Consider the following 72,089-nt stretch of genomic DNA (forward strand, 5'->3'; position numbering starts at 1 on the left):
TCTAGGCAGTTGGCCTTTCTGCATGTGCAGACCCCATTTGTATACACATTCTATCTGCAATAGTATCATCTGATTGTGGGTAAGGTTTCCCACCATGGTTTTTCCCTTACCGGGTTTCCACATCAAAATCTCTGTGTTATGTATTGTGGATGTTGTTTCTCTTTCTGTTTTATGCATTAAGTTAAACCGGTACTGCTATATCTGTTAATCTGTTTTTCCGACACTTAAGTTTGGTTTACCGACATTAAGTTTAAATTGGAATAACTTGCGTTTGGATTATAATTTATTGACAACTGGTTCACAACTGATTCACCCCCCCTCTTAGTTGTCCTTCTTGGGATGTAACAATTGGTATTAGAGCCAAGTCCTCTTTTTGCAGAAGCCTAACAGCTTGAGGAGATCCTATGGCAACAAATATTTTCAGGAAGGATAGTGTGAAGCTTGATGGAACTAACTATGGCATATGGAAGATCATAATGGAAACAAATCTTAAGTACATTGGAAGAGATATATGGGATGTTACAAAGAATGGCTATGTTGCTCCTATTTTGAATCAACCTCATCCACCAACATTGGCTAAGGACATGGACAATGATTGCAAAGCAAGAGAAGCACTTCTGAGCACATTATCAGATCAATAAATCATGAGATTATCAGATTGATCTACTGCTAAAGCTATTTGGGATAAACTAGAGACACTAAATGAAGGAGATACCACTGTCAAAATTGCAAAATTAGAATGTTACTGGGTCAGATATGAAAATTTGAAAATGGAAGAAGATGAAAGAATTTCTGCATTTATGGAAAGAGTTAATGAAATTGTTTTAGGAATACAATGCTGTGGAGGATCCTTAAGTGAAGATGAAATTGTGTCTAAAGTTTTAAGAGAATTGCCACCGGCTTACAAAATGAAAGTGACTGCTATTAATGAAATGAGAACAATGCCTAATACTTCAGTTTCTAGAGATACTTTGGTTGGAAAACTTTCAACATTTGAACTTGAGGAATTTGGTCCCGTTGCTACTGTAAAGACTGATTTAGCTTTCAAAGCATCATCATCATCAACATCATCATCATCTGACAAAATTGACTAGAAAGCACTTTATGCAAAAGAACTTGAAGATATGAGGAGAGAAAATGAAGAACTTGAAGCACCATTTGCAAGGAAAATGCCTAAAGGTCTAGTAGGAAGTAGGTATGAAGGTAAAGAAGCTTTCAAATGTTTTAATTGCAATAAAGTTGGTCATATGGAATATGATGTCCTGATAGACATGCAAGATTAAGGGAGGAAGCGAAAAGATCATATAATCCTAACCCTAAATATTAGAGATATAGATTTAAGAAAAACAGAGATAAGTCATGTTACTATGTAGATGAAGGTGTTACAGATGACTCAGATGAAGATCTAGCAGATAACGGATGGGCTTTTGTTGCAATAAAGGAAGATCAATTGGCACCTATTGTCAAACCGATAGAGCAAGCACTGGCAGCTAAAATTGAAAAAAAAGGAATGGATTATAGATTCCAAATGCTCACATCATATGACTGGTGATAAAAACAAATTCTTATCTTTTCAAGAAATTCATGGAGGTCTAGTAAGGTTTGGAGATGATAAAGCTTGTTTAATCAAAGGAAAAGGCACTATATCTTTGGATGGTAAGCACAATACTGACAATGTTTATTATGTAGAAGGTTTAAAGCATAATATTTTGAGTGTTGGTTAGTTAGTGGAAGAAGGATTTCAATTATAGTTCAAGAATGGGAAATGCAAAATCATTAACAAAACTAGATTGGAGATTGCAACCAATAATAAGACTAAAGGTAATATCTTTCACTTGAATACTAGTGATAAAACATGTTTAATTACACACATTGATGAAAGTTGGTTATGGGATAAAAGACTTTGTCATGTGAATTTTGAATGCATTGTAAAGATTAGTTCAATTAAGGCAGTGAGGGATTTACCTAAGATTGTGAAACCTCAAAATCCGGTATGTAAGGAATGTCAAATGGGAAAGAAAGTTAGAACAACATTCAAGAGCATTTATGAGAATTCCAATAATATTCTTGATTTAATTCATACTGATTTATGTGGTCCAGCAAGAACAAGAAGTCTACATGGTGATAGATACTTTATGCTAATAATTTATGATTATTCTAGAATGTGTTGGGTTACTTTTCTCAGGGAGAAATCAAAAGCTTTTGGAAGATTCAAGATATCCAAGGCAATGGTAGAGAATGAAACCGGCAAGAAAATCAAATGTTTGAGATCAGATCAAGGAGGAGAATTTACTTCTAGGGAATTTAATGCATTCTATAAAGTGAATGGAATCAAAAGACAACTATCAGCACCCCGGACACCCCAGCAGAATGGAGTTGTGGAAAGGAAGAACAAAACTATTTTGGATGCAGCAAGAACAATTTTAATGGAAGCAGATCTACCTCATATGTACTAGAGAGAAGCAATGAATACAATGGTTTATACTTTCAACAGAGTTCACATCAAAAGTGAAACTGGTAAGACCCCTTATGAACTATGGTTTGGTCATATTCCTACTCTTAAGTACTTCAGAATATTTGTAAGCAAATGTTATATTAGAAGAGATGAGTATATTGGAAAATTTGATCCTAGAAGTGATGAAGGAATATTTCTTGGTTATTCATCTAAAAGCAAGGCATATAGATGTTATAATAAAAGGTTACAAAAGATCATTGAGAGTACTAATGTGAAGATAGATGAACACTTTAGAGGAGATTCAAGATATGTAGAACCGACAGTTGAAATGATTATAAATGAACCGACACAGATTGTACCAGTACAGAATGAAGACCCAGTCACACCGACATCTTCAGAAAACTCAACAGTGACTGAAGAACAACAACTTGTGAATGTTAATCCAAACAAACCCAGGTATGTAAGATTGAATCATTTAGAGAATCAAATAATTGGAAATAGGAATCAAGGTGTTATGACAAGTGATAACCTATAGTTGACATATCTGTTCACATAGCCTTCATAACTCTACTAGTTTCTGTCTTCTTTCCCATTCAGCTTCTTCTGGACTGATGACCAATTCTGCTTGGCCAGCCTCTGGTTCTTCAGTTGTGTTCCTATACCTGATTTGTTTTGGCTCATTAGATGGAAGCAAGCCGTGTCGCTCAACGACAGAGGCATTCACTGTTATGAGGGAAGTTGGTGAGTGATTTTCTTATGCTTTCTCTTTTCTTAGCTATTGCTCATAAGCTTCTTGTCTTTTTAGTCTAACTTCCTCTAGTTGTTATTGTAGCTTCATGTGTGTTATTTTTGTGCTTCATCTATAGTATCATTGGATTCTTCAGGATTTTCTTCAGTAGATGCATCTAATAGAGGTTCTGGACCCCATTCTTACTCATTTGAGTATGTTTCTGAATCTTCTTCTGGTATCATTCCCGTATATATGATAGGAATATTTAATGGTGCAAACATTTCTTTGATTCTTTCCACATGTTTTCTCATTTCTTCTGGAATTTCTACTTCTGGTATTTTTCCTATTGGTACCTTTGGAACTTGGTTATAAACTTCTTGTTCTCTTTTGATTGCCAACTCTTCTTATTCTTTCTCATATTCTTCTTGAGTTTACTGTCTGTTTACTTCCTCTGGTGTTTGATGTGGCTGATAAGATTGTCACTTTTAACTTAATGGTTTATCTAGATGGTACCCAAGTCTGGTTTTATTCTTTGTAGACTTGGTTTGCAGCTTGATGGGTTCAGTAATTCCTTCTTGATGTTTTCCTAGAGGACCTGTACCTGAATACCCTATGCGTTGGATTATCTAATAGCCTTTACCATATTGTTCAGGGGAAATTTCACAACATTGCACTTCTCTATCTTCATTTTCTCCTTTATAAAGCCATTCGAGAAGAGCTGCCTCTTCTGTTTCATTTGAGAAGGAAGTAGAGGATTGCATAAAAGTACCATCATAGATGATTTTTATAGGTGAAGTTTGTGGTTTCATAGCTTCAGATGGTTTTCCAGACTGTCTAGGTGATGGGGGAAGAGACATTAGTGAAAGTACAGGTTCTATCTTGTATTTGTCCATGCTGACATCCGTGATTTTCAATTTTTTTCTAAGTCCTTCGTCACAGCCTCTAAACTCTTAGCTATAGAGGTTTCTCTATTGTGAGGATCAAGAGTATCAACACATTGTTTTAATGTGTTTCAAGTGTAACTGGTATCAGTAGGAACACTGACCTCAACTCCATTATAGGGAAACTTCAAGCATTGATGGTATGCAGATGACATTGCTTGCATATCATGAATCCATGGTCTGCCCAACAAAATGTTGTAAGATAAAGGAAGGTCAAGCACCTGACAGATAAAATATCTTTCTATGGGTCCTACCTTGATTGGTAATAGCACCAGACCCTTAGATGTTCTCTCTTATTCATCATAATCTTTTATTATTATCTTCTTCCTTGGATCTATATCATTCTCAGAAAATCCCAATTGTATGAGTAGATTGTATGTACAAATGTTCAGCCCAACACCTCCATCTATCAAAACATGTTTGACTCGGTGTTTATGGATCATGGATTCAATGTGTAATGGCTGATTATGTGGATGATTCAAGGAATTATCATCTTCTTTAGAGAAGGATAGGTAGTGAGGTGAGGTTAGGTGACCCACCATAGATTGAAACCGATCCAGATCTAAGTCTTTAGGGACATTGGTAGTGAGAAAACTTTGTCCAGGATCTCTTTATGAGCAAGAGAGATCTTAAGTAGTTCGAGCATAGAGATTTGAGTAGTAGTTCATTTTAGCTATTCAATAATGCTGTAACCGGAAGGAGATGGTGAATCCAGTTGTTTAGATGGGGAAGGCTTAGCAGTGATTGTAGTTGGTTGTTTGTTTGAAGATGTTGGTAGTTTTTATGAGGTCGATGGATTGGATGATGACGTTTGATCAGAAGATGAGGAACCAACTCTTTTGAGAGTAAATTTTCCTTGAGCACGAGTCACAACGTTTGGAGCTCTTGGTTTCTTTTGCTCTTCTTTGACTATGATTACATTGCAATGCTCTGATTAAGAAGATTCAAGCATGTTGATGATGTTATCATCATTGGTATAGGTTTAATTTATCTTGGCACCTCCCTTGGATTTAGAGGAATCTCCTTACTCATAAGTAGGCAAGGGATATTTGAAAGCTTTGTGATTAGAGTTAGTTGCATGATTCCCAACAACAATTTTGCCATTATCGATAAGGTCTTGAATCTCATGTTTAAGTTTCATGCAGTTATTAGTTGTGTGACCCTTGTTTCCGTGATATTCATAGTAATCGTTTTCCCTCCACCATTTGGGTTTGACTTTAGGATCATATGGTTTGGAGTTGTCAGGCAATGTGATCAGATCATTTGCTAAAAGAGTCTTAAGATTTGTTTCATAGGATTTTCCCAAAGGAGTGAAATCACGTTTGGGCTTTGAAATCCAAGGCTTATCTTTAAACCACTCTTTCAATTTCTTAGGAGGCTTTTCCGTAGTACTTTCAACAGCTTTGAGGGCCTGTGTGCCACTAGTCAGATTAAATACTGCTAGTTTTGGTTTAACAGTATCAACTACTCCATCGTTCACAACATTTCTATTATTATATTTTCCATATTTCCACTATTTGTTTTTCTCTTTAGAACTAGAGCCATGCTATGTTTCCTTATAAAGTGAGATTTCTCCTTTCTTCACAAGCACATCTTCTATTTTGAGAGCACTATCCACCATCTTATTAAATGAAGGATGTACTTGCATTTGAACATTATATTGTAACTCAGGAATCAAATTATTGACAAAGATGTCCATCTTTTTAGAATCACGAATGGGTCGTGAATATCTAGAGAAAATCTTTCTCCAACGTTAAGAAAAGTGAGGAAAGGTTCTCCTGTTATTTGCTTTGTATTGCAGAGATCAATCATGGTGATTGGATGATGAATGTTGTAGGAGTATTCTTGGAGAAATAGTTTGACCAACTCCTTAACATATTTAATTCCCGTAGGCAGTTTTGAAAACCACTCCATAGCTTGTCCTCCTAGACTTCTTGGGAAGAGACGCATAAGATATGTTTGTTCATGCATAAATTCCATACATAGAGCACACAATTCTTGAACATGGTCTTGAGGATCTGAGTTGCCATCATATTTGTCAAATTTAGGAATTTTCGTTCTTGAAGAAAATGGAGGCATGTGAAAATTCTTGTCAAATGAAAACAGGCTGATTGTGTCCAAGGAATACTGCACAAAAGATTTATCTTTGCCTTTCATTTCTTTGATCTCAATTTTCAATACTTGCAATTATTTGGTTACCAATGATAGTGGTGTCTCTTCTTCTTTAATGATAATATTTTCACTGTTGTAGTCAGCGGGAAGTCTGGCTCCTTGTTTAGGTAATTCTAGAAAATGTTCTTCTTTTTCTCGGGCCATGATAATTTTCAGCATTTTTCTAAAATCCTTGTCCTTTTGACATTTAACTATAGTATCTTCTTTAGGTTTAGAAGGTTCAAAATCACTAGATGATGTGTCACTATGAGCAACTTGAGTGCTAATGTTATCTCAAGCACCGTGTTTAGAAGCCTCTCTTTCCTGTCTTTTCCCAGACATATTGGAAGATAAAGGATAAAAAATTGGTTTTCTTGAGGATGAAGGTTTGTCAAAGACTGGTTGTTTTTGAAAGAATGGATTAGTTTGCAATGAGAAAGACTTCCTCTTACTTTCATCAGAATTCTTATAAGAGCTCCTGGTTTGAATAGGCATTTACAATTGACGTGACTGAGAGATAGAAGTGATACAGATGTCAAGATCAAATCAAAGCTAGATGTTTGTTTGAGGTGATGATTGGATGAATAGATTGAGACCAAGTCTGTTTTCAGGGAAGATCTATCTTGTATAAGATGTGATCTAAGTGAATCAAATTGATCAGATTGATGGATGAATGAATTGAACCAACTAGGATATAATCGACAAAATCATGTAACACAACGACCAAGGCATACTATCAAGATGCTATGCTTATGTTGAAAAAGACCAGGTATATGTTGTCTTGTGATGTATTAGGATTGACCAGGAAAGTATGACAGAGGTCTGTAAAAGATGTTAGAATCATGCAAACAAAGTTTTATGGACTTAAGGAGACAGATTTTCATACGAAAAAATGCCTAAGAGTATACGACAAACTACAGGTAACCAGACGACAAACTTGACTACTCGTACCACAAACTAGGTTACTCATACAAGATGTTGTTATAAAGTGTTCGAAATAGACAGTGAAAGTTATAGGCTCGTACGACAATTCTCAGAGGCTCATATGACAATTCTCAGATAGTAGTACGCCAAACTTGGGAATTGAGGTTTTGACTCATATGGAATAGGATCAGATAGGAAACAAGCTTTGACAAGAAACAAGGTTTTGACCACTGAGTTTGATGCTTCAGTTGATTATTCAGGTTTTCCAATTTCAGTTTCAGGTTGTTCAGTGATAGTTTTAGATAGTTCAAGGATAAAGACACAACAAACACAAGATATAAAGTGAATTCAAGCACAACACGCTAATCCTAAGGAAGTTGGTTGAGAGAAAAAACCTTTGCTTGGAAAATTAGGTACACACCCAATAGCTAATCGGATTACGACCGCCGAGTCTCACACAATGGATTCTCAATGCTGTATTAGTTGACTCCAAATGCTAATGGGGGCACAATATGGAAAGTATCTTGGGAGAGTTACTATCTCTCTTGCACAAATATTATCCCCCTTTCAAAGGTGAACCAAGTAGCTTCTATCCTAGAGTTCCTAGTAAGGGTTTCTATTTGAAGTTACCCCTTGAAGTTGTGCAAGCATAATTGAGGCCTATAGCTCGACAAGGTACCAAGCAAGATGTAGTCACGCAAGCATGATTGAGACCGCGAGGCCCTACAAAATGCCCAATATGAGAAATCTTAAAGAGAAAACTCAAATAACTCCGTCCTCTGAGACTTTAATCTCAAAGGGGCCTATTTATTATAGTGAGTTGGAATGCTTGGGTCTAGCTGTACTCACTTGTGTTGTTCTTGCAGGGTGATTAATTTTTCCCATTGCAACAGGCTATCTAAAGGAACAAAAAATCTCAAACTAGAAAAACTTCAAGGGTCTGGATTTTGGATTGTCTGTGCAGACAAGAGCATACTCTCCTACCTTTTAGACTTTTCTCAAACACGAAAAACATATTTTTTTACTTACCACATCACAATTTAGGCACCTAGAAAACAATTAAGAATACACAAAGTTTGCTTGAATCTCCTTAGGAAACCTGCAAAAACAACGAATCAGTAATCATATTAATTTTTAGCGATATAGGTGCATTCTTTGACAAACATTCTGCAAAAACTTGTCAAGATGTGAAAATCACTTAGATAGATAGAAAATAGATCAGGGTTAGCATTAGCATAAGCAAATTCATGTCAGAAAACCCCTAAAAACCTCTCTATTTTTCATACGAGAAAATAGTAATTCGTACGAGTTTTCTCACCTGACCATATGAGAATTATCACCTACCCATATGATAGAAGATAGAATATCATACTGTAATGAATATAATGTCGTACGAGATTTTGCAGAGAATGTATAGACAAAATCTGAAAGATGAGAATTTGATGATCTGTGAGGCCGAAAAATTGAGTTTCCTACTCCACGGTGGGCACCAAAAATGTGTGTGTGAAATTTGGAATCTGCATCTGAAACACAAACACTCAATAAATCATTGCATGCATGGTTAGTTGATCAAAATCAATAAATGTAAAACCATAACAAATCGAGCTATTGCCTCCTAAAAGATGCGAGTATAGATTTTCTCTCAGATTTATCTAAGCAATACCAGTGACTAGACTACACCAAGACGAAAGATTTAATCTATATGAATGCAAGATTAAGCTATATGAATTCTAGATGCTAACATGATTAAGCTAATATGATTAAGCTAATATGCAATAAGCTAAGATGCAATAATCTCAATGACTCTGGAGAAAAATCAACATGATAACAATAAAATCTCTAGCCTCTCTTTTTTTTTTGATTGAGAGATGAGAGCCTGAATTTATAGAAAATCTAGAGAGAAAGCGACGACTGAGATTGATTATTGATGAGCGGTCAAGATTCTCCTAGAAGTAGCACAATCCAGGTGATTTGATGTGATTGGCTGCTTTCTTCAGATTTGAAGGAGATAAGATTGAGCTAAAATTGAGATAAAATCATAAAAACTAATTTATTCCATTTTCCTTTCTGAAAGAAAGCTTTCTTTGATTTATTCCCTTTTATTCAATTTTGCTTGTTTTTTGAAATTTCTTTTTCAAATTATCTCAAATTAATTGCTTTTTTTTTGTGATTTAAATGGTAAATTAATTTATTAATTAAATATGCGAGGATATTTAATTAAATAAATAAGATAATTGATTTAAGAGATTTTGATAATTTATTTAATTGAAAAGATTAATTTGCCATGTGACATTGATGATTTAGGAATTAATTAATTAGGTGCTCAAAATTGATTTAATTGCCTTTGGTTAGGACCTTGGCGATGTAGTCGAGATTAGGGGCCCATGATTTTAGATGACCATTTTTAGGGTATTACAACTTGAAGCTACACGTTTCATATTTTGATATTTTGAGAAGCCGAGCCATGGGAGATCAATTTTGCTAGTGCGGATATATAAGATTGACTGGGTTAATGCATTTGGATGATGATATGATATGAGAAATTATTTTGAGAGCAATTGAGCATAGTTTCATGTGTGCACCTTAAGTTTTGTTGATCTGATAATCAGTATCAGAGTAGAACATAACAATTTATTAGAAGAGCAGCAACAGATCATTTTGTGCCTAACCATTTTTTCATTTGGCATAGTTAGATGCTTTTCTTCAGTTCATTACTCATTGTAATCATTTTGTATTAGCCTATAAGGTAGTGAGCCTTCCTCTGTGTTGTAGCCCTTTTGTAATTGAGCAGTGAGCTCTAGGCAGTGTGCTTGAATGTATGTGCATTCCAACTCATGTACTATTTTTCTACTACTGGCCATAGTATAATAATATTGTCACTACTCAATCCTATTAGGATAACCGGTGAACAATTGAGAGGGGAGGGGGGTGAATCAGTTGTTAGCAGATTATAACTTTTAATCCACAATACAACCTTAAACAATTCAAGTACCAACATAGACAAATGCTGGTAGGAATAGATGCCAGTAAACAATAATTAACTAGATAATCAATGCAAAGCAATCATACCACATAACACCTTGATTTATACGTGGAAAACTTGGAAAGGGAAAAACCACAGTGGGAATCCTACCCACAGTTAGATGATACTTCTATAGAAAGTATGTGTTACAATGAGGGGCCTACACTTGCAGGAAGACACACTACTTAGAGCGTATTGCTCATTACAAAAATAGTCTCATTGACTACAGAGAGGCTACAACCTTCTCAAGATAAATGGACAAAAATCCAATAGAGTGGACTGTTGGAAATAGCATCTACTATGCCTGATTATAGTCTTGGTTAAGCTCAATGCCGGAGGACTAAATCCTCTTCTAAAACCAATCCGATCACGAATGATCGATCAAATCCTTTGTCTGAATGATATTACAATATTCACACATTACATTCCTTGATCATGACCTTTTCAATAACCATGATACTTTACAAAGAGTTTCTACCTCTTATTTATACAAACCCTAAGGCCTAAACCAATTAGGTCAGCCACCTAAAGATATTACAATGATATCATTACATAATTCCTTATTACAATGATATGCCATGTTGGCTTAAGACCAAAACAATAATATCAAATCCATAAAATATCTTGAAACATCCAGGTAGCGTGTAGAGTACAGGATAGAATGATACCGATCCATAACCTAGATAGGTACCAGACCTATTCTGGGTCCACCACGCCAAAGCAATGTCTTCAAGTAATTGAAGCACGATCAACGAATATCTTTAGCATTCTGAAATCCTCGAAGAAGCTGCACCAACACCAATTGTGCATCTTGCCATTATTCCTCAATGAAATCTCTATCGGTAAAGCCTTAAATCAGTGTCAGTAAGGGTTTACCAGTGTGTATGACAACATCCAATTATCAAGCTAATACCAACTGACCAAAACATGCTTATGAAGCATATAACACATGAAATCCAATATAATTTACTGATCCAAACATGCCGAAAGTGCCAACCAGATAATCTCTTTTGTTAGTAACACTAGATCTTATACCAGTAACCTGTCTGCCGATAACCATCCATATCAGCCAGTGTAAATCTGTCTGCCGGTAACAACTAGTGTTGACATCAATGACAAAACATCAATGCCACACATACCCATAGTGCCAACAATCTCCCCCTTTGGCATTGATGGCAACACTAGATGTGAAAAACTTCTAAGTACCAAGAAATGCCAAACAAGTCTCCCCATGTGGAAGACAACCAACAATCAATAGCTCTCCCCTAGTGAATGATATCTCTGTAAGGTTCTGAATAAATCTCTGTCTCCAATGTATAAACTTTTCTTTTATTTTCACCTCAATATCTCTCCCCCTTTGACATCAATGCTAGAAACTTGATAAAAATATCAAAGCAATGATATAAACTCTTGAATCTCAAAGCTGACTACTCCCCTTGAATAGTAGCACCATTCATAAGTGTCAGAATGGATAATGTTCCTGATAATGCATATCGGATTGATGACAAACTTCATCAACCAAGTCTTTGTCGGAGGGGCAGAAACCCATAACCTGTCTCTCACGTATTCAAATGATTCCTTAGACAATGGTTTAGTGAATATGTCAACAATATGTTCTTTAGTGTTCCCATAAACCAATTTGACTTTCTATGCATCTACCTTGTCCTTTAGAAAGTTATACTTTATTGAAATTTGCTTAGTCTTAGAGTGAAATACCAGATTCTTGGACATGTCAATAGCTATAGAGTTATCACAGTAGATAACTACCGGTTCACTACAATTTACCCTAATAGCCTTCAACATTTGCTTCATCCATAAAACGTGAGTGCAATTAGTTGTTGTTGCAACATACTTAGCTTCTGTAGTAGATAAAGAAATGCATGAATGTTTTTGGCTTATCCATGAAACCAATTTCTTTCTAAGCAAGAAAGCTCCACTAGAAGTGCTTTTCCTGTCATCAGTATCACCTGCCCAATCTGAGTCAGTATATGCACATAAAGTAAAATCATCATTTTTGGAATACTATAAGCCATATTCTATTGTTCCTTGCAAATACCGGAATATCCTCTTTACTACACATTCATGATTTTCTTTAGGATTAATTTGATATCTTGAAACAATACTTACTGCATTCATAATATCAGGTCTAGTTTGAGTTAGATATAATAGACCATCAATCATAGATTTATACCTTTGTTCGATTTACCAGTATAGAAGTATCCTTGATAGATAATTTCTCACTTGTAGCCATAGGAGTACTTACCAATTTGGAATTCTCCATACCAAATTTTTTCAACAATTCCCTCAGATACTTAGTTTGATAGATAAAAATGCCTTTGTCAGTTTGAGTAATCTGCAAACCTAAGAAAAATTTCATCTCACCAATCATGGACATTTCAAATTCATTTTTCATGTTGTTAGCGAATTCCATGCATAGTTTATCTTCTCCTCCAAAAATGATATCCTCAACAAAGACTTCAATAATTAGAATATCATTATGAGTGATCTTATAATATAGATTACTATCAACACTGCCTTTAGTAAAACCAAGCTTCAAAAGATATTTATGCAACCTTGCATACCAAGCTCTAGGAGCCTGTTTCAAACCATATAAAGCTTTCTTCAATCTGCAAACCATGTCTTTGTCATTTGTCAGTGTAAATCCATCAGGTTGCTCAATTTAAACTTCTTCCTCAAGCTCACCATTCAAAAATGCACATTTGACCTCCATTTGATAAACCTTATAGTTTTTATAAGTTGCATAGACAAGAAATAGTCTAACAACTTCAATTCTAGCTACAAGTGCAAATGTCTCACCATAATCAATTCCTTCCATTTGATAATATTCTTTACAAACCAATCTAGCCTTGTTCCTTATAACTTGACCATCCTCATTCAGTTTATTTCTAAAAACCTATTTCGTTCCAATAACATTGTTATATTTAGGCCGAGAAACTAAAGACCAAGTTTCATTCTTCTCTATTTGATCTAATTCATCTTTCGTAGCCTTTAACCAATGTTTATCCTTACATGATTCAATAACAGTTGCTGGTTCAACTTGAGAAATAAGACATACCTCTTCATTTGCCAGTTTTCTTCATGTCATTACTCCCTTGTTCCTATCATCAATAGTTTGATCTTTATAATGATTTAATCTTACATACCTTGGAGTCTTTTGAACTTCAGGTTCACCACTCTGATCATTAGTCACAGTTGAATTTTCTGATTGTGTCGGTGTCACTGTTTCAGCTTCCTGTACCGGTTGAGGCATTGCTGGTTCAGTTATGATCATTTCCACTGCCGGTTCCCTGTCATATGATATAGAATGATTTCTGTACTTTTCATCCACTTTCACATTAACGCTTTCCATAATTTTTTGCAATATTTTGTTATAACATTTATATGCTTTGCTCTAAATTGAATAACCAATAAATATCCCTTCATAACATCTAGGATTAAATTTTCCAATTGAATCGTCTCTTTTGATATAGCATTTACTTCCAAAAATTCTGAAATACTTAACAGTAGGTGTATGTCCAAACCATAGTTCATAAGGGGTCTTACCGGTTTCACCTTTAATGTGAACTCTGTTGAATGTGTAGACTGTTGTACTCACTGCTTCTCTCCAGTATATGAGGCAATTTGGCTTCCATCTTCATAGATCTAGCTGCATCCAAAATGGTTCTATTCTTTCTTTCAACTACTCCATTTTACTGAGGAGTCCTAGGTGCAGATAGTTGTCTCCTGATTCCATTTATCTCACAATAACTATTAAATTCATCAGAAGTGAACTCACCACCATGATTTGATCTTACTCATTTGATTTTCAATCCAGTTTCTATTTCAACCTTCACTTTAAAGATGTTGAATTTCTCAAAAGCTTTAGACTTCTCCCTTAGAAAAGTCACCCACATCATTCTAGAATGGTCATCAATAATCAACATGAAATACGTATCACCTTGAAAGCTTCTAGTCCTTGTTGGACCACATAAGTCAGTGTGAATCAAATCAAGTACATCATTAGATTTATCATGTATGCTTTTAAAATAACTTCTGACTTGCTTACCCAATTGACATTCCTTACATACTGGATTATGAGGCTTCATAATCTTAGGTATATCTCTGTCTTCCTTAGATGATCTGATCTTAACAATACAATCAAAATTAACATGACACAACCTCTTATGCCATAGCCAACTCTCATCAATATGAGCAATCAAACATGTCTTATTACCAGTGTTCTAGTGAAAGATATTACTTCCTGTCTGAATACCAGTTGCAATCTCTAAACTAGTTTTGTTAATGATTTTGCATTTTCTATCCTTAAAATGAAGTTGAAAACCCTTAACAATGAATTGATCAACACTCAAAATATTATGCCTTAAACCTTCTACATAATAGACATTATCAGTGTTATGCTTGCTATCCAAAGAAATAATACCTCTACCTTTGATCATACATGCCTTGTCATCTCCAAATCTGACTTGACCACCATTGTATTCTTTCAGGGACAAAAATTTCCTTTTATCTCCAGTCATATGATGTGAGAATCCACTATCAATTACCCATTCATCCTTATCTTCAACTTTTGTTTCTAGGGCCTTCTCTTCATTTTTGATAACCGGTTCTGGTTCATCTTCCTTCAAAGCATAGAACACCCATTTCTTTCTATTTCTAGATCCACTAGCCGAGTCTTCTGTCAGTTCATCTCCAGAGTCATTAGTTACTCCTTCCTCATCTTCTATGTAGCAGTGTTTGTTTTTCTTGAATCTATATCTATTTGGGTTAGGCTTAAAAGTTTTCTTAACTCTTTCCTCAAACCTTGCATTCCTTTCAGGACATCTAGATGCAAAATGACCAATCTTATTTCATCCAAAACATTTAAAAGGTGCTTTTCCTTCATACTTACTTCTGGTTGGACCTTTAGGTACTCTTCTAGCAAATAAGGCTTAAAGTTGCTCAAGCTCTTCATCTTCTTTCCTCATGTCTTTCAATTATTTTGCATATAGGGCTCTCCAATCACTTTTGCCGGTAGATGTTGATGATGATGCATGAAAAGCAGGTTCAAACTTTACAACTTCAGAAGATCCAAATTATTCAAGCTCAAAAGCAGATAATTGCCCAATTAGAATGTCGTTGTTGACTGAAGTGTTTGCCATTGTTCTTAACTCATTAATTGCAGTTGCCTTCATCTTGTAAGTCGGTGGAAGGGCTTTCAAGACTTTGGAAACTATTTCATCTTCACTTAAAAATCGTCCACAACAATGAATTCCCATAACAATCTCATTTACTCTTTCCATAAACACAACAATTCTTTCATTTGCAAGTTTTCATACCTTACTTGGTAACCATCAAGTTTAGCAATTTTGACAATAGGGTCACCTTCATTCAAAGTTTCAATTTGTCCTATATAACCTTAGTCAATGCTTTGTTAGTCAATCCCATGATCTGTTGACCAGTAAGTGCACACAATATGGCTTCTCTAGCTCTGCAATCATTTTCAGTATTTATGTCCAGGTCTGCAGGAGTAGGATTCCTGGATGCCGGATCATAAAGTGTGTATCCTTTCTCATTGATCTCCCAAATATCCTTGCCAAGACATCTAAGATGAGTCTCCATTCAAATTTTCCATATCCCATAATTTTTTCCATTAAGTTTAGGGATTTCTGTTATGAAAATAGTTGCCGGTGGATTAGAAGTGTTATGTGCCATAGGATCTACCTCAAGTGGTTAAGCTTCTGCAAAAGATGACCAAAGCTCTGATACCAATTGTTAGAATAACTGGTGAATAATTGAGAAGGGGGGGGGTGATTCAGTTGTTAATAGATTATAACTTTTAATCCACAATACAACCTTAAACAATTCAAGTAATGGTATAGACAAATGTTGATAGGAACAAATACAAGTAAACAATAATTAACCAGATAATTAATGAAAAGAAATCATACCACAACACCATTATTTGTACGTGGAAAACCTGGAAAAGGAAAAACCATGGTGGAAATCCTACCCATAGCCAGATGATACTTCTGCAAAAATTATGTGTTACAATGAGGGGCGTGCACTTGCAGGAAGACACACTACCTAGAGCGTATTGCTCATTGCAAAAATAGTCTTACTAACTATAGAGACTCTACAACCTTCTCATGATAAATGGACAACAATCCAATAGAGTGAACTGTTGGAAATAACATCTACTATGCCTGATTACAGTCCTGGTTAAACTCAATGTCGCAGGACTAAATCCTCTTCTGAAACCAATTTGATCACCAATGATTGATCCACTCCTCTGTCTGAATGATATTACAATATTTGCACATTACATTCCTTGATCATGACCTTTTCAATAACCATGATAATTTACAAAGAGTTTCTACCACTTATTTATACAAACCCTAAGGCCTAAACCACTTAGGTCGGCCACCTAAAGATATTAAAATGATATCATTACATAATTACTTATTACAATGATATACCATGTCAGCTTAAGATCAAAACAATAATATCAAATCCATAAAACATCTCGAAACATCCAGGTAACATGTAGAGTACACGCTAGCATGATACCGGTCTATAACCTAGATAGGTACTGAACCTATTCTGGGTCCACCATGCCAAAGCAATGTCTTCAAGCAATTGAAGCACGATCAACGAACATCTTCATCATCCTGAAATCCTCGAAGAAGCTGCACCAACACCAATTGTGCATCATGTCATGATTCCTCAACGAAAGCTCTACCGGTAAAGCCTTAAACCAGTGTCGGTAAGGGTTTACCAGTGTGTATGACAACATCCAATTATCAAGCCAATACCAACTGACCAAAACATTCTTATGAAGCATATAACACATGAAATCCAATATACTTTACTGATCCAAACATGTCGGAAGTGCCAACCAGATAATCTCTTCTGCCGGTAACACTAGATCTTATACTGGTAACCTGTCTTTTGGTAACCATCCATATCAGCCAGTGTAAATCTGTCTGTTAGTAATAGCTAGTGTTGATATCAATGACAAAACATTAATGCCACACATACCCATAGTGCCAACAAATCCCACCGTGGTTTTTCCCTTTCCAGGTTTCCATGTAAAAATATTGGTGTTATGGGTATGTGCTTATTTTCTTCGAGTCTTTGCATTATAATTTTTGTTATTAGCATCTGGTGATTAAAGAATCAAATTAACAAATTTGTAAATACCGAAACACTGTTTCACCCCCCCTCAGTGTTCATTGATTCCAATAGTTTGTAATTATAATATTTATTTGTTATGTGAGTTTCTCATGGACATGTAATGTAATATTTATTTATTTGATGTTGCACATGGATGTGTAATATGTAGAGATTCCTTTGGAATATTCTCAGGGCCACTTGATGAGTTATATTGTAACATTGTGATATATTATATTATATTTATTTAATATTGGGGAAAGTAATTTAATAAAGTACCCAATATTAGATGTGGGGTCGATGGGGTAGTTAGCCCATGGTATTTGCACATGGTTTTAATGTAATACCACTTGGTGGTTTTGGGGGATCTCGTGTATAAAAAGCAACCACAAGGGTACTTGTTTGGTTAGGAGAGCCAATTAGCAAGGTTTAGCATTTGTGGAGGTTGGAAGCATGGCATGGGATGTGTGGTTACATGCTTGTTCACAAGGATTTCTTGTTGATGGCTGAGGTTTCTAAGTCTTTCATAGTTGTAATGTAATGTTACATTACTGAATAGTACATGGTGATGGATTCTTTTGGAGGCCAGGTTTTTCGCTCATGAGGGTTTTCCCAGGGTATATCTTGTGTCATCTTTGATGGGTATGTTGTCTATTCTTTGCATGTTGATTCTATGTGATTATTTTGTTGAAATCTACATTGGGTTATGTGGAAATTGTCATAAAGTTGGCAACAAGTTTTCTTACATATACAAACCAACACCATTTTCCTCTCCTTTTTTATATGTATAGGCTCAAAAGTGAGTTCCAAATCCAGTTTGAAGATAGAGGAGCACTCATGACCCAAACACAAAATCTCTGTATAAATTTCATCAGAAAACACCTAGGCATTGGCAACAAGTGTCATGGTCCTCTAGGACTTGGGCACCTAGCACCATAGTCCTCCTTGTCTAGGCTAAAATTTGGCAGGAAGATAGTGCAAAATCTCAAGGATCTAGATCTATTTTTCATGCTCAACTGATCATCAATCAAGACTAGGGAACCTCGCCATAGTGTCCACCTATTTTGAGCTCAAATTTTAGACACAGATTCCTCTCGACATTCCCTTTCCAACTCTGTAGACGTCTGTTCATTTCTAGTTCTGCATTTTTTTGTTTATGCTTATTATTGTCAACATTGTATCATTTAGTTCTATTTTTTAATTGATCAAACACAAAAGAAAATTGTAGCATCATAAATTGTAACCCTACACAATTTACACCACCTTTTGTGCCCCTAATTTAGTGTGTCCCATCTTAGCTCTCACCTAGGTCCATTTTTTGCCTTTTTACCTCAAAATTGATGTTATCTTTCTACAAAATGATTTCAACCCTAACATCGGGTTGTGTACTCTCTATTTCTCACTTTTTTTCCCATTTCTGATTGATAAGGGCATTGGAGGTACCCTTGTCTAGATAGGGGCATTTGGGGCATCCTTGTGCTCTTGAAACATGACCTATTTTAAATATGTCAATGCACTTCCCCTTCCTAGTGACTTCAGATCCCGGTGTCTTAATTTGATCATTGAAGGTCAACATGATTGGTGAATTACTTTGGGAGACCTATTTAAGAGCATTCTTTTAATTCATTTACACATCATGTCATTATCATGACATCCCAAGCATCCATCTACAAGCATTAATTAAGCATCAAAGTGGCATTTCATCCCACCATATCCTTCCAAGATTTTCAAGCATCATGGAGTAACAAAATACATCAATCTTAATGCAAGCATGTGCTTATGATTGAGTCTCTTATGTTTCATCATATCATTGCATCAACACTTGTGATTACATTCAAAGAGCATTGTATCATTGAGCATTATCAATTGCAATAGACTTAAGGTAACATATCTTGAAGCTACAAATAAAGATCCCAATAGAGGAGATGACGATGATCAAGTTTAACTTTTGTAGAAGTGAAAAGCTAAGGACAAGGTAGCCTAACACCACCTTGTTCAATAAAATTCTGATGAATTTTTGGGATAAGATTTTGAGCAACATTTTGATTTTGGAAGTTTCCTATTTGTCTACATGAGGCAACTAGAGGACAATGTCACCCCAAGCCACCTTGTTTCGTACTTTCAGGCCAAATTTTCAGACACAAGTTCCTCTATGTGCCCTTAGCTTAGATATAGCTCCATGTCTGCATATCACATCTATAGTTCACTATTTATGTTACTTTACACCAATTTTGTATCATTTACCCTATATGTAACATTCAATTTCAATTCCCTTAAGCACCTTGAAATCAAACAAAGAGAGGGTAAAGTTTAATCAACATTTCATTCCATTCGGGCTTGAATATATTGATTTTACTCCCTCTTTCATGTTTGGTGGTCCTTTTGAAAATAAGTGGATTCATATCCAATTTTGTGGATCCCTATTACACCACAAAATGTTTTGGTGAACCCAACGTATTTTATCCTTATTTCTAACTTTTAGCTATGATTTTTCATAATGGAATTTATAAAATTTGATTGGTTTTCTATTCACATGTGATTACATTGCTCATTAGTTACTTTTATCAAAACTATGTGTTGGATAATAGGTTCTTTCTTTTCATGTTGCTTGCAGTCTTTCATTGTACTTTCACATATTGCATAATAAGGGTTTTAGATATTTTCCTAGATTCAAGTCATTTTTATAAGCTTTCATACATGTTTCATGTTGTTATATAATGACATTTTTAAGTAAATCAATGGGATATGTAGATCTCATAAAAAATTTGGTAGATAATTCCATTGGTAATCCTCGAGATGACATTGAAATGAATAACACTTGTACCTCTCCTAGGGTATCATGTTCTAATGAGGAAAGAATCAATAATCCTCTCAATGATCTCTTTAAGGGGGAAGCAACATTGAACATCCTCTTCTTATAAAGATACTTTAGAGCATTGGGGGCATGGTAAACATGTTGGTCATCAATCACTCTAGATAATATTTATTCTCTTAGAGCTCATCTTAATCATCAAAATATCTTAAGGAACTATGATGCTATTCATTTTATTCATGACCTATCTCCTAATATAACATTTAGTAAAGATAAAGCCTTAGATGACAAGGATTCTCCTTCCCAACCTAACAAAGTGGACATGAATAATGATGATATAAATGAGAGTCTTCCTGCAAAGGATATTCCTTCCACATCTATTCATCCCTTTGGCCCTTCAACATATCCTTACACAAAAAAAATCAAAGAAGTCCATAATGCAAGTCCTTCTCCGTCACAATTGAAAACATCTTATGAGGTTGGATACGATATTATTTCAAAACAAGGCTATAGTGGACAGGGGCATGGAAAAATGGAACAAGTAATTAAGGTCCCTATAGATCTTCCCTCACAATGCACTAGAGAAGGTGTAGGATTTTCCTTTCTTCCTTATCAATCTTTTTACCACAAGAGAAAATTCCTAATCCTCTTATCCAACAAAAGAACAAAATTTTCTCCATAGTAGAAACAGTCTTGTGGCAACTTCTAAATAATGCTAGAATTTCCTTCCCTCCTACTAAAAATAAACAAACACTTAAATCAAGAGATGTCACTAAATATTATCTTTTTCATCTCATGCATGGTCATACTTTTGATGTTTGTATGGAATTTCAAAGATATGCCCAAACATTGGATGTTATAGCACCTGATATACAAATATTTCTTTCTATACATACAATAGTACCTTAGCACTTCATTTTCCCTATTATGTTGTGTTGACCATATGATGGAATTTATTATGTGTTGCATTGATGTTTTGTCATTGATGTCAACACTTGGTGTTATGGTTGTTTACCGACTTCTGGTAGAAGGATTGGATTGGGAAGATTATCAGTTGATTGTCACCGGTATGATCTCGATGATGGAATTAGTTTGTATGGTTGGTTCATATGCTTTTGAAGTATGTTTCATTCAGTTGGTATTGACTTGATGATTAGATGCTATCTCATATTTTAGTAAGCATGCTTTATTGGTCTAGTAAGGGTTTCACCGACAGAACTTTATTGAAGATCCTTGATGTAATGCATAAGTGGTGTTGGTTCAGCTTCTAGAAGGGACTCAGGATGCTAATCGTGATTGTGTTTGTGCCTTGACTAATTGGTGTCATTGCTTTGATGTGTGTGGATCTAGTTTAGGTCTGGTGCTATCTAGGCTATGGACCGATTTTCATGTAACGTGTTGGTGGATCCTCGGATGCGTTTCCAAGATGTTTTATTGATTGGATAATGTTTGTTTGGACTTGGGCCGACATGTGTTATGATTTTATTTCAGGATTATGTAATGGATCTATTGAATTATCACTTGGGTGGCCAACCTAATTAGTTAGGTCTCGGGTTGGTATAAATATATGTAAGATCTCATTGTAGATCATGGCATGGGATGTATGGAGTGAATAATATAATAATTATTTGTGTAAAGGATTTGGTTGATCATAGGTAATCAAGTTGGGTTTATGTAAGAGGTTTTAGACCTCCGGTATTGAGGTTAATCGGAACTGTAATCTGGCATGTTTGATGCTATTACTGATAGTTCTTCTTTCTATATTGTTGTCCAAATATTTTGAGGTGGTTGACATCTCTATAGTCAGTGAGACTCCATTGTGATGAGCAGTGCGCTCTAGGCAATGTGCCTTCCTGAATGTGTAGGCCCCTATTGTAATCACATACTTGCTATAGAAGTATCATCTGACTGTGGGTAGGGTTTCACACCATGGTTTTTCCCTTTACCAGGTTTTCCACATACAAATCATGGTGTTATGTGTTATGGTTGCATGGTATTAATTCTTTGGTTTTCAATTATGCTTTAATGCTTTATTAGTTATTCCAACATAAGGTTTTAAGTGCTTTAATTCATATAATCTGTTAACAAATGATTCACCCCCCCTCTTAATTGTTCACCAATTATCCTAACAATTGGTATCAGAGCCTGGTCCTCTTTTTGCAGAAGCTTAACCGCTTGAGGAAGATCTTATGGCAACTAATAGTTCAACTACTATTTTTTGGAAGGACAACCTTAGGTTTGATGGAACAAACTATGGAGTATGGAAGATTTAGATGGAGACTCATTTAAGATGCATTGGAAAGGAAATTTAGGAAATAACTCAGAATGGTTACACTCCTCATAATCTGACATCTGGCAATCTTGCACCGACAGACTGGGATAAGAACATTGAAAATGACTGCAGAGCTAGATAAGCCCTCTTAAGCGCCTTATCAACTCAACAAATCATGGGACTATTAGATAATTCATTAGCAAAAGCTATATGGGAAAAGTTGGAGACTCTAAATGAAGGTGATCCTACTGTTAAAATTGCAAAACTTGAATGTTATTGGGTAAGATATGAAAGCTTGAAGATGGAGGAAGATGAAAGAATTTCTGCATTCATGGAAAGGGTAAATGAAATTGTATTAGGAATTTAGTGTTGTGGTGGATCTCTGAGTGAGGAAGAGATTGTTTTGAAAGTGTTAAGGGTTTTTCCACCCGCTTATGAGATGAAGGTAACTACTATTAATGATCTAAGAACCATGCCTAATTCTTCTGTCAATAGAGATACTCTTGTTGGGAAGATATTTGCTTTTGAGCTTGAGGAATTTGGTCCTCCTGGAGCTACAAAGATTGATACTGCATTTAAGGCATCTACATCATCAATCGACAAGCAAGATTGGAAAGTTTTGTATGCAAAGGAATTGGAAGAGATTAGGAAAGAAGATGAAGAGCTTGAGCAACTTGAAGCCCTATTTGCTAGAAGGATACCTAGAGGTCCATCAAGAAGTAAGTATGAAGGAAACTCTCCTTTCAAATGTTTTGCATGTAATAAGATAGGTCATTTTGCATCTAGATGTCCTGAAATGAATTCAAAATTGGAAGAAAGAGCAAGAAGATCTTATAAGCGTAACTTGAATATCAGATCAAGCATAAGTATAGGAGAAACAAAAACAAATCATGCTACTATACTGATGAGGGAGGAGTAACTGATGACTCAGAAGAAGAACCGACATGAGATTCAACTAGTGGATCCAGCAATGGAAAAGACTGGGTATTTTATGCTATGAAGGAAGATGATCTGAAACCAGTTATCATAAATGAGGAAAAGGCCCTTCTAGAAAAAGTTGAAGACAAAGATGAATGGGTAATAGACAATAGATGTTCTCATCATATGACAGGTGACAAAAGGAAGTTTCTAACCCTACAAGAATTTGATGGTGTTCAAGTCAGATTTGGTAATAACAAGGCATGCATGATCAAAGGAAGAGGAACTATTTCATTGGATGATAAGCATATCATTGATAATGTCTATTATGTTGAAGGTTTGAAGCATAATATTTTGAGTGTCGGACAATTGATAGACAATGGATTTCAATTACAATTCAAGGATGAAAAGTGCAAAATCATTAGCAAATCAAGATTGGAGATTGTAACTGGTACACAAACAAGGGTTAACATCTTTCATTTGAACTCCGGTGAAAAGACATGTTTGATTGCACATATTGATGAAAATGGGCTATGGCATAAGAGGTTGTGTCATGTAAATTTTGATTGCATGGTAAAGATCAATTCAACTAAGGCAGTTAGAGATTTACCTAAGATTGTGAAGCCTCATAATCCGATATATAGGGAATGTCAAATGGGTAAGCAAATCAAAACTTCTTTTAAGAGAATAGCTGGAAAATCTAATGATATTCTTGATTTGATTCATACTGACCTATGTGGTCCTACTAATACAAGAAGCTTTTAAGGAGATAGATATTTTATGTTAATCTTTGATGACTATTCTAGAATGATGTGGGTTGCTTTTGTAAGGGAAAAATCTGAAGCCTTTGAGAAATTCAAGATCTTTAAAGCTATGGTTGAGACAAAGACATGGATGAAAATCAAGTGTTTGAGATCAGATCAAGGTGGTAAATTCACATCCGGTGAGTTCAACAATTATTGTGAGAAAAATGGCATTAAGAGACAGTTATCTGCACCCCAAACACCTCAGCAGAATGGCATTGTGGAAAGAAAGAACATAACCATTTTGGATGCATCCAAAAGCATGATGATGGAAGCTAATTTGCCTCATATCTACGGGAGAGAAGCAATAAGTACACTAATTTATACATTCAATAGAGTTCATATCGAAGGAGATACCGGTAAGACACCTTATTAATTATAATTTGGTCATTCTCCTACTCTTAAGTATTTCAAAATCTTTGGAAGTAAGTGTCATATCAAAAGAGATGATTCCATTGGAAAGTTTGACCCTAGATGCGATGAAGGAATATTTCTTGGTTATTCAACTAAAAGCAAAGCAAACATATGTTATAACAAAAGATTGCAGAGAATTGTGGAGAGCGCTAATGTGAAAGTGGATGAGCAGTACAAAGACCAAGATAAATCTTATGACAATGAACCGACAGTGGAAATGATCATAACTGATCCGGTAGTTCCTGTACTGGAACAAAATATTGAACCAGTTACCCCAACATCATCAGAAAACTCAACCGTAACTGAAGAGCAACATAGAGAACTTGAAAATCAGAAAATACCAAGGTATGTAAGGCTAAATCATTCCGAAGATCAGATCATTGGAGATAAAAACAAGGGAGTTATGATAAGGATAAGAGGTATGTTTCATTTCTCAGATTGAATCGACATCAATAATTGAAGCCTGTAAAGATGAATGTTGGATGAAAGCTATGGAAGATGAATTAGATCAGATAGAAAAGAACAATACTTGGACTTTGGTTCCCCGACCTAAAAATAAGAATGTTATTGGAAGTAAATGGGTTTTTAGAAACAAATTGAATGAGGATGGACAAGTTGTAAGAAACAAGGCTAGATTGGTTTGCAAAGGATATTCTCAAAAGGAAGGAATTGATTATGGTGAAAATTTTGCACCAGTAGCTAGAATTGAAGTTGTTAGACTATTTCTTGCTTATGCAGTCTATAAGAACTACAAGGTCTATCAGATGGATGTTAAGTGTGCATTTCTAAATCGAGAACTTGAAGAGGAAGTCTTTATTGAGCAACCTGATGGATTTTTGTTGATAGATGACAAAAATATGGTTTGCAGATTAAGGAAAGCACTATATGGATTAAAGCAAGCTCCTAGAGTTTGGTATGCAAGGTTGGATAAGTATCTTTCGAAGCTTGATTTTATAAAAGGTAATGTTGACAGTAACCTATATTATAAGATCACTAATAATGATATTCTGATTATTGAAGTATTTGTTGATGATATCATTTTTGGAGGTGAAGAAAAATTGTGCATGGAATTTTCTGATAATATGTAGAGTGAATTTGAAATGTCTATGACTGGAGAAATAAGATTTTTTCTAGGTTGCAGATTACTCAGACTGACAAAGGCATCTTTATCTGTCAAACTAAGTATCTAAGGGAATTATTGAAGAAATTTGGTATGGAAAATTCTAAACCGGTTAGTACTCCTATGGTCACAAGTGAAAAATTGTCAATTAAGGATGTATCCCCTTCAGTAAATTCTACAAGATATAAATCCATGATTGGTGGTTTTCTATATTTAACTTAGACTAGATCAGATATAATGAATGCAGTCAGTATTGTATCATGATTTCAAATTAATCCAAGAGAAAATCATGAAAGTGCAATAAAAAGGATATTATGGTATTTGCAAGGAACAACTAAATATGGTTTATGGTAATCTAAATATGATGACTTTAGTTTATGTGCATATACAGATGCAGATTGGGAAGGTGATGTTGATGACTAGAAGAGCACATCCAGTGGAGCATTCTTCCTTGGGAAGAAGTTGGCTCCATGGATTAGCAGGAAACAGTCATGCATTTCTTTATCTACTGTTGAAGCTAAATATGTTGCAGCTGCAACCAATTGTACTTAAGTTCTATGGATGAAGCAGATGTTGAAGGATATACAAGTGAGTTGTAATGATCTAGTTGTTATCCCTTGTGATAACTCTGCAACTATTAACATATCCAAGAATCTGGTATTTCACTAAAAGACTAAGCACATATCAATCAAGTATAACTTTTTGAAGGAAAAGGTGGAAGCAAAGGAGGTCAGATTGGTTTATGTGAACACTAAAGAACAAATACCAGATATCTTCACTAAAATTTTGTCCCGAGAATCATTTGAGTATTTGAGGGAAAAATTGGGGGTTTCTACCCCTTTGGTAGAGATTTAAATGATGCAGATATGCATCAGTCCAGTATGCATTATCAGAGCTATCTTTTGCTTCGGATTGATGAAATAATGCTACTACTCAGGGGGAGTAGTCAGCCTTGAGATTTATAGTTTTTTTTTTAAATTTCTATTTGATTCTTTGGCATTGCTGTCAAAGGGGGAGGAATATATGTGAAAAACCATTGCGATTTATTTTTCAGATTGATTGCACTCCTTAGGGGGAGTTTGGTATTTGGTCTTTTGATTCAGATTTGGTTCAGAACTTCATTGCTATATCAATTTATAGGAGATTGTTGGTGGTCTTCAATTGGGGAAGATTTATTTGGCATTTTCTTGGCACTTGGATGTTTTTCACATCTAGTGTTGCCATCAATGCCAAAGGGGGAGATTGTTGGCCATATGATGGAATTGATTATGTGTTGCATTGATGTCAACACGTACAGAATAGAGTGGAACAATATGAGTTGAGTATGCTGATGTTTAGTGTTGCCATCAATGCCAAAGGGGGAGATTGTTAGCATGTTTGGCATAACTGATACAGATGGAGAATGATGACTAGACTGGTACAAGACTGTTTGAGATGACATTGTGATGAAGAGATTGAGATTTCATGATGGATGACTTTGATAAGTTATTTATGTTGTCATTGATGGAAACTAATGTTTGTTCATGTCTATTGATGTTTACTTATGTTGTAATATGTCATCTAAATATTTTGGTCTACTGGAGAGGGCTTACTGGTAAAGAATCAAGAAACTGAGAATTAGGAACTTAACTGGTTAAAGAGGAAATATTATGATTGTATCTGGAGATTGGTGATGATTGAGGCTTTGTGGTTTTGAATGTAAGTTTTTATCATTGTAACATATATATATATATGACCAAAACCGCATCATGTTGTGACAATCAAAAATTATGTTTATAATTTTTGTTGAGTTTTTGCCAGGGTTTAAGGACAGGTAAAGAATTCTCTTGACCGGTAATGATTTTTGGTTTTGTAGTGATCTACATAAAGTTCACATATTGATGATAATGTGACACAAATCGCGTGATGTGTTTGAAAGATGTTTTGGCACATTTAGAGAGCGAATTTCTTGGGAATGTGCAAAGTGCTTAGCGGAATGAGCTAAGGGTTTGACTTTGTACCAGATCGACTTGCTATGATGATTTATGATCATTCAACAACTGATATTGATTTGTAATTGATTGTAATGATCCATATGATGATCTATAATGAGTTGTAAAGATCTGTGATGATCTATGTAGTAAGTCTTAGGGTTTTGATGCCAACCTAGTTGTAAAGGTTATTTATGTTAGTAAGGTTGATGTTTTCAAGTGTCAATGATTTTGAGAAGTGTGTGAATCCGAACCAGGGTGTGTGAGAAGATATGCCAGAGTGATGCAGACTTAGAACTTAATTGGATCTGATCAAGCAAGTAATTGAGCACTACACAGATCATTCGTTGTTGTTCTCTAACAAGTACAACAACTAAAATCCCTTAACTGAGTAGGTCCTAACATGCCTCACATTATAAAATCCCCTAACAGTGTAACTCAATATCTGAGTTCTAAATCCTCTTGTGAGGTTGATCCTAACAAGGCTGAGGTAAATCCCTTAACCGGGTGACTCCTAACATGGTCTTCTCCTAACAGGGCATCATTGTAAGCTTCTAATTGGGCTTGGTTCCTAACAGGGCGCATTCCGAAAGAGTGCAAAATATTTGTGGGTAGCAATTCCCATCGTGGTTTTTCCCTATTTGGGTTTCCACGTGAAAATCATGGTGTTCATATGGTGAATGTTCTTGATGTTATGGTTTTATTTACTTTCAATTTATGCATGTTTAATGAGTACTTAATGTGGAGCATTGATATATCAGTTTAGCAAATGTTTATTAGTGGATACCGGTACTGGTAAATGACTCTAGTGTTGATTCATATTTGATTTGGTGAAAGTTTTACGAGTCTTAGTTTTTGATTTCAAATTATTATTAATATTGATTCACCCCCCTCTCAGTATTAACCGGATCCTCTAAGATTAACAAAATGAACCAAAGGGAACAAGGCAATGGTGAGAGTTAGTTTAAAATTGAAACAAGCATAAACATTCAAATAAAACACTAAATAACCTTATACCTTTTCTATGAAACCACTTGTTCCTCAGATTGGACCCTTGATGAAACCAAGAATGTACCCCTCCTTGATTTATTTGGATTGGTCCTTAGTGGATTTTTGGGTTGCTCTCCATGATGCACAACATTAGATGGAAAATGAATTGATGGATGCCAAAGTGGATAAGTGGATTGGGTTGCTAAGTGACTATGGATGCAAAATGACTATAATGAGGTTGCTAAAGATGAATTCTAAGCTCAAATGGATAGCATGAGATTGCACAAGTTGAAGATATCAAATGAAGGGGAGGAGACCCCAATTTTAAGATTGAAGGGGGAAGGAATGGATGGTCAAGATTGAAGATGAATCAAGGGTGGAGATTGAAGGAGATTGAGCACATGGATTGATAGGACATGGTGTGGAGACCAAGAGATTTTCCATAAAGGCATTTCTTGTCTCCACACTTGAGAATGTACATGGGGAAGATATCCCAAGTACATTGGGAAGACAAGAAGGAATTAAAAATTCCTTGGGGGATGAATCAAGAGAATTAAAAATTCTCAAATAATGGAGTGCATGAGGAAAGGAAATGGGAAAAGGAATTTTAAATTCCTTGGGAAGGTGAGAGACATGGGAGAGTGTGCGATTTTGAATTCCTTGAAATGACCTAATTAGGTGCATTTAAGGTTGGAAGGTGAGGAGGGGACAAGTGGACTTTGCCATTTATGACTATTGGTTGACTTGGTGGCTAATCATGAGGATTAGCCACTAGCACATGATTAAAGGGGTGATTAGGTGGGATAATAGAAGATTTAGAAGGCAACTGGGATTTGTAGGAGGATTTGACAAGAGGAGAAAGAATGAGTAGAGGAATTAGAAATTAGGAAATAATGTTAAGTAGGCTTCTAGAAGAATTAATACTTTAAAGTTATATTTTATATATTTTTTGAAATCATTTTTTTTGATACTTTTTTAAAATCATAAATTTTTTAATCATTTTAATATATACAAAATAATTTAATAACTTTTGGTCATAAATTTAAATATTTTTCTTCAAGTTATTTAAAAAATGTCTATTTTCACTTTTACAGTTATTAATAGTTATTTTATTAAAACTAATTATAATTAATATTACATAAATACAAAAAAAATATAATATTATACTACAAATTAGTAATTATATTTGAGATTAATTTAATTATTATAATTATAATTATATATATATTGATCGATAACCAAGATATTATATTGCTTAAAATCTAAAAGATTTACATTCAAAAAGCAGATAGACAGTCTTCTATAACATGGGGTCTTGCCCCTACTACAATGAAGGAACCTGAATAGACACCAACCCAACAAGGCCACTTACAAACACATACCCCACAAAAATAAGGACCTGATTAGCCCAAAAAACCTATCTACTGAACCACCTCAATGCCTCTTCCCTTGAAAAGTTAGGGATACCACGGCTGGGCCTTGCCTCTTGCATCTCACTCCCTCCACCTGACACCATTCCTGGTCTGCCACCACACAGAGAACCACACTTCATCACCTTTGTCTACATCCTTGGAAGCTGATGCCAAAGCATAGGCCTCCCATCCTCATCCAGAGGGGCCTCAGACCGAATTGGGGTCACCTTCCCGCAAATTTTCACTCGCTCAGTTGGCCCCAAATTATGCACATATTGCACAATCTCTCCCCATCCTTTCCTTGCGTCCTCCATTTGCAATTCAACAGGTCGGGAGGCCGACCAAATGACAAATGGCTGTAGCACCCCCGCATCCACACTGATCCTCCGCCACGGTCCAACCATCGACTTCAACCCTTCTCCAATAGCGGCTCGAGCCACCACTTCCTGCAGACCACCTGCCCATTTGGGTCTCAACACCAAAGATGTGACCCGTTGCACTTCCACAGCCGACTTTCCCACCAGCAAGGCCAAGGCAATGAACAATGACAAAATGTCAAGGTTAGTTCTTGGCCAACAGTCTAGCATCAAGAATTCCTCCCCAAACATCAACCTCACTGCCCTCCAAAAATCCTCACCGTCCACCCTGAAGACATTCATCAACCTATTGCTCGAGATCAAGCCACAAAAAGTAGGCATTTGCCCGTCCATCATCAACGAAAAGTTTGCCTCCATCCTGACTTGCCTCTGCTCCAAATCCTAAACACACCGCCTACCACCAAAATCTAGCCACTACAAAATGCTAGGGAACAAAACACCAAGACCTTTAAAAGCCACCACCATCACATGTCATGATTGCTCCACACAGATCATAGAAAACTAAGCATCATCGCTAGTCGTTCACACCGATTGCCTCCATCATCACCCATCACCTCTAGGCCACTTGCAATGACATCGTAGATCACAATCCATGAGGATCTTTACTTCCCATAGGTCCATGGTCATTTCAAAAACAAGCTCGGGTTCACTTTTCTAAGTTAAGCCATACAACCAAAATCAAAATCATTAGGACTTAAATTTCTAAAGTCCTCGAACAATATAAAATTATTTTCCAAGGAGCCATTCGCTCCCACATTTGAAAGCTTGTCAGCTTCCAAGTTAGCTTCCCTGAGGACATGAGTCACCTTAAAATCTTCAAAACCACCCAACAAAAGTTGCATTCTTTGAACATGATTGTCTAAGTGCCACGCCTCCATTCGGCCTCTAGCTATCCCGTTCATCGCAATCTAAGAATCTCCCTCCAAATAGAGTTTCTTCACTCCCAATTTTATAGCCATGAGAATGGCTTCTAACGCCGCTTGACACTCAACAACATTGTTCGATCCATCCACCAATATTTTAGCCCCTATGGCCATAGTGTTGCCACAATCATCTCGAGCAATTACCCCAACTCCAGAGACCCCTAGATTTCCCCTTGAAGCGCCATCAAAATTAATCTTAGTCCACCCTTTATCAGGTGGAGCCCACTCCTGAATAGATTCACCCTTTTTCTGAAGATTAACCCTCAAAAGACCATTAGTAGGCCTAAATTTAATCAAAGGCCAGTTCGTCAATACACCAGCATCAAACTGAGAGAAAGGAATCTTAGCTAAGTTCACATGAGAGGCAGCATTAGAAACCAGTTCTGAAATGGCCCTCTCCAACCTGATCAAAAAATGCTTACTATTTTCCGCTTTACCTTCAAACACTCTTCGATTCCGTTCTTTCCAAAGTTCCCATAAAATAGTAGAATGTAAAATCTTCCATATGGCAGCAAAAATAGAAGGCTTACCCAAAACAGGCCAAGATTCTAACCATTCACTCAAACTCCTTGCCATAGGGCCCTTCCAATTCAATCTCTGCAACCCAAAATGCCATGCTTCCTGGGCAAACTCACAATTGAGCAGAAGATGATCCACATCTTCCTCCGCCTATTTACAGAGCACACAATGGAATGGACCAGCATACCCCATTTTCCTCAGATGATCTCCTGAAAGAATTTGCCTATTTCCTGCTAACCAGGTGAAGACACCCGCTTTCGGTAAACAAACATTGTTCTAGTAAACCTTAGTTTCCCATTGCTTCGTCCTGGCTTCAGCCTCCAAAAGAGAGAACCCCACCTTCATAGAGTAATTGTCACTCTTGGCACCACACCAAACTATCTCGTCCTCCTCCCTCAAACACGAAACTTCTGTATTTTCCAGGATCTTCCTCAGGAAAGGTTCATCCGCCTACCCCATATTTAGTTCCTGTGGATCCTTCCAATTCCAAAGCTGACTCATCATAGGCATTTTAGGTGACAAAAAATCACTCACCTTTGAGCCCCAAACCTGAGTAGTTTTACACATGATTTGCTGGGAGACCAGAGACTCCACTGATGGATGTCCATCCCAGGAATCTTGCCAAAAGCACACCTTTTGCCCATCATCAATACACCAAGATAGATGATTCGTGATCAGGCTCCTACAACTCACCAAAAAATTCCACAAAGTTGAGCCTCTTGGAGGATCTTCAACCATCAGAATCCGTCCTTTTCCCCACTATCCAAGTATTTAGCTTGTAATATTTAGACTAACCTCTGCTCCGGTTTACTGTACATTTGCCATACCAACTTAGCCCCCATTGCCTCATTAATAAGTCTCCAATCACGAAGCCCCGCCCCTCCATCTCCTTTGGGTTTACAAACTTTGTCCCAAGCCATGAGCGGGACTTAGTCTTGTTCCTGATTTCCATTCCACAAAAACTTTCACATCTTTTGCTGCATATTCTTAACAACCAAGCCTGGGAGTTTAAAACAAGCCATAGGGAAGATCGACATAGCCAAAACAACTCTCTTCAGCATCAGAAGACGACCAGCCAAGGATAGCCACTTACTCTTCCATCCCTCCATCTTTGCTTTGCAACCATCAAGCAAACCTTTCTAGATGTTCGTCTTACCTATTCTAGAAAAGAGCGGCATACCAAGGAACTTACCTGGAAGCTGACCAATCTTTATCCCAAACAGCCTGGCAATAGCTCTTTGAGACCCAAATTCAGTGTGGAAGAAAAAGATCTCTGATTTTAGCCAATTAATTTCCTGACCAGTAGCCCAACTAAATCTGTCCAACACTTTCTTCATAACTGATGCCTCATGCATGGATGGCACTCCGAAAAGATAGGTATCATCAGCAAATTGAGAATGGGTTGTGGAATCCACCCCTCGAGCAATCTCAATGCCTTTCCACATCCCCTAAGCTCTCTTGTGAGCAATCGACCGTCCAAGAACTTCTGCCAACAATATAAAGAGAAAGGGGGATATTGGATCCCCTTGTCGAATACCCCGTGAGGTAGAAAAGAAACCTTGGGGACTGCCATTGACTAAAACCAAAGTTGAAAACTGCATAATCATACTAGAAATCCACTTAATCCAAGTCTTACAAAAGCCAAACCTTACAAGCACAACCACCAGGAACGACCTATCAACTCTATCGTAGGCTTTCCGAATGTCAAGTTTCAGGATCATTCTTCTCTGTCTACTCTTCATGGCCGTGTGGATTGCCTCATGGGCCACAATCACCCCATCCACAATGTTCCTTCCTGGGGTAAAACCGCTCTGTTCACAAGAGATCAACTTATCTTAAATTAACTTGAGCCTACTAGCAGCAACTTTTGTGATGATTTTGTAAACGGTGTTGCACAGCGAAATAGGACGAAACTCCTCCATCCCTTCCGGCTTGGCCTTCTTAGGGATAAGTGCCACCAGAGTGCAATTGAATTCCTTCAAAACAAATCCTCTAGACCTTGACTCTTCAACCACATCTAACAATTCCTCACCAAGCACATCCCAAAAATACTGAAAAAAAAAAGCCTGGAACCCATCTAGGCCTGGTGCTTTCTCCCCACCTAACCCAAAAATAATAGATTTCACTTCCTTCATCAAAACTGGTTCCTCAAGCATAATATTATCATCCCTAGATACTAAGGGAGGGATTAACTCCAAAAGCTCGACCTGCAAGCCTGACTGAGTAGCCCCACTCCTCCTCCAAAGATTTTTGAAAAAGTCAACAACCTCTTTATTAATGCGGTCTGAGTCCTTAGTGATCGTACCATCCGCAAGTCGCAGGGAGAGGATTCTATTGAGGTTTTGCCTTGCTTTCACTGAACTATGGAAAAATTTCATGTTTCTATCACCGACTTTAAGCCAATTCTTTCGCAACTTCTGTTTCTAGTAAATCTCCTCCCTCTGCAAAACTTCTCCATATTTACTTAGCAGATCTTTTTCTGTGAGATAGTCCACTTCATCCATCCCTTCTGCCAAGACTTTTGCATTCAAAGCCCCCAAATCTCCTTCTATCCTTCTCTTTTCATCAAAGATATTGCCAAACACCTCCCTGTTCCAAGATTTCAATTTCTGTTTCACAAAACTAAGCTTCTTGAAGAACTAAAAGGCCAAAAAAAATTCCACCACCGGAGCCTCCTTCCACCACCCAGCCACATGATCTCTAAAACCTGGATCTCTTAACCACATCTTTTCCACCTTGAAAGGACACCGAAGCGGAACTTCATCTTTTTACACAACCAAAGAGACCGGGAAGTGATCCGATCTCGAAATAGCTAGAACCTCAGCCTCAAAGACCAAGGGGGCCAAGTTCCAATCTCCTGCAAGAAAGAATCTATCTAGTTTCTCCACAATGTTGGAAAAGCCCCTTCGTCTATTGGTCCATGTAAAATTCCCACCTTTAGCTGCCACTTCAAACAGAGCATTATTGTTCACAAAAGACTGAAAGTCCAATTGTGACCTGCACAACCTCCTCACCCCTCCACGCTTATCTGAGAAAGAAAGGGTGGCATTAAATTCCCCAACAATAATACCTAAAGATGGCCTCACCTCCTCTAAAAGCTTAGAAATATCCTCCCATAATCAACGCTTTTCCACAACCAAAGTCAGCCCATAGACATTTATTAGAAAGCAGGAAAAGTTCATGGTCTTTGAATTCACCTTTACCATCTGCCAATGTTTAGAACATGAAACAACATCCACTTGAATAGCCAGTGGATTCCACAAAATTCAAAGCCCACCTGAGGCCCCTTCTGACTCCACAAACGATCCAGACCACCTCTGCAAATAACTTTCGACTTAGCCTGATCAAGCCCTCTTTTGATCAGGCATCTCTTGTCAGGGGCGTTGCATCCCCTGACATTCCAAGTTAGGAACTTCATTGCTGTCCAGGAGAGAATAAGTCTCTCCCGGATCAAAGAAGCCTTGTCTGGCCCTTCATGTTGCCTGCTTCCTCGAGCAACTTCTACCTATTTTTCCTACCTCTCAAATTCCCTTTAGACTTAGAGGGATTTGATTTGGTTTGTTTAATATGATGAATACTAAGAGGGGGTGGGGGGTGAATTAGTATGCCAAAAATCTCTGCACTTACACACTTTGCAAGACTAGTAGTAAACTGGTAAAACAATTTAGTAGACAAACCGGTTAGCACACATGCAAACAAAATAGATAATAATGCATTCACCCACAAAAGAAAAAACACCATAACACAAGAGATTTTGATGTGGAAACCCAAATGGGAAAAACCACGGTGAGATGGAACTCACAAGTAACTATTTGCAGAATAGGAACCAGATCGGTTAACGTCTTACAATGTTCTTTACTAGAACAGATCCTGTTAGGAATCTCAATCTCTGTTAGGAGATAAGTCCGATTAAAGACTACCTTGCTAGAAGATTTTAGATCCACAGATGTGAACCACCTTGTTAGAGGATTTACAAAAGGCTTTTGGGCCTACCCGGTTAAGGGCTACAAACTTGTCAAAGATGTGAGTAATCAACAAGTGTTTGATCTAGCTAGTAGCACAGACTGCTCAGTTAGATCCTTGATAGCTCGTTCCTAATGCACTCCAACATTACTTCAGTTTTCTACACATTCATATTCTCTCCAACTCCTCAACCACCTTAAACCCTAGCAACAACATAAACTTTTTCTACAACCACATCAACAACCTAAAACCCTAGACATGATGTCCTTATAAAGGAATCTGATTTCATGTCGGTCCAATAGGATTACATAACAATTTCCCAGGTTCAATGAACCTAGACATACTTGGTACTACGACACAAAAAGCACCTTTAATGCGTCGGCACCGTAAACAATCGGTGGATGGTAACTCATCACAAAATGCTGATTGGTAACTCATCATAGAGTATTACCAGTTCATATAAAATGCTGGTTGCCAGTTTGACAAAAATGAAGACTGGTAAAAATGTGTTATGCCGCTTTAATCCCTCGTACCGCTTGGTATCCATGAACCGCTTGGGTTCAACATGCTGCTTCAAACCGGGAAACACATTTTGCAAAACACCAATAGTCTAAAGACTATAATACAACATACCGGTTGGAACAAATATTGGTTGGGCTCTAACTCATACATATATAAAGGAGATCTCAATGCAAGTGTGTGTCCATCAATGACAATCACAACATAAACAATAAAAATTCCAACATAATAGTCCTAACCTTTGTCTCCCTATCTCTACAGACAAACCGAGAGAATCATCGCTCAATCCATCTTCCTCCTTAGACTCCAGCTTTGCGGATAGTCCATCCATCTTGCCTGGGGACATGTGGATGTCCTTGAAACTATTTGCTTTTCCTTCCACACTCCCTACCAAAACGTCTGAAAAATCCAGAGACTTTGCATTCAAACCCAACCCCTACCCCTTCAGCCCAGCCTCAGAGGAATTGTAGAACCTGTACTGAGTTGGAATTCCCCCATCGATGATACATTCATTAAAAACAGGTCCATGCGCACCCTCCACCAACCTTCCTTCTAAATGAAAGCATACACCCCCATCGATTCCAAAAACATCTTGACACACACTCACCCCAACCGGACATTCTGCTTGAGTGTGAGGCCGCTCCAAAGCATACTCACCCAAACCACCAAGCACATCCATAGTATACATTTCTCCAGCCGAACCAGAGACCTTCTACAACATTTCCTAAACAGGGCAGGAATCTACTGGAACATTCACCCCCTCTAGAACTTCTGAGCTGTGAGGAAAAACCCCATCCCTTGAAACCACCAGATCAGAGCTCAGGTTGGCCTCTGTGGTGCCCAGACTCTGGTTAGACAGTACCGAGTCTGCTAACAACTGTTCCTCCAAAGCTCGATCTGTCCTTCCTTTCTCCTTCAGCCCTTTCAAACAATCACAGTCCTCATGACCCCATTCTTTGCAAGACTTACACTTAACCATGATTTCTTCAACTTCTATTTCTTCCCTCCATAAACCCTCTGGTGATCTAATCTTGACGACCTTCTGGAGCCTTGGATGTGGTTTCCACATGACACAGATTCGGGCATACATGCATGAGTTTAGCTTGTCAACCGCTTCATCCAACTTGATGAATCTCCCTAATTTCTCACCTATACTCTTAAAAACTTCCTCCTTCCAATATTCATGCGGGAGATTATACAATCTTATCCAAACAAGAATTTCCTCAACAGTGGCTTGTTGAGGGTCAAAATTAGGGGTCCAGTCCTTAATAAAAAAGTCTAGTCCCGACATCAAAAAAGGCCTAGATTCCATCAACGCAATCTTCTCCTCAGTTGTTCTAGCTATGATAAGGAAAAACCCATTTGTTAGGGTTTTGATCTCAAAATGGCTCCCCCATTCTTCATTGATCCAGTTCCTTACTCTAGGGAAAGCCAACCAATCCCCTCCCCACTTCATGAAGAAGGCTCTGTCACGCAAGACTTGTACCGATTCCTTCCAAACCTCCGAGTCAATGCAAATACTGACTGACTGCTTTTCAGATGTTACCGGTATCCCACCATTGTTAAGGTCTTTTGGAGGTACCAGAAATTTCTTCCTCAATCTTTCCTCCAATTGCTGCTTACTCCATTTCGGGAGATTCAGGTATCGCGAGTGCCCCCATTTGGTTTTATCTTGTTCAAACGGGGATCTATTTTTCCCCCAACTAAAAACCTCCCTTCTCCTTCGTCCCGTTTCCTGCCACTGCCACTGGTTTGAGTGTGGTGGGCACCAAGGCCACTGGTTTTCCCTCTGTCTGAGTCCATTTTCCCATCCTCATGACCTGAAAGCACCTCTGCTTGAGAACCCTAGCTTCCTCTTGCGCTCCGCCATAGAGGGGGTATGGTGATATATTATATAATTTTTTTAATTTAAATTAAGATTATGCTCTTAAGAAAAATATATATTTTCACTATAAAATTTGTATTATATTATAATTATTATGTTGAAGTATTCCCTATATGAAGTGAATCACCTACTTATTGAAATCAATGGTTTAAAATTGGGGAGAAGAATTAAGACTATAGAATTAATCGCTTAATTTTTATTAATTTTAAAAAAGAGATCTTTTATAATAAAAAATAAAAAATATAAATTTTAATATCATTTACTAGGAGTCAATTTTACAGTAAGTTTAAAATTTATTTTAATTATTTATGTCTTTTTATAATAATTAAAAATTATTATAATTTAATCTATAATTATTTGTTTTATAAAATTTTTAATAATGATAGAATAATTATATTTTGAATTAAAATCTTTCTTTTCTTACTATTTTCTTTTAATATCATCTTCTTTTATTAGATATTCTATTATTTATTTATTTGTTCTAATTTTTCCACTTCTTCTTTTAAGGGTTGATTTTTTATTAAGTTAAAATTGTATTCTAATTAGTTATGTTTTTTAATGGAATTACAAATAATAATTAAAAGATTTTAGAATTTATACATTTTCTCTTATTTAAATTTTATTTATTATAGAATAATTATCTTTGAATTTTATTCTAATTTATATAATAAAATAAATTTCAACTTAACACCTAAATTAAATATTTAGAGCGAGAGAGAAAGAAAGAGTAACTAACTTTTGATTACTCATTTCATGCCAATAATTAAGGATATCATATGTCCTTGGGGAGTTATGTTGATGGTAGCATGTAATTTGATTATTATCTTCATCTCCATCTCTCTTATTTATCTATATCTCCTTACCTCTCCCTATATCTCTCTCTTTTCCCCTTCTATCCTTTCCACTCTATCTAGCTCTCTATCTCTACCTCTCTCTATCCTTCTCTCTCGCTCCTTCTCACTCCCTCTTTTTATATCTCTCTACTTCTATATCATCTCTCTCCCTCTCCCTCCCTCTCTATTTTTTTTGTATATCTTTCTTCCTCTTTATATCTATCTTTATATATCTTTTACTCACACACATTTTGTCTTACTCCCTCCTTATCTTTATATCTATATCTCTCCCAATCACACAAACACACACTCCAACCTATTTCTCCCTCCCTATCTTTGTTCTATCTCACTATCTCTAGATATTATACACTATTGTTCCTTCATCTCTCCCACTCTCTCCATATACTTCTCTACCTCTTCATATATCATTTCCTATATCTTTATCTTTCTATCTCTCTATCTCCCCCTCTCTAATTCTCACCATCTTTCTATCTCAATTTTTTCCTCTCCCCCTTTTTCTCTCCTTCCATCTCTCCCTCTTGCTCATCCCCTCTATATTTTACAAGTTATATTTGTTGGCAATTGACACTCATCCAGTTTAATTGTGTTGTCATTGATGGCAACACTTTGGGTTGGATACTTAACCGGTACTCATCGGTATTCATGATTCGACAACCGACATTCAAGTCATTTGATAGACAAGGGAAATCGACAAACTAGGAATTGGTATATGAGGCTGACATAGGAGATTGATCTAGCAGGTCTACATGGCAACAATCAACGACATTGGTCACAAAGGTTAACATATTTATTTTTGTCTAGGATGACATGTAAATAAATTGTAATATCATTGTAAGCCGACATAAGGCATTCATGTTTCTATTTGGGAAGGGTATTTAAATCAATTTGATTAGGTTATTTTGGATATACATACAAAGAGAACGAATACATAGTGGTATGATATTGTGCGAGCAATGTTGATCGACTAAATGCGAATATAATATTATGTAGTCGGTCTTGGTTATTGATTTAGAGGTTTAGGATGCGAAGTAAGTTATTGGTAAAGGAGGACACAGTGAAAACCGGTATAGACAGTGCTTGAGCCAGAACTCATCCAACATAGCAGATGCATTCTTTGAGTTCATAATTTTGTTTGTAAACCAGTATTTGGTGCTTGTAGTAAGTGAGGCTCCTTTTGTGATGAGCAGTGTGCTCTAGGCTATTGGCCTTCTTGCATGTGTAGGCCCCTATTGTGATATTTATTCATTTGGCCAATGGATAGATATTGCGGGTCACCAATCCCACCATGGTTTTTCCTCTTTGAGGTTTTCCACATATAAATCTCTGTGTTATGGTGTATATTCTTATGGTGGCATCATTTCTACTTACTGTTATATTCTTTTATGGTTACCAATTACTAAATTACTTTGTTAATAAGGTTAAAATTGATTTTACCAGTAGAACACTGATTCACCCCCCCTCTCAATTTTATTGGATTCCAACAATTGGTATCAGAGCCTGGTTCCTTGGAGTAAGTCTAACAACTTAAGGAAGATCCTGAATTCAGAATCCATGGAGATGAGTTTGGAGAAATAACTTGAAGTAGCACTTGAAGATTATGATGTTGAAAGGATGAATAACTTGAAGTTGCAAGATGAGTTGAACTCTGCAAAGGAATTCATTCTTATCCTACAAGAGAGGCTGCCATCTGCTCAAGCTAGAAGAAAGGAACTTTTACAAAATCAGGATGATGAAGAAAAGAATACCCTTAAAGAACAATGTCAAAAGCTGAGTCAGTAGAATACTGTCATGAAGAATGAAATGCAAGCCCTAACCATGAGGATGTCCAAGGATATTGAAGACCAAAAGAAGAATGCAGAAAATCTTGGTAAATCTCCTAAAGACAGATCTGAGGAATGCATTAGGATGGCACATGAGAATGATATGTTGAGAACTGAGCTGGTCCAAAACCATAATAATGAGCAAGAATTGGAAAAATTGATAACAGTCCTAAGGGGAGATTTGGATACTGCAAATGAATACAAAGACAAGTTTAAGGATGGTTCTGCAAAGCTTGATGAGCTATTGAAGGGTAAAAGGCACAAAGGAGACACTAGAGGTCTTGGATTTGAGCATGGAGAAAGGTCTGGTACTAAAACTGAAGTTGAAGCAACCGATCGGAAGGAGAACTCACCTATCAAATGGAATAAAAAATCATCTGTAAGGCAACCCAATGCACATAAATTCAATGTTAGATGTTGTATTTGCAATACATTTGGTCATATGGCAAGACATTGAATAAATAGAGAAAATCAGGACAATAATGTAGTTCCTGGTCAATGTTCAAATTGTAAGAAATATGGTCATAAGATAGAAGATTGTAGAATGAATGTGAAAAGTCATGCATGCGGAAAGTTTGGACATATGGCTAATCAATGCAGGTCAAGGAATGATCAAGGATACAGTAAAGCAATTCAGAAAAAATAATGTCACTTGCTATGCATGCAACATAATAGGTCATATTGCTAAATTCTACAGAAGCAAGAACAATCCGGTAAAATGATGAGAAAGGAAAATAGAAGGTTGATGATATCTAGAAAGAGAATGAGAGGAAATGGGCTAGGAAATTTGAAGATCAACCGGTAGGGACAAACAACCTGGTTACTCAACCGATATAGCAGAATATTCCTGCACCAGTAGGAAACTTATCCGGTAACTAAGGCATTAGCCTTAGGGGGAGGAAAATTAATGATAGATCTTGCATTACCCCTAGTAACGGTCTAAAAGCTTATTTCAGATCTTGGAGAAGTCAGTTTGAAGGTTATCCAGTACTGAGCTTATGGATTTTGAATTCGGTATGATAAGCCGACACGCATTTATGTCAATGTGAAATTAGGGTTTTCATAGAATAAGAGGGAAATGCTGGTTCATTTCAGATCATACAACATTTAGAGTGAAGCAAAGAAAGTTCAAGGCGATTCAAGGCAATCAAGAGTATTCTCAAGCAAATTTCAGTGCATTTAGAGTGTATTTTTCAAGAGCTTTCACCGTTGTAGGTTGTGAGGTATTTTATCAGATTTCAAGCTATCTTTTGTTTACAATGGCTTCTGGATTAGCTTCCACTCCGGTAGGTTTGGATACCCCTATTGTTGTTGACATCAAGGATCGTCCATGCCCTATTTTCAAGCAATGCCCTTAGATTGCAAAGGTCGATGATTCAATCGACACGTTTTCTAGGGTTCCAGATGGAGTTCTGTATATTGAAGATGTTCGTGCATATATCCATTGCACTCTGGAGGATTTAGGTTTTGCTGAAATCAAAACAATGTACATGAGAAATCTACTAGATAGGAAGGGATCAATAAAACCAGAATTCCAAATTCTGAAGGATCAACGTTTCATAGACATTTTGGAGATGCCGAAATTTGAAGATGAAATGATCTGATATGTGCTGAGCTGTATCCATGGGGAATTCATGTGGCTAGACTGACCTTATAAAATCACCAAGGAGGCTATTCTTGCAATCACTGGTTTGCCCCAAACTGGTTTGACTCCCGGAAAGAAGAAAATACCTAGCAAAGAGGTGGAGAAGTTAACTGGTGCAACTTTTGACAATAGGTCAGTGAGGATAAGCACTATCAGAGACAAAGCTATTCAATTTGCAAGCATGATAATCAGTTACAAGGTAACCCAATCAAATTGATTGAACTCTATTTCCAGTTCATGCATTTACTATGCTCATCGGATGGCCAAAGAAAATGATAGGTATGATCTCTGTTAATGGATGTGTGAAGAACTTATTTCAAACCTAGGGAAGATTAAGGGTAAGAAGAAAGGTGTTTTCCGGTATGGTAACCTTGTTGTTTTCTTGATGCTTTTCTTTTTGAATGAGTTACTAGGATCTGGTAAAACACAATGGGCATGTGATATGCCAGTAGGGAAACAAATAAAAGATGCTATAAGAGGCTTGGGACAAGACAAGGAGAGAGACTCCATTTTGTGGGGTTATTTCAAAAAATTTTAGAAGACAATGAAGAAGAGAGAGAGAGTGCCTAAGCATATTGTTGATAAGTACTCTACAGAAATATGCTTTATGGTTAAGAAGGATGAAACATTGATGGAGGTAGTGCAACCACGAAAGATCTGGATCATTGAGATGGGTTATGAGGTTGATGGTGAGATCTTGGACTTATATGCCAAGACTCCTATTGATGCCCTGATTGATGAAGCTGAGAAAACCTTTGGGACAACAAAGCAAAAGGAATCCAAAGTTTAGATAGGTTTTAGCAAGAGGAAGAGGGAAGGAAAAATTGAGAAGGTTGGTGAAGCTATGGAGAAGATGTCCTCTGAAATCAAATAGATCATTGGACTAGCAGAAGGGTCATCATCGACAACAGTTCAGACTCCACCAACAGCAACAACTATCAAGGGTGTATTGAAGAGGAAGAAACCGTAAACTTATATTGCCCCTGTTAAATCTAGTTCTGATACTGATGTTGTGCTCTCAAAGATTCCCAAGACTTACATCAGGATACCGAGGAAGAAGCTCGAGGAAGGAAAGAAACAAAAAGTGAAGGTCACTCCTCTGGTAGACCCAAAGAAAATTTTGAAGGAGAGGAAACCTACAGAGAAGAGGAAACCAGTTAAAGAGTTTACTTCTACCCCCGACAAGAAGAAATCAAATAAAGAGATGGCTCTTGAATCCAGTAAGAGTATTGAAGTCATTCCTCCTCTCTCAGTTGCTGAATTGATAGATCAAATAACTAAAGATGGAATTTTGAGTAACATCCAACATTACTATATACATATGGATGATAAGGATCAAATGGAGACTGAGGAAACAATTTTTTTATACTTAGATATATATAAGAAGGCATTACTCGAGATTGAAAATCAAATACCGAGAGATTTGTACAATAAGCTAGATGCTAGGAGATTGTCTGCAGTTGAAGAGGATAAAAATATAAAGATGCAGGAGTTATTGATTATTTGTGGTGCAATAATTGATGAGGAGTTGCAACAGTGTGTGGAATATGCAAATAAAATAATTTTTGAAGCAGATACTGACATGTGAGTCTAATGGTAGGTAGAGTAAACAAAATATTTAAGGAGACCCACGAGGCATGGGTAAAATTCTTTGTAGATAAACTTGATTTCTTTACTCCACTGGTATTCCCGCCTAAGTCTGGCACTCAAGACACATCAATTGATGGTAAAGGGAAAGGTATATTAGGTTTGGATTCACCGGTTTTGGAACATAAACTAACAAAGGATATTCCTCTGGTAGTATCACCTGTACATAATGTAGAGAAACTGGTAGTTAACACTGAAGGTGCACATGATAAGTAGGATACATTGGAACAGGACATTCCAGATGTATAGGTTATTGATGTAGATATAGAAAAAAAACAGGTTGAGGATATTGAACCTCCGACAACAAATGTACATATCGAAGAGGTTAAGGTTGAACAGTTTACTGCACAAAGTGGCGAAGCCACCGGTGCTTGTTAGCAGGTTGGAGAGTCTAGTAATTCATTGTTGGCACTTGGCTCATCCAGTCAAGCTGATTTTGGACAGAGGAATATTGAGCAACTGAGCATTTTTGCATTGATGTATGTTGTAGCTCAGAAGTTAAGGAAGGAAGGAACAAAAGACAAGCAAGTCATTGAGCAGGCCATTCCAATTCTTTAGTGGCTAGTTCCAGGATACACTAGTCCAGTAGCTAGCCCCTTTGGTAAGCTTAAGAGTTTGACTAAACACATTGCAAAAGAGTTTCAAACTCTTCAACAGATGTCAAACCAATAGTTAATAGATAGATACAATGCAACTAGGAAGGTCACCTATGACAATATGATCATATCAGACAAGGTGAAGATGACAGAGGAACTAACTAAGATTGATGAGGTTCTTAATTAGTGCAATTGTATATATAGGTCTTGTACTAACACCGACAAACTTATAGCTGACCTGGAGGTAAAAATGAAAGCGAAAAAAGCTCGGTTGGAACATCTGGTTAACAATTTTGATGGTCTTAGAGTTATCTTGTATTAGCTAATAATTATTTATTTAATTATTAGTCTATTAAACTCTACACTTAAGCTAAACTTAGGCATTTAATAAATATTGTAGGTATTTAATAATTATTATAATTATTAAATACACATTATCCCTTTAGGGTTTCTTTAGGGTTGCATATCTTTAGGGTTTCTATTATCCTTTTATAAGGATTGTATTGTACTTGTTCATTAAATTGATTCCCTTTTTGAATGATAATCTTCTTCTTCAGAGAATTTATGCTTTTTTTCTTTATGTGCCTCCATTCTTCTCTCGTGACAGGTATTTGCATGCAGGTGTTCTTGGGATCTTTGAAGTTGTATTTCCTCAAACTTCTTCATGGTATCAGAGCATTTATGCTTTTTTGCTTTATGTGCCTCCATTCTTCTCTTGTGACAAGTATTTGCATGTGGGTGTTCTTGGCATCTCTGAAGTTGTATTTCCTCAACTTCTTCATGGTATCAGAGCTGGACCTCGTGATGTTGGATTTTTTTTCCAATTTTTTTGTTTGACTGTGTTTTTCTCTAGTCAAAGTGGGGTCTCTTTTTTGTACTCTGAGAGCCATAAAATGAGCATTCGAACTCCATTTTTCAAAAAAATTATATCGTTAGAAATGTTGTCATGTGTACTTTCCATCCATATGAGTTTTCTTTCTAGATTCTTCTCCAGGAATATTTTATTCAGTTTTTTACTTTTCAGCACTCTGGTGGATATCTTGGTTGTTTCAGGTCCTGGGATCTCTTCTCTGAGTAGGATGTCTCGTTTTTGGTTCTTCTTTCTATTTCTAGTCTTCTTATCATTGTAGCATTTCATTTATGCAAATGCACTGAGATAAAGTGCCATCATGCATTATCTACTTGGGATCTTGCACATCTTGTGCCTTATTGTACATGCACTACTTATAAAGTGCCATGAGGGGGTTGATGTTTGCTTTTTGTTTGCCATCTACCTTTTTCCAGTGAGTGTTCCTTCCATGACATTCACCTCATGATGTGTGTCAAGTGAGTGTTCCTTCCATGACACTATGTACTTTCTCTGCACCTTCGATGTTCCTGGCTCTTCATCATGTAGTTCTTGTTGGCCATTCTTTTCAGTGTACCTGTCCCTCTCCCTTTTCAACATTATGGGGAGGTTTGTCCTGTTGGTTCTAATGCTTCTTTGGTTTGATTGATCAACTCTTCAGGCTTTGTTGTCTCATTCCATCTGTATCTTTGAGTTCAGTTATTTGCCTTTGTTTTCCATCTGATTCGAGTAGTGTCATTTGAGGGCACTCATGCAGATTACAGTCTTCTCTACCTGGTCATGTTCTATTTCAATGGAGGTTCTTCAGATCAACAGTTACTCTTCGACAGTGTTTGCAGCTATTTCCTGCTTCAGTGGTGCTCTTCTTGCTTTTCCATCTCTTTTTGGAGTAGAGTTTTTTCCCATGTGTTTTTCTCTATTTCTCTGGTTCATAGAGATTTGGTTGTGATTGGGTACCTCATTAGGCCTTGTTGCCGGGACCCAAATTTGCCTTCATTGCGTAGTTGCATTTTTTGCTTCATGCATTCAGTTTTTTAGCTACTACCTAAGTTCATCTTAAGGGGGGGTGTTAGAGTTATCTTGTAGTAGCTAATAATTATTTATTTAATTATTAGTCTGTTAAACTCTACACTTAAGCTAAAATTAGGCATTTAATAAATATTGTAGGTTTTTTAACATTATCCCTTTAGGGTTTCTTTAGGGTTGCATATCTTTAGGGTTTCTATTATCCTTTTATAAGGATTGTACTGTACTTGTTCATTAAATTTATTCCCTTTCTGAATGATAATTTTCTTCTTCAGAGCATTTATGCTTATTTTCTTTATGTGCCTCCATTCTTCTCTTGTGACAGGTATTTGCATGCAGGTGTTCTTGGGATCTCTAAAGTTGTATTTCCTCAAACTTCTTCAAATGGTAGTCAATCATTGACCAACGCTATCGATGGTCAAATTTTGGTTACAAAATCAGAGATATCAGCCTTGGAGAAAGATATGGTCAGGTTAATCCGGCGAGCTTGGGAATTGAGAGGATTTGTAAGTCCCCAGTTGAACACTTTGTTACTTCATAAGTGGGAAAGTTAATAATTGATGAATAAACCCACACCGACAAACCTAACTGAAGAATAAATTCATGCATACATTCTTAATGGGTTTGTATCTATTTTGAGAACATTGAAAACCGACTGGGATACTTAGGATTTTTGAAGGGTGCTTACTTGGATATATTCAAGTACATATAGATCTGGTAAACACATTCTTTTGTCCCGCCTTTTTCATTGATGTCAAAGGGGGAGTGGTTGTTGTGAAAAATGTTAAGGGACATAAGAAGTAATGTATAGCTCAGGGGGAGCAGGGTCAGTTTTGGTCATCAGTTTTTGGGAGGAACCGGGATAGCACTACAGTGATTCATTTTTTTCACATGAGTGTTGCCATCAATGTCAAAGAGGGAGATTGTTGGAAATTGACACTCATCTAGTTTAGTTGTGTTGTCATTAATGGAAACACTTTCGGTTGGACACTTAACTAGTACTCATTGGTATTCATGATTTGGCAACCAACATTCAAGTCATCCGGTAGGCAAGGGAAACCAACAAACTAGGAACCAATATATGAGGCCGACATAGGAGATTGATCCAATAGGTTTACACGACAACAATCAACGACATCAGTCACAAATTTTAATGTATTTATTTTTGTCTAGGCCGACGTGTAAATAAATTGTAATATCATTGTAAGCCGACATAAGACATTCATATTTATGTTTGGGAAGGGTATTTAAGTCAGTCCGGTTAGGTTATTTTGGATATATATACAAAGAGAAGGAATACATAGTGGTGTGATATTGTGCAAGCAATGTTGATCGACTAAATGTGAATATAATTTTCAATAGTTGGTCTTGGTTATTGGTTTAGAGGTTTGGGATGCGAAGTAAGTTACCAGTAAAGGAGGACATAGTGAAAACCGATACAGACAGTGCTTGAACCAAAACTCATCCAGCATAGCAGATGCATTCTCTGAGTTCAGAATTTTGTTTGTAAACCATTATTTGGTGTTTGTAGTAAGTGAGGCTCCTTTTGTGATGAGCAGTGCGCTCTAGGCTGTTGGCCTTCCTGCATGTGCAAGCCCCTATTATAATATTTATTCATTTGACTAGTGGATAGATATTGTGGGTCACCAATCCCACTGTGGTTTTTCCTCTTTGAGTTTTTCCACATAAAAATCTTTGTGTTATGGTGTATGTTCTTGTGGTGGCATCATTTATACTTACTATTATATTCTTTTATGGTTACCGATTACTGAATTAATTTCTTAATAAGGTTAGAATTGATTTTACCAATAGAACACTGATTCACCCCCCTCTCAGTGTTCTTGGATTCCAAAAATATTTGCTCTCTAGATCTTTTCTATCCCTATATCTATCTCTTTATATCCTTATATATCACTTCTCTCCCTCTTTCTATTTTATCTCTCCCTATCTTCCCATCACTCCCTCTTTTTATATTTCTCTACTTCTGCTCTCTAATGTATATACACACTCCATGTTTCTCCCTCTCTCTTTCTCTATCTGTATAGCTCTATCTTTCCCTCTCTTTATCTCTCTCCCTCTCTCTAAAGTCTAAACCTTTCTCTCTCTATTACTTGTCTTTGTCAACTCCTTTCTCTCACTCTTGCCCCCCCTCTCATTTTCTCCATATATCTTGCATAAATATATCTTTTTTATATTTATCTCCATCTCTTTTTGACTCGTCTATCTATCTCTTTCTATACATATATCTCTATCTCTCTCTCTATCCATCCCTATCTATGTATATTTTACTCGATCTATATTAATTTACCCCACTCTCTCTCTCTGGGCCATCCCTCTCTTTATCTTACCCTCCTCTTTGTTTCTCCTCATCTCTCCCTCCCTCATTCCCTCCTTATCCCCCTATTTATCTTTTTTGACCTCTACTTCTCTCCCTTTTTCTTCCTGTATATCTCTATATCTCTCTCTTTCTCTTCCAATATATATCTATGTCCTGTATTTCTCTCACCCTCTCTCTAGTTCTCTTTGTCCATTTATTTATATCTCTCCCTCTTCCCCTCTCTCTATATCTCTAACTTTCTAACACTAGTTCTATCTCGCCATATATATATATATATATAGTTAGACAGTTCAAATAACCAGAAGACAACTGAGAGGTGGGGGGTGAATTAGTTGTCACAGATTACCAAAGCTATTAACACTTAAAACTTTAATACCAACACCCAAAACATGAATACCAGAATAGCAGTTAAACCAATTAAGTATAAACAATGATCATAGAATAAATACCATCCACATGACACTAAGATTTATACGTGGAAACTCGGTAAAGGGAAAAACCACAGTGGGAAGCCTACCCACAATCGGATAATACTTCTGCAGTAAGTATGTGAATTACAATTGAGGGGCCTGCACTTGCAGGAAGGCCAACATCCTAGAGCGCACTGCTCATCAAAAAATGAGCCTCACTAACTACATAGAAATCTAGACTATAATCCAGAGAAGTGTTGAACTGCAAAAGATAGCATCTCCTATGCCTGAGTATAGTTTTGGTTAAGCTCAATACCAGAGGACTAAATCCTCTTACATAAACCCAATTCGATCTCCAATGATCAACCAAATCCTTTTCCTGAATGATATTACATTATTCACACATTACATCCCTTTCCATAACCATGATCTCTACCATATGTTATGATCTACAATGAGATCTTACATCTATATATACAAACCCTCGACCATAGACAATTAGGTCAGCCACCAGATATTAAATCAATTACATAATTACAAAAATGTTGACCTTAGACAAAACAAATAATATCCAACACACAAGACATCTCGAAAACACATCGAGAGGTCCAATCCACACGTTACATTAAAGCTGGTCCATAACCTAGATCAACCGGGACCCAGTATAGGTCCACACATTACATCAATGATCTCCATTTGCCAAGTATCAAACATGATCACCATCAACATCCTAAAACTCCACCAGAAGCTGCACCAACACCACTTATACATTTCATCAGAGATCTTTATCAAAAGCTCTGCCGGTGAAACCCTCTCCGGAACCAGAAGCCAAGCTTCTAAGCAAACATGATAGCATCCAATCACTAGACCAAAACCAAATTACTGAATATGAACATGAGTATCATGAATAAGCCAATTCCATAACCAAACTATATCAGAGTGTATAGGATCATGCCAGATCCAAAACAACCAAAAACCACTCATCCTATCGAGACCAGAAGGGTGCCAGTAAAGCATCCAAACAACTAGTGTTGGCATCAATGACAAAACATCAATGCAACACATAATCAATTCCTCCAAATGGCCAACAATATCCCCCTTTGGCATTGATGACAACACTAGATGTGAAAAACATCTAAGTACCAAGAAATGCCAAACAAGTCTCCCCCAGTGGAAGACAACCAACAATCTCCCACTTACAGATGTAGCAATGAAGTTCTGAAACAAAGACCAAACTCCCCCTGTGAATGATATCTTTGTAAAGCTCTGAATCTCTCCCCCTATCAATATCTCTCCCCTTTACTTTTTCTTTTTCACATCAATATCTCTCCCCCTTTGATATCAATGCCAGAAATTCGACATAAATATCAAAGCAAAAAACACAAACCACTGAAACTCAAAGCTAACTACTCTCCTTGAGTAGTAGCATCCCCACATCAGTGCCAGAATGAATAGTATCTCTGATAATGCATACCAGATTGATGCCAAACTGCATCAATCAAGTCTCTACTGGAGGGGCAGAAACTCCCAATCTGTCTCTTAAGTACTCAAATGATTCCTTAGGCAAAGGTTTAGTAAGGATATCTGCAATGTGTTCTTTGGTGTTCACATAAACTAGTCTAACTTCATTTGCTTCCACTTTTTCCTTCAAAAAGTTATACTTAATAAATATGTGCTTTGTCTTAGAATGAAATATCAGATTCTTTGATATATCAATAGTAGCAGAGTTATCACAATGAATAACTACCATTGCATCACAATCCACCTTTATATCCTTCAACATTTGCTTCATCCATAGAACTTGTTTGCAATTAGTAACAGCAACAACATACTCAGCTTTAGTAGTAGATAAACAAGTACATGACTATTTTTTGCTGATCATTAAAACATATTTCTTTCCAAGAAAGAAAGCTCCACCGGAAGTACTTTTCCACTCATCAACATCTCCAGCCCAATCAATATCTTTATATGTACATAAAGTAAAGTCATCTTTCTTAGGGTACCACAAATCACATTCGGATGTACCTTGTAAGTATCTAAAAATCCTTTTCACCACACTCTCATAATTTTCTCTAGGATCACTTCGAAATCTTGAAACAATACAAACAATATTCATTATGTCAGGCCTAGTCTGAGTCAAATAAAGCAGACCTCCAATCATAGATTTGTATCTTGTAGTATTTACCGATGCAAAAAAATCTTTTCTTGTCAATTTTGTCACTTGTAACCATAGGAGTACTTACCGGTTTAGAATCTCCCATACCAAATTTCTTCAACAATTCCTTAGAATACTTAGTTTGACAGATGAAAATACCTTTGTCAGTTTGAGTAATCTGTAAACCTAAGAAAAATTTCATCTCTCCAATCATAGACATCTCAAACTGTTTCTCCATATTCTTAGAAAATTCTATGCATAACTTATCTTCACCTCCAAAAATAATGTCATCAAATACTTCAATAATCAGTATATCATCATCAATGATTTTATAATATAAATTACTATCAACACTACCCTTCGTATAACCAAGCTTCAAAAGATATTTATCCAACCTTGCATACCAAGCTATAGGTGCTTGTTTCAATCCATATAAAGATTTCCTTTACCTGTAAACCATGTTTGTATCATTTGATAGTGGAAAACCATCAGGTTGCTCAATATAAACTTCTTCATCAAGATCCCCATTCAAAAATGCACATTTAACATCCATCTGATAAGCCTTATAGTTTTTATAAGCAGCATAGGCAATAAATAATCTTACAGCTTCAATCCTAGCACAAGTGCAAAAGTCTCTCCATAATCAATTCCTTCCTTTTGAGAATATCCTTTACAAACCAATCTAGCCTTCTTTCTTATAACTTGACCATCCTCATTCAATTTATTCTTGAAAACCCATTTAGTTCCAATAACATTCTTATTTTTAGGTCGGGGAACCAAAGTCCATGTGTTATTTTTCTCAATCTGATCTAATTCTTCATCCACAACTTTCAACCAATATTCATCTTTACATGCCTCAATTACTGATACCAGTTCAACTTGTGAAATTAAACATACCTCATTAGTTGCCAGTCTTCTTCTTGTCATTACTCCATTGTTCTTATCCCTAATGATCTGATCTTCTGAATGATTGAATCTCACATACTTAGGAGTCCTCTGATTCTCTATTCTTCTTTCCAGTTCTTTAGTTACTATAGAATTCTCTGATACTGTCGGAGTAACTGATTCAACACTTTATTTCGGTAAAGGTGCTACCGGTTCAAATATAATCATTTCCACCGCCGGTTCCTTTTCATAAACTATGATTTGACTTCTATTCAGCTCATCTACTTTGACATTAGTACTCTCCACAATCCTCTGCAATCTCTTGTTATAACATCTACATGCCTTGCTTTCATTAGACTAACCAAGAAATATGCCTTCATCACATCTAGGATCAAATTTTCCAATGATATCATCTCTCCTGATATAAAATTTACTACCAAAGATTCTAAAATACTTAATTGTAGGTGTATTGCCAAGCCATAATTCATAAGGTGTCTTACCGATTTCTCCTTTGATATGTACTCTGTTGAATGTATAAACCGTCGTGCTCACTACTTCTCTCCAGTAGATATGAGGTAGACTAGCTTCCATCATCATTGTTCTAGCAACATCCAAGATAGTTATGTTCTTCCTTTCCACAACTCTAATATGCTGAGGTGTTCGAGGAGCAGAAAATTGCCTTCTTATACCATGCTTCTCACAAAAATTATTAAACTCACTGGATGTGAATTCTCCACCATGATCTGACCTCCAACATTTAATCTTCAATCTCGTCTTAGTTTCTACTTTAGCTTTAAATATTTTCAACTTTTCAAATGCTTCGTATTTTTCCTTTAGAAAAGTAACCCACACAATTCTAGAATAATCATCAATGATTAGCATGGAATATCTATCACCTTGAAAACTATTAACTCTAGTAGGGCCACACAAATCAGTATGAATAAGATCAAGAACATCATTTGATTTATCTTGTATACTCCTAAAAGAGTTTTTGACTTGTTTACCCATTTGACATTCTTTACATACCGGATTATAAGGCTTCATAATCTTAGGTATATCCCTAACTGCCTTAGTTGAACTGATCTTCACAATGCAATGAAAGTTCACATGACATAGCCTTTTTATGCCATAGCCAACTCTCATCAATCTGTGTGATCAAACATGTCTTCTCACCAGAGTTCAAATGAAATATATTACCTTTTCTCTGTGTACCGGTTGCAATCTCCAAACCAGATCTGGTAATAATTTTGCATTTTCCATCCTTGAACTGTAATTGAAATCCCTTGTCCACCAATTGTCCTACACTCAAAATATTATGCCTTAAACCTTCAACATAATAAACATTGTTAGTATTGTTCTTACCATCCAATGATATAGTTCCTTTTCCTTTGATTATACATGCTATTTCATCTCCAAATCTAATTAGACCGCCATCAAATTCTTGCAAAGATAGAAACTTCCCTTTATCTCTAGTCATATGATGTGAACAACCACTGTCAATTACCCATTCATCCTTGTCTTCAATTTTAGCAACAAGTGCCTTCTCTTTAGGTATATTCTCTTCCAGTGCCAGATCATCTTCCTTGATAGCTAGGAACACCCATTCCTTTCCATTGTTGGAACCCCTAGCAGAGTCTTTTGTTGATTCAACATCAGAATCAGTAATGCCTTCCTCATCCACTATGTAGCATGATTTGTCTCTATTTTTCTTGTACTTATACTTGTTCTGATATCCAGGGTTAGGCTTAAATGATCTTCTAACTCTTTCTTCAAATCTTGAATTCCTTTCAGGACATCTAGATGCAAAATGACCAATCTTATTACATGCAAAACATTTAAAAGGTGCTTTTCCTTCATACTTACTTCCTACCAGTCCTTTAGGTACTCTTCAAGTAAATAGCTCTTCAAGTTGCTCAAACTCATCATCTTCTCTCTTCATATCTTCCAATTCATTTGCATATAAATCTTTCCAATCTTGCTTACCAGTTGTAGATGTAGATGCATGAAAAGAAGGTTTAGTCTTCACAGCTCCAGAAGGTCCAAATAATTCAAGCTCAAAAGCAGATAGTTTACCAACCAAGGTATCTTTGTTGACAGATATATTAGCCATTATTCTTAACTCATTAATAGTAGTAGCCTTCATCTTGTAAGTTGGTGGTAGGGCTCTCAGAACTTTAGAAATAATTTCATCTTCGCTCAGAGTTCCACCACAACATTGAATTCCCATAACAATCTCATTTACCCTTTCAATGAATGTAGTAATCCTTTCATCTTCTTCCATATTTAGGTTTTCATATCTCACTTGGTAACCATCAAGTTTAGAAATATTCAGTGTAGGGTCACCTTCATTAATAGTCTCCAACTTATCCCATATAGCCTTTCCAGATGATTTGTCGGTTAATCCCATTATTTGTTGATTAGAAAGTGCACACAAGAGGGCTTCTCTTGCTCTACAATCATTCTCAAGCTCCTTGTCCAGGTTTTTTAGAGGAGGATCGCCAGATGTCGGATTATAAGGTGTGACACTATTCTGTGTGATCTCCCAAATCCCCTTCCCAAGACATCTCAGATGAGTCTCCATCTGAATCTTCCATAATGTGTAATTTGTTCCATCAAGCCTAGGAATATATCTCCGAAAGATAGCTCTAGATGAACTGGATGAACTTGAACTGTTAGTTGCCATAGGATCTTCCTCAAGCAGTTAAGCTTTATGTAGAGAGGAGCAAAGCTCTGATACCAATTGTTAGACGGTTCAAATAACTAGAAGACAACTGAGAGGGGGGGGTGAATTTGTTGTCACAACTTACCAGAACTATTAGCACTTAAGACTTTAATATTGGAACCCAAAACACTAATTCTGGAATAGCAGTTAAACCAATTAAGTATAAACAATGATCATAGAATAAATACCATCCACATGCCACCAAGATTTATACGTGGAAACTCAGTAAAGGGAAAAACCATGATGGGAAGCCTACCCATAGTTAGATAATACTTTTGTAGTAGGTATGTGAATTACAATTGAGGGGCCCGCACTTGCAGGAAGGCCAATAGGCTAGAGCGCACTGCTCATCACAAAAGGAGCCTCACTGACTACATAGAAATTCAGACTACAATCCGGAGAAGTGTTGAACTGCAAAAGATAACATCTCCTACGCCTGAGTACAGTTTCGGTTAAGCTCAATACCAAAGGACTAAATCCTCTCACATAAACCCAATTTGATCTCCAATGATTGACCAAAAACTCTTCCTGAATGATATTACATTATTCACACATTACATCCCTTTCCATAACCATGATCTCTACCATATATTATGATCTACAATGAGATCTTACATTTATATATAAAAACCCTCGACCATAGACAATCAGGTCGGCCACCAGATAATTAACGAATTACATAATTACAAACCATGTTGGCCTTAGACCAAACAAATAATATCCAACACATAAGACATCCCAAAAACACATTGAAAGGTGCAATCCACACGTTACATTAAAGTCGGTCCATAACCTAGATCAACCGGGACCCAGTATAGGTCCATGCACTAGAACAATGATCTCCATCCACCAAGTATCAAACATGATCACCATCAGCATCTTGAAACTCCACCAGAAGCTGCACCAACACCACTTATTCATTTCATCAAAGATCTTCATCAAAAGATCCACCCATGAAACCCTCGCTAGAACCAGAAGCCAAGCTTCTAATCAAACAAGATAGCATTCGATCACTAGACCAAAACCAACTTATTGAATATGAACATGAGTATCATGAATAAGATAATTCCATAATTAAACTATATCGGATCCTACTAGATCATGTCAGATCCAAAAAAACCAAAAACCACTCATCCTACCGGGACTAGAAGGGTGTCGGTAAAGCATCCAACAACTAGTGTTGGTATCAATGCCAAAAAATCAATGCAACACATAATCAATTCCTCCAAATGGCCAACATATATATCATCTCTCCCTCTTCCTTATATCTCTCTCTATCTCTTCCTCTTTGTCTCCCCCTCTCTATCTCCTCTCTTTATCTCTCCCTCTCCCTTGTTCCATCTTCATCTCTCGCCCTAATCTCTAGACATGCCTCCTTCTATCCATCCATCTATCTCTCATTCTCCCTCTTTTTGGACCTCTACATCCATATCCCTTTTCCTCTCTATATCTATCTCTCCCTATCACTTCTTTTATCTATCCCTCTATCTCTATCTCTATCTCTATCTCTATCTCTATCTCTCTCTACCACTATATCTCTCCCTCCCTCTCTATCACTTCCTTTCTCTATCTTTATCTTTCTATATCTTCATCTCTCTCCAACTATTTATTTTTCCCTTCCATATCTATAAATTCCTATCCCCTCTCTCTCTATCTCTCATATATCTCTCTCCTCTCCATCTTCCTCTCCCCAGTCTCCATCTCTATCTTTAACTCGATCTATATCTTCATCTTCTTCTCTATCTCCATATCTATCTCTTTACCAATCTCTCTCTCACTCTTACCCCTCTATATATCCCTCTTTCTATCCCTATCTCAACCTCACTCTTGCACTCACCCTATTGCAAATATAATATGAGCCTATTACTAATAAAACTTGATTATCTTCTCAATTCAAAGGTCTCATTTCAGTTATGATTGAGTCCTTGTAAGTGGGTGCATAGTTGATTTTAAGCCATCACCTCTCAATTAAGTGCTTTGTTGTACAAACAACATCATGGCCACAAATTGACCTCTTGCACTACACAAATTTATCCAAAAAATAGATCAATTTTTTCCCAATTGACCTTCCACACCTCTTTGGCATACCCATTTCAAACCAAAGTGCAATTGCTACTTTATATTAATTTATTAAAATAAGAGTTGTAGTTAATATTACATAAATATTATTATTCTAATATAATTTAAAAGAACAATGATTAAAAAATATAATAATTAGAAATTAGAACAAATATTTTTATTGCAATACTATGATGGCAAGTACTCGCCACTACGTGGCACTTGTTTCTTTGTGCTTTTTTTGGTCTTTTAATTCTTTTGTTCCTTTATTTTGGTCTTCGCTTGAGTGTGATTTTATTTTATTTTATTGTTTTGTTTTGTGTCAGTTTTATATATATATATATATATATCCTCTCTTTAGTGTTTTTTTTTTGTTACTTTTGTTTCATTATTTATGTGTGTGTTTGTGTGTTTAATTTTTATATTCTTTGTGGTCTCTTTAGCTTTTGTATTATACTTTAGTTTTGAGTTATTTTTTCTGTTTTCTTTCCTTGTTCATTTAGTTTATATTCTTGACTTTATTTTTTATTAAGTTTATTTATTTTATTTTCATTTTTATATTTATACTATTTATTTTTCTAGTTTTATGCTTCTCGTCTTTTCTATTTCTATTTTTCATTCCTTTTTGGTGATGTATTTAATTTGGTTTTTTGGTTATGGTGTTTTTCTTTTTAGTCCTTGTTGTCTCTTTTTATTTTTATTGTATTACTTATTGTTGTGATCTTTTTATTTTCAACTTGCTGTTTTTCTTCTTTTTGTTTCTTGTTTTCTATTCTTATTTTATTCATTTATTTTAATCTCCCTATCCTAAGCTACCAGTTGGCCTATCTTTATACCCTCAGTCTCTCTCTCTCTCTCTCTCTCTCTCTCTCTCTCTCTCCTTTTAATGTGTCCAGGTCTGCAACATTACCTATTGTCTTCTCCTTGTGCTCTTCATCCTGATGATGGATCACAGAGTGTGATCTGAAACGTTGATACAAAAAAAACTCACACAATCAAATCCAGAAGCATTACGGATAATTGGAATTTTATCATGATCAATATTGAAATACAAATTACTATCAACAGTACCTTTATTAAATTTAAGTTTGATCAAATACTTATCCAATCTGGCATACCAAGCTTTGGGGGCTTGCTTCAGTCCATACAATTCTTTCTTCAATTTGCATACCATATCTTTCTAATATGTCAACTGAAATCCATCTGGTTTCTCAATGTAAAATTCCTCTTCCATCTCACCATTAAGAAATGCTGATTTGACATCCATCTGATACACTCTGAAATATTTGTAAGCAACATAAGCAAGAAATAATCTAATAGCTTCAATTCTAGCTACTGGAGCAAAAGTCTCCTCAAAATCAATTCCTTCCATTTGAGAATAACCTTTACAAACAAGTCTAGCTTTATTTATAACAACTTCACCTTGTTCATTCAGTTTATTATAGAAGACCCATTTAGTTCCAATTATATTTTTATCCTTAGGTCTGGGAACAAGAATTCATGTATTGTTCTTTTCAATCTGATTCAACTCTTCTTCCATTGCTTTAACCCAATTTTCATCTCTACAAGCTTCATCAACATCTTTAGAGGTTTAGTTTTAGAAATCAAGCAATACTCTTCACCAATTCTTCTTCTAGTCATTATACCTTTATTCTTATCACCTATTATCTAATTTTCTGAATGATTTAGTCTTACATACCTGGGAGTCTTAGGATCTTCATGATTACCAAACTCTTGAACTCTGTCTTCTACACTAGCACTTGTACCTTCTCCTTCATTCACAGTCTCTTCCGGATCAATCTGATTTTGATTCTGGGTCTGCACTTGCTTTCCTTTATCAGAATTGACATCCTGATCATCTGAATCATAGCCACAAGTTTTGATCTGTCTCGTATTTCTTTCATCAACCTTCACATTAGTACTCTCAACAATTTTTCTCAATATTTTATTATAACATCGGTAGGCCTTACTCTTAGTAGAATAACCAAGAAAAATTCCTTCATCACATTTAGCATCAAAGTTTCCTAGATCTTCATCTCTTTTGATATAGCATTTACTTTAGAAAAATTTAAAATATCTAACAGTAGGAGCATGACCATACCATAACTCATAAGGAGTCTTACCGGTATTACCTTTTATGTGCACTCTGTTAAGAGTATATACAACAGTACTCACAACTTCTCTCCAGTAGATATGCAGAATATTTCCTTCAATCATCATATCCTAGTAGCTTCTTGAATTGTCCTATTCTTTCTTTCCACAACACCATTCTGCTCAGGGGTTCTAGGAGTAGATAACTGTCTCTTTACCCCATGTTCTTCACAAAATGCATTAAACTCACTAGAAGCGAATTCACCACCTCTATCAGATCTCAGACAGTTCAGCTTCAGACCAATTTGAGTCTCAACCATAACTTTGAAAATCTTGAACTTCTCCAATGCTTCAGATTTCTCCCTTAAGAAAGTAACCTACATCATCCTTGAATAGTCATCAATTAGCAACATGAAATACTTGTCTCCCTATAAACTTCTCACTCTAGAAGGACCACACAAATTTGTATTCACAAGACCCAATAATCCATTAGAATTTTACTATTTGATTTTGAAAGTAACTCTTGTTTGCTTCCCTAACTGACATTCCGTAGGCTTTACCAATTTAGGAAGATCTCTCAATGATTGAGTAGAAATTATCTTAACCATGCAATCAAAATTCACATGACACATCCTCCTATACCATAACCAACTTTCATCAACCTGAGGAATCAAACAATTTTTACCACCTACATTCAAATGATAGATATTACCTTTAGTCGTTGTCCTTGATGCAATCTCAATTCCGGAGCCACTTAGGATTTCACACTGTCCATTCTTGAATTGCAGATCATATCCCTTGTCAACCACCTGTCCAACACTTAAAAGATTATGTTTTAGACCTTCAACATATAAGACATCATCAATATTATACTTACCATCAAGAGAAATAAAACCTCTACCATGGATTATACCAGCTTTGTCATCACCAAATCTTACTACACCACCATCATACTTTTCCATACTCACAAACTTACTCTTATCACTTGTCATATGATCAGAGCAGTCACTGTCAATAACCCATTCATCTTTCTCTTTAATTTTAGAAGCCAAAGTTTTCTCCTCATTAATGCAACTAGTAGAATCAGTAGTATCTAGGTCATCTTCCTTGATAGCAATGAACACCCATTCATCTGTAGAATTCCCCTTATCAGACTCATCATTTGTCATACCTTCATTAACAATATAATAACACTTCTTTTAATATTTAGCCTTATATGATTTAAATGGCTTCTTAGAAACTCTTGTTGAACACCTTGAGACAAAATATCCTATCTTGTTACATGAAAAGCATTTAAGAGGCAACTTACCTTCACACTTACCGACACCTTTAGGCAATCTTTTGGCAATAAGTGCTTCAAGATCCTCAAGTTATTTTTCTTCTTCTTCAAGTTCTCTCATCTCCTTTTCATATTTGGACACAATCAACATATCTCTAGTCACATCGGTCACCGCCAGATCTCCTCTATAGCATCAACTTTGTGTTTGTAGGCAGGAGGCAAGGATCTTAGCACCTTAGCTACAATCTCAAATTCATCTAACACTCCACCGACACATCTGATATTTAGGACAAGCTCATTCACTTTCTGCATAAAGGATGTAATGTTCTCATCTTCACCCATCTTTAGCATCTCATACTTTCCCTTAAGGCTCTGCAAATTAGCAACTTTCACATGACTGTCACCTTCATACAAAGTCTCTAGCTTCTTCCAGATGTCATGATCTATTTGCAGATCCATCACATTAGTCATCTCAGAGCCAGTCAAGACACCCAACAAGGATTCCTTCACCCTAATATTGAATTCAACTTCTTTAATCTCATCCAGAGATGAAGGACCATTCTAAGGAGAATTATACACATTCTTTGTTATCTTCCAATAGTCTTCACCGATTCATCTTATGTGACACTCCATCCGGTTCTTCCATAAAGAGTAGTTCATTCCATCAAATCTCAGACTATCCTTCTTGTAAGTGTAGGTTGTCATCCCGAATCTCTTCAAGCGGTCGAGCTTCTTTTGAAGGATATAGCTCTGATACTAATTGTTGGCAATAGTTCAACAAATTGAGACGGGGAGGGTGGGTGAATCAGTTTGTAGAATTTTTTTATACAAGTTAAACTTAAATTCAAATCTGATAATTAATTGTTAAAGCAAAAATGGACACCACATCAATAACACATATAACTCCAATATTTTTGGCATGGAAAATCTGGTTAAGGAAAAAACCATGGTAAGAACCTACCTACAATAAGATAATACCCTGCTAGAAGTATATGAAATATTACAATGGGGAATACACATGCATTCAAGCACACTACCTAGAGCTCATTGCTCAAAACACAATAACAACAAGGGTTACAACCCTGAGGAAGACTTACTGTCTTATAAAAAGATTTAGTTTATATCTGAAAGATCATGAAATGATAGAATAACATATCCTAATGTCTGGTTACAGTTCCGATTAAGCTCATATACTACTCTGCAACACTTCTTTTGCACTTCTTCTCTGCTACTGAAAGATCAAAGCAGTATTCACACTTTTCACACCCTTGCAAATTCCATAGATACATCTGCAACACAAAATTAAATCAATTTATACAAATCATCAACCTATATTTCAAGGTCGGCTCAACCCACAATATAAATTATAAAATATGACCACACACACTAGACAATGAAACATGCAGACCAAAAAAATGTCATCCAAGACATAGTATGAACCCAAACCACCACTGCTAACATGAAACACCTCAAATAACTACGCCTCTAACTTCCACAACATGCCACAATCAACATGAATGTCGCATAACATGAATAACACCATTAGACCAAGGAAAACATCATCAACACACACAATAATCAACGTAGACCACCAACACAAATAGAACACTATCTAGAAACATCCACAAGCATCATGAATTATTGTAACAACATCCGCAACATCACCACTTACTAGAATCTTCCTCATCAATATACCGAACCTCAAGAGCACTAACTCAACTGACTATCAAACCGAAAGATATGCTTACAAACATCCAAATCATGAACCATCTATATTGAGGACACACAAGAATATCCAAAACACTCTACCAAATCCACAATCAAAGATATTGCAATCTTGGAGCAATGCGAAACAAAATCTAAAATATCGAATAACACAAACAACTGAAAAACCAATCACAATACCAGACCATATAGCTCGATCAAATCATCATGTGAACCACTGAAACTTCTGCTGAATTAACCAAAGATACTTATCTCAAAACCCTTTAATCCACAACAACTCAACTGAAAAACGCTGACCAAACCAACTTACTTAATTTGACAGCAACACTGAAACACATAGAGGAATTGATATGTTGACATCAATGGCAAAACAATGTTCCACAAAACTTCTTAGCAATATCCAACAAATTCAACCACTAAATTTATGCAATTCAATTTGAAACTGAGATGTAGGAGGAAAAAATTAAAATTAAATGAATAGTTAGATCTAAAATAATAACCCCAAATTAGACAACCAACAAGCTCAATTTTAGAATTAAAAATTAGGGTTTTTGTGAATTTAACCTCTAAATTTTTAAAATTCAATGGAAAAATGAACTTGCAAATGTAAATTTGAATTTGAAATGCATAAACACTCGGATATGCAAACATAAATAAAAAATAAATATGTAAGGCACCAGGTTCACCAAAATGTAATGGTGAAAAATTAGGGTTTCCACCACAAGAAGGATGAAGACCGCTAATTTTTACTTAGGGACCAATACATTGAAAGAGGAGTAAACCAAATGAATCTAGACACAAACCAACAAGGATAAGGGCTGATAATTCTATTGGATGCACTAGCTATTTGATTTGAATTGCCCTCTTTTAAGTTGAATTGTGAAAGTGTTGAAATTAACGTAAATGTACAGGAATTGATGTAAAAATGCATGAACAGTGAGCTACAATCATCGGATTGAGCCACGAACTTGAATATGAGGAATGTAAATGTATTCAGATCTATTTCCAGAAGGGGCTCCTAATTTGTTAGGACCATGGTGGTGGTCAACCCGGTCCTCTGCACTTTTTGCACTCCAATGGGGGATCGATTCGTTATTGAAAATAAAGCCAATTCTAAAGATCATAAATTTGTACCTATTTCTATGCACATTAGAGAGGGGAAATAGGTTGGGAATAGGGGTTTGCCTTATGTCAAACCCCAATTTTTGAATTATCCATAAAAAAGAAATGAAATATAATTGAATTTCATTAATGAAAATGTTCTCCTTTTGAGGGAGATGTTGAATAATGATTGAAACACAAATGCTATACCTCCTTGTGAAGTTTTGTTTGTCTCCACACAGAATTAGGGTTTCATGAAGTCTTCAATAACATAGAACATGAATGTCAACTCCAATGCTTTAATCTTGACTTTATCTCTGCTCCAATGCTTGAAAGAAGACTGATTGCTTGCTCACTTGAATTTGAATGCTTGTTTGCTTGATATATATGTGATATCTTTTTCAGATATATATCAAAATGAGAGAGGTAGACCTCCTTTTACACTTGCCTATCAAAAAACAACTTAATTTTTTGACATAAGAAGACACGAGGTCAGGATTATCGCTCAAATTTTGTTACTAGTAAGGGGCCCAAAATGGGTCCTAATTGGGAGGATGAGGGTGCCACGCCCTAGTCCTGACCAATCTGGCACCAAAAATTAAGGGAAAAATGGAGTGCGGGGTCAAAAACATGACAAATATGTATGGTATGAGAAAAATCAACTCTCCAATTAGGCTTCGGGACACAAACGCCAAGGTGAGGGCCCAAATGAGGACGAAATTGTAAGGGAGTACAATTTAGGATGCTACACTTACCACTGTTTATGCATGTGAAAATTAGGTTCAAACTACCTTAACACTATTCGTATAATCTTTAAATTAATGTAATGAATTTATGCATAGGATTCAAACATCACAAAGGTTTTAAAATAAACTATGACTATAGTGGGGCTGCAATGTAATGGAAATGAAGTCTTGTATTCATACTATAAGTTTTTTGAGGATAAACTAAAGGGTATATTTGTGGCATCCAAAAGAGGCTTATGCTTATCTATAGATATATTCATTTTGATTCAAGGGCATAGGACTAATATAAAGTTAATGTATTGGTTCTTCATATTGTGTAAGGGATCAAATCAACCTTAGAGGCCTACTCTAAGAATCACAATCTAACCCACACAACCCTATAAGGCTTATGATAATCATAATGCAACATGATTTAGGACCTTTTGTAAACTAAGTAATGTAAAAAAAATGTTAAAAGCAACATGCAAGAATGTGTTAAAATGTGGCGACTGATCAGCAAAGTATTGTACACTCAGCACGTATCCTCGCCGGGGTCCGGTGCCGGGCCGAGCCCCGGGCAGGGGTTCGGGGGCGGGAGCCCCCGAAATTTTTTTTTTTGGGTATTTTTTTGATGAAAACCGACATTGTAATAAAACCCTAAAAAGGCCGACTTTGTTTGTTGCCCTAAAAACATATGTTATAAGCGGCTGGGATGCTTAAGGCATTGTAAGGTTGATGTACTATTTTTGCTGGATAATAAGAAAGATTGGATGACTGTGTATGGTGGACGTAACCCATTCTGGGTGAACCACGTTAAATCTCTGTGTTATCTGTGTCCTGTTTTATTTCTTTATCTTTTGTATTTAAATCTACATATAATTGTTAGTTCATATTTGCTTCGGATCTGCTTGAAACCCTAACAGAATGACCTCTAGAATAATACCTAAACTAATCTTAGTCCTAATTTTTTTTTAATAAAATCGAAGATGAAGTTCAAAATAATAAAATTAATAACAATACCATTATCGATACGAAGTTCACATTAGAGAGAATGATATACTGATTGTATCCTTAGTTAATAAGCATATAAACATCTTGAGGCCTACGCATTTCTTATAGATCGAGATGAATCTCTAGAGAGGGTTGGTTATCTTGATGTCTCACCTAAACTAACCTATGCAGCTATTATTTGTTGAGAAAATATGAGATAGAAAGTCACATGAATGAAACCTAAGACCTAAGGAGGCAATACACCAATGTTCTTTGTGACTTATATTGTTGTTTTGACACACAATTGTGCAATGATAAGGTTAGTTCATGCACAATTCAAAGTATTTATACTTATCCATCAATTTTTCATATAAAGGTTTAAATATCCATAATTTTAGAAAGAAAATGAAACATTTTTTCACAACTAGTGACTATGAAATATTGATGTAAAATAACTTTTACATAATTGTATCTAGAAGTATTTGTGATTATACATAAGATTGTCGACCAATATTGATTGTCCATTCTCAATCGTATGATTATACTCTATAAATAATTTTGTAAAGAAAATAAACACCCTATGAAAAAAAGAAGTACAAAGATTTTTTTAATATTCGTGAAATCTACATAAAAATGCTATACTTTATCAATTTATATTATTAGTCGATAGGCTAGTTTTGGTGGGAACGCCCACTAGAAATGTCTAAAGTGGCACACTGATTTTTTTTTTCATTGTTGTTGAATTTTAAAGCTTGTACATGATAGGCGGTGCATCTAAAATGAAAATTGATCATTCATTGTGGAATATGTTTCTATAAAACTGTTTTACACACTAATGGATAAGGATAATCTTAACACAAGTATTAGAATATGTGAGTGACAAGAGGTGCATTTATTGTGGCAACTATGCATTGATCATATCACAATAAATGTGAATAAGGGATTTACTCAAAACCACCTAAAATTCACCGCCCCCCAACTCTTTAAATGGAGCATGCCAGATGCTAGGAAAACCAAAATAGAGCCTATATAATAAGTTCACTTGATATGACAAAAGGGTGTTTTCAGCTGGGTGTTCTTGTTGTAGCAACTTTTGTTGACTTCTAGCATGATTTTTAGCATATTGAGCAAGGTTTCCACATCATCAAACTTAAGGGCCTAGGGTTTGGATATCTTCATCTTCAAACATACTAATGTTACAACTCTTCCAGGATGTTTGTGACAATTTATCATTTGGTGATCATTTTTAAATTTTGGTTTAGGTTTTTGTCATTTTCCAACAACTTTTTAGTTTTAGATAAACAATTATGTTTCAATAATATGACAATAGTTTGAATATCTTCATGATATCTTTGATTCTAGACATATATTAGCAAGATTAGGAGACACCGAGCAAATTTTACATTAAATTTTGTATTGATATCATCTACATAAGTTGGTTGGATCACCTAAGTATCTACATTTGTTAGATTTTTTTTTTGCAAGTATGGTTGAAGCTTTGATGTGGTTGGTTTTTTATTTTTCATGTCATAGCATTGACATCAAATTTGTATTAAACACAAATTCAACAAGAAAAATGCTCTTCCTACCATTATGTGTCCCCTCTATTGATGATTATAATCTCAAATAAAATTTACGTCATACATTGTGCTTGTTAAAGAGATTAACACTCACAACAAATAGCTTCCAAGATATCTCATTGAATTTCCAATTTGACAAAGAAACATTTTCTATTTTATTTTTTAGCTTTAAATAGATCTTGGCCTATACAAAATACATGTCCTAACAATTCAAGATTTTGATTGATTACGAGCTACAACTATACTACCAAATCTTAGTGACTATAAGTGTTTTCATGATAATGCAAATAAAATCATTTAATTTGATGGGTAAAGTGAGTGCCGACTTCCAATTTCTTTATTTTGCCATTCTATTATTTTGAGGAAAACAAATTTTAAAGATAAAATAGGTGCAAATTTTTTACTTAAAATTATGTTAATCATTCTCATTTGAATGTAGAGTTTCTTTTTAAGTGTATTTTAAATTCAATTATGTAGAATTATTTTGTAACATTTAAGATTACGAGGAGTAATTTCTTGATGTTTAATCATTTTGTATCTATTATATAATTTATATTTGCTTGTAATATGTTTTCTAATTGTAAGTATTTCAAGCTTGCAATTTTATCTAATTATATAATTAAACTATAGTTGTATCTCTATTTATCTTCCTTTCAATTTACTACAATAAAATTTGAACTAGAGAGGGACTTATGTGACTTGACCTTCCATTGGTTGGGTAGTGAATTGCTAGGCCATCTTTGTCCCTAGGTTGCATGTCTTTGTCTTTAGGCTTTGGAGAAGGTTCAATTGATTAAGATAGTGAGGCCACTCTTGATTAGTCATTATAAGCCTTAAATTTAATTAATTCCTTAAAAAAACCCTAATTAGTTATAACATTGACAAAAGGAAATCCTTAAATTTCATCTATCCCCTAAAAAACCCTAATTCATTATAACATTGGGAAAAAGATTTAGTTAGCTACATCTAATTTTGGAATAGAAAATTTTTAAACAAACAAAATTATTTGTAAGTTAGCAATACAAATGATAACATAAAAAAATAACAAGATTTAGGCACATATCAAAGAAAATAAAACAATAAATTTTATACAATTTCAACATGAAATAAAATAAACCTTAAAGTGCATAAAAGCTTTAACTAAATAAAATGAATAATTCTTTTATAAATAAGATTAATTTCACAGTAAAAAAATATAAACAAAATATTTTTTTAATAGTTTTAAATTTTAATAGCTTTTAAGTGAATAAAAACTCTAAAATAATTTAATTCTATTTTGATCATTAACTATAAATATAGAGATAAGAGTAAATGTATAAACCAAAAAAAAAATGCAAAATGTCCAATATTTCCTTCTAATTACAATAATACATAAAAAAATTTAATATAAATTTTATTTTGATTCTTTAGTGAAATATAGAGATAAGATTGAATGATAGTTAACTTTTAATAGGTTAATTTTATATTTTATATATTTTATTTTATTTTTTTGATCGATAATTGCTTTTGACTGGAGCTATGAATCAGTGAGGTTGCGGTGGGGGACTCCATCCTATGATTACATTTTTTGGTTTGTTGAAGCATTAACACCTCCCTAATTTGTCTCATGTTGATCTCAATTTTCCTTCCTTTCTTGGGTGTTGGGAAAATGGTGTCTCAACCTTGCATTTACATGAGGTTACTATTTATAGTAGGTTTTCATTTGAGCCCAAAATTATTTCAAAAGCATTGGATTGGCTAGATAAGCATGTCAATAAATTTTTGTCACAAGATCACAACTAGTTTTGAAGATATTAAAGTTTCCATTTTTTAAGGGTGCAATGAAAGGTTTAAATTTAATTTTGAGGGATTTAGACCCTCTGAAACACCTTGAAAATTGGAGGTAACTAGCATAGCAAGTTACGAGATGATAGAGAACTTTGTGAGCTTTTCAGTGCATCAAATAGTTCATCAATCGAACACCTAGTTCACAAGTTATGGCCTCCAGAAGTTTGGACTCCTGAAATAGGAAATCTAAAATGCATCAGATACATAAATGAGTTGTAAAAGGGAGGAACACATGTTGATGTGTGTTTTGACACGTCATAGGGCATCTAGAATGGGGATAAGGTCAAAGATAATTTATTGGTTGGTTTTAGCCCATGGTTTTGTAATACCGTTTGACGGTTTCTTGTATCGTATCTCCTATATATGAGGTGCATGAGATAGAGGTTGTGTGTAAGAGTCTTATGGCTATTGTGCTACCTCTGAATCTCTGATTAATGGTACTCCTCTGAAGAGATTTCTCTCCAAGTATATTGTTATTTGTTATTGATTATTGAATAATATATTGAGTTGCTTTTGGAGTGTGGGGTTTTTCTCCCAAAAGCACTAGTACAAATACAACAATAAATGAATAAAAAAACTATTGAAAACTACATATAAATGACTAATCTTAGTCACATGACCATTAGTAGTTTATTGCCAATCATTTATAACGCAACCAGATTTATGACTAAACCATTTTGGTCATTTATTGGTTGTTTTGATTGATCAATTTGGTAGTATATTTAATGGTTAATTTAGTCATTAATTTGGTAGTATATTAGTATATTTAGTTGTTAATTTAGTCATCAATTTAGTAGTATATTTGATAGTATATTTAGTGGTTAATTTTACTCATTGATTCTTGTTAACTGGTCATTTATTTAGTCACGATAGTAATTTATTTAGTCATTGTAATCATTAATTGTCATTTGAATACCATTTCATTTAATCTAGATGTTGGAAAGTTCTGGTTAAGTGTGAGAACGTATAATCAAGTAATTTCATATGAAAAGATGCATACACATAAATATGATTAAGTTTTATATATAATCTTCTTTGCAATATATATATAGAGAATTGCACCCCTTGAAATTTTGACTGCATTTGGGGCCCTCACCTTATTCGTCTCATCACCATGCTTGATCAAGACCTATTTATGCCTCCCCTATGCAACCAAGCTTCATGTTTGCATCTTGTAACTTGCATAGCCCCTTATTATTGGCCTAAATTAGGGTAGGACCAGGGCACCACGCCCTGGTCCTCCCTAATTAGGACCTATTTTGGCCCCTATGCCCTATCTCAAATTTGAGCAGGAAATAAATCCCCCATGTCGGCCTATATTGAAAAATTGATAAGTTTGACAATAGGTGCGTATATAAGGAGATATTCCCCTTTGATTTGGAAGGACACACGATAGCAATCATAACACAAGGAGACTACATCAAGCATTAAAGCATTCTTCATCAAGCATTCTTCAAGACTGCATATTCTTCATCTAGCCATTGGAGTAACTTTACATCATTCATTTGCAAGTATGTGTGTGTTAGGGTTTTGTCATGTTCATGCCATTTCATACAACATATGTGATTACATTCAAGAAGCAAAAGAATCATAATCATTTATTGCAGATCCAAAGGTATACCTTTCCATCATTTATTTCAAGCATTTATAATTTATCATTCAAGGTTGATTCCAAACCAGGGTTTGACTTAGGCAAATCCCTGTTCCCAACCCCTTTCTCCTTCTTTCTGTGTGCAGGAAATAGGTATGAATTTGTACCTTTGGAATTAATCTTTATTTGTAGAGATGGAAAAACCCTTTTCGACACACAAAAAGTTCAGAGGACCAAGAGGGTGAGCGACTTGGTCCAGACACACGGTCCCTGCTACTTTTGACAGATTTCACAAAGCAGCTCCGAATCATCTTAAATTCCAAATCTGTAGCTCACTCTTTCCACTTACTTTGTCTTAAATTTCAACACTTTACTTATTCAACTTACAAAAGAGGGTCAAACACATTCCAAACACAATCAATCTACTTAGTATTCAGTCCTTGTATCATTTAGGATTAGATCTAGTAGATTTATCCCCTCTTTTGAATGTAAAGTCCTCCAAGTGAAAATCGGTTTAGTGATTTCCCCCTTTCAAGTGGTGAATTTGCTAAGCCCCAAATTTTCCACTTTACATTTTTGCGAACCCGACTCCTTACACCATTAATTATAAATTTTTGTTTTCAGATCTAAGTGTATGCAATTTAAAATTCAAATTTTCAATTACAAGTTTGATTTCTTTGCAAATTTTAAAAATTGAGAGGTTAATTTCACTAAAATGCTAATTTTTAAATTCAAAATTGAGCTTGTGATTTGTATAATTTGGATTAATTATTTTAGATCTAAGAATTCATTCAATTTGCAAATTCAAATTTTCATCTACAAGACAAATTTCACAATTAAATTTTAAAATTAAGTGGTTAATTTCAAAAACCTTAATTTTAAAATACAAAAATTGGTTTCTAATTCCAAATTCAAACTCAAAATTGCAACCTTAGATCAAATTTCAATTTCAAATTTAAATTTTAAAATTAAGTAGTTAATTAAAGAAACCCTAATTTCTAAATTTAAATTAATCTTGTGAATTTTCTAATTTTTCTAATTCCAAATTCCAATCTTAAATCTATTTTGAAATTTGAAATTTGAAATTAAGTGGTTATTGTTGGTCCCCACAGGTGCTGAGAGGGGAGGGGTGATTCAACACTATACTAGTTTTACTAGATTTAACCTTAATCAAAGTTTTTACTCAAACATAACACTTATCAATAAAGGCAACATTACTAAGAAACATGCACACATAAAATCAATCACACATGAGCAACAAGGTTTATCATGTGGAAACCCGAATGGGAGAAAACCACGGTGTGAGTAGAAACTCACAAAGTCTACACTCTTCTGGAGTACGCCCAGTGAGGAGCCATCCCTGTTAGGAGATTACAAAGACACTTTAGGTGCCAATTGGTTAGGGGATTTTCTTGAAGGCCTATTAGAATTTTTACCCTATTAGAGGTAGCCTTGTTAAAGGACTTAGGATCATCAATTAAGATGTTGCCTGGTTAAGGGATTTTACAAAGGGACCTGATAAAGTCCACCCAGTTAAGGGATTTTGCTGTTGTAGTTATTAGAAAACAATAGAGAGAATGATTTTCTATAATAGCTACTCTTATCTTAATCAGATCCAATTGAAGCTCTTCGGTTTGATCATCGGTTACACTTGCTCTGCACTCTACTGGTACTCTGCATTACAATTGCTCTGCACTCTACTGGCACTCTACATTCTTTCTCTACTCTTCACACTATCCAAGCTCTGCACACTCCCTTCACCACTCTTCTAGTCACTTAGCAGTTCTGCACTCTTCTCACCTTGCTAGATCGCCTCTCTTCAAAATTGCACTTAGCAATTTTATGATCAAGCTTTTTGGTTTTCGCCAAAAAACTTTATACCATTTT

The sequence above is a fragment of the Cryptomeria japonica genome, chromosome 3, assembly GCF_030272615.1.
Source record: "Cryptomeria japonica chromosome 3, Sugi_1.0, whole genome shotgun sequence".
Taxonomy (NCBI): Eukaryota; Viridiplantae; Streptophyta; class Pinopsida; order Cupressales; family Cupressaceae; genus Cryptomeria; species Cryptomeria japonica.